Genomic DNA, 51,857 nt, shown 5'->3' on the forward strand with positions numbered 1-51,857 from the left:
AATGCATCTGAAATGTTTCTTTTTATTTTAGTTTCACACAACTTACAGAGTTCATAAAGATTAATTATTTTAAAAATCCTTCAAGCTTTATTTATGTAGAACGTCATGCTTTTCAAAGCAAAGCATTTTTATAGTAAAATGTATATATTATTACAACAACAAAAATGACTATTTAAGAAGAAAAAACTGCAATCAACAGCACAAGAAAACAACCTTCAGCTATGTATGAAAAGCACTTTTTTTTTAATTTCCTGCCCGTCTAATGACAGCAGCTTGCGGCTAGATGGCTCAGATGTGGTACTGGCACCAAGAAACCAGAGATTGCAAAATTGAAAATGCAGAAACACGAAAACAAACACGTACATGGATCTAGTCGTCTGCACGTGGATGCATCAAAGTGGAGCAGAGCAGGGAGCTTGTGGTCCACCTAATTTTAATTTTTAATTTTCTACGTCACAAACAAAAACACTTTTTTAAGAGGCATTTTTGTCTGCTCTTGATTCACAACGATTTGAAGAAAGAAATATCCAGAAATACAATTTTGATGGAGAGAGAGAGAGATAGATAGATAGATAGATAGATAGATAGATAGATAGATAGATAGATAGATAGATAGATAGATAGATAGATAGATAGATAGATAGATAGATAGATAGATAGATAGATAGATAGATAGATAGATATCTTTTTTGGCACCGTCACAATACGATAAAACTGTGTCCATGGTACTTTTTTTTTTTTTTTTTTTTTACATATTTCCTTCATCAATGCCACAATAACATGTTAACCCCCGCCCCATCGGAGTGGATCTTTAAAAGAGTAAAAACCTTATATTTTTGAAAGAATTGATTCTATAGCTACATATGTGACGTCACAAAACCCTGGAAGTCTAAAAAGCAAGGTAATCTAAAATAGTTTGTGAATGATTTAGTCCTTGAAATTGTCTAACATTCTTAATGAGAAATATATATATATATATATATATATATATATATATATGCCATCTATATATTTGTCCTAAAAACGCAACTAACTAACTAACTAACTAACTAACTAACTAACTAACTAACTAACTAACTAACTAACTAACTAACTAACTAACTAACTAATTTTAGGTCGTCCAGATGTTAGCGCCTTGAAAATAACTCTATGGGACTATCTGCCGATTCTCCCTTCACAGGAGATCCGAGTTGGACCTTTTCGTGTCCTGGGGGGGGGGATACTGGCAGAGTTGGCTCCTGGCTGTGGGTTGCATCATGCCTGGGAACTTCGCTCCAATGAGGGGCTCGCTTTGTGCTTTGTGGAGGGAGGGGAAGAGGCGGCTACAGCGTCCCCCCTTCCGTCCAGGACAGAATTTCAAACATACCCTCCTGCAGAGGGGGCACAGACAGCAGCGGGGGGCTTTTCCGGGGACTTCAGGAGCAGACATCATTCTGCGGGTGAGGATCCCTGAGCGTCCTCTGGGAGGGGGGCTTTTTCAAAAAAAAAAAAAAAAAAAAAAAAAAAAAAAAAAAAAAAAAGCCGCGCAGGCAGTTGTGTGTCCTTCTTGATGACGGGACGTCTGGCGCTCAAAGCAACGATGAGCCGCGTTTCCACCGAGGAGTACTTCTTGGAGCCGCCGTGTTGGACGCGGACATGGAGGCTGTAGTAGCGTTTCGGGCTTTTTAGTTGCTGAACTGCGGGTCCTGTTTGCGGGGTCCTCGGCTGGAGCCCCGGGATGCCCGCGAGGAACAGGTACAACCTGGTGGACGACGTGGCGGACTCGAGGGTGCCGCTGCACAACGAGGAGGCGTATCAGCATGGGATACATTTCCAAGCCAAGGTGAACACACAGGAATTTTCCTCTGAATGCTGTTTTTCAACCACACGTTGTCGTTTGCGCCGCAGTTGTTCAGGAAATACGGCGGGTTGTCTGAGTAGCAGGTGCACTGGAAGCGGACTCCTCCAGTCCGTCCATGAAGTTTATTTCCTGTCTGAATTGAAAACTACATTGACGCGGTTTTTACGCAGGAAATGTGTTTCCACACCAGCTTTTCTTGCGATGTTTGTTGTTTTTCTGCACATCATCCTCAAAAGTAACCCGAATACATCAGATTTTCAGTGAGATATATATATATATATATATATATATGCTTTGTATTTTTCAGATTCAAACATTGGTAAATCATTTAACCGTGGTAGCAGGGGCGATATTAGCTGTTTTGGGAGCCCAGGGCAAACATCCAAACGGCCCCCCGTGCCCCCAGTTTTTTTTTTCCGTTTATAACTTTTAAAATGTGAATTTAGTAAATCCCCCACCCTAAAATTTTCAACCACAATTTGTAATACATATTTTTTTTATCCAAATCATTTAGCATATTATTTCTTCTTTTAGAAATTACATCTAAGATCTAATAACTTTAATCAACTTTTACAGAACACCATGGCAATAAAGATAGGTGTAAAAGATTAAACTTGATATTTTTGTTTTTGTTGAATGTTCAATGTTAAAAAGATGCGTAAACATTTAATTGGTAAGCTAGTTGTGCGCTAGCATCCCACTTAATTTATTTACACTCGGTAAATTAGTCATTTTCTGTTAAAGTCAACGTTTGTACTGCTAATGACTAAAGCACATGTGTCTATAGACCAGATTCTGGGAATGTTATAATAAATAAGTAACTATTAATAGTTGTCTTTGACTTGATCTAAAAAGTAATTAAGTTATTAATTAAATTAGCCTACTCTGTAGAAAATGTACTAGTTACCAGGAAAGTTAATTGTTTGTGCTATTTTATATTAAAAGTTGCTGTATGTCAAAATTTGGCTGATGCATGTAAGGGGGGAGAGGCTTCATTTTTTGGACACAAATGAGAGAATTTTATTGAGTTGCCTAATTCTTTGTAATTGTTTAAAAATCTTATTAATAATGAAAGATTTTCAAGAAATTCTAGAAAAATCCGTTAAGCTTTGCATCTTGTACAAATATTGCAACCAACATTTTCCAAAGGGTTTACTAAAACATTAACATCATTTCACTTTTATGGACTAAAATCCCAGCAGGAGAGTCAATAAAAGGGTTAAACGAGAAAATGTCTTAATTTCAAAGTTCGACCACGATTGTGATTGTTTCTTCAAAAGCACACAGACCGGTTGCATTCATTTCATGTCATGCTTACAACTCCAGGGTGAAACTGAATCCACACATGCAGGATTTTATAATATTCTGTCAAAGAAATGTCTTAGCCAGTTTAAAAGACAATACTAAAGTGTAAAAGAGCGAAAGGAAATGGGTCACAGAATACATTTTCATTACCCAGGGCGAAGTCAGGATTATTTTGCTCTTTTTCACACTGCAAGCTGAAGTCAAATAACAACAACATCAAAAGCAACATGTGCCTCTTGCGAATTAAAATTTATGCAACTTGGCTTATGAAGAAGGCATAAGTGTGTTACTCATCCCATGGTGGGAAGAAATCGGACTGAAATAGAAGCATAACATAAGAATTAGAAGTACCTAAATAATCTTTTAATGGGGAAATTGAGCTCTTTAGGAGGGCATTGTTTGCCCATTTCCTGTTTATCTTTAAAACTTAAAGTCTTTATTTTGTAGGGGATAGGGTTTCACAATCATAATTTTAGAGAAAAAAACGTGTCAATCATAAGAATATTGACTTGATACAGTTGCGCTGGATGAAAATGTGTTCTGTATAGAAACATGCCAAGTGGTTTTAGCCTGTTTTGCCATAATAACTATTTGCACGATATGAGAAAAGCTCACAATTTGCAACATTAATGATCAATATTGCGATGACGATATAACCTGCGATACATGAACAAATAGCAAAACAAAAAAAAAAAAAATCATTTCCATTTCACTGCAACAGTTTAACTTAAATAAGAGTCAACAACATAAATTAAATCATGCTCCAAATGAACCTTGTCTAAATAGGAGGCGAGCATCTAACGCAAAAAGGCTCCATCTGATTGGTCAACAACGTGAAGGTGTCCATCCGAAGGGATTTATTCGATCTGCTAAATACTATATACATTTGCGATTTATTGTGTGGGTCTAGTTATGTAACTTTTACCTTTTTCTCAATGAAACTTCAGTTTTTGATTGCTAAAGGTCACATTCTGTAATGTATGTGCTTGTGAGCCCTTTTCTGTCTGATGTTTGTTTCTATCGTACTTTTGTAAACCAGCAACAACAACAAAATGCATACTTCCCCCTCCTGCAACCTGGTATATTTAAAGGTAGAGGTATTTACACAGTGACTCATGATTTTGGGAAAATTTTTGGATTTTGGGACTGAATCAGAAAGTGTGCCGAGCACAAGGCTTTGAAGATGGGAAAATATAGCCTGTACTGGATAGTAACAGCAACAGATAGCACATTCCTCAATGGTTCTCATCTTAAATTCATGGTCATTAACGACCAGTGATTCTAGACATTATTGTGGTGGGTTTTCAGACGGACTCTATACGTTTTAGTGGAGTTTGGTTTAAAAACAAGAGGAAGAGAGAAGTGGTGGAAATGGTATTGAGTTGAAGGGATTATCCTTCTAAATAAAGATGAGGGGCATTGTTGCCAGAATCAGAGCAATTGTTTGGTTTTTTAAAGGCAATTATTTAATATGACTTTGCATTTTGCTTCCTTTTTCTTTTTAAGTTTAGCCTGAAAGATCACTGTGCTCTCTCTGTAAACTGTTGGTTATCTTTCAGCAGGTTTTTGAGTAAAAAAGAGTTTTTTGAAAACCAGGGTAGATGCTGGAGAAGTTGAGCATAACTGTTTTTACACAATCATCACTTAGACCAGTGTTTTTCAACATGTGTGCTGCGGCACACTAGTGTGCCGTGGGAGATGGTCAGGTGTGCCGTGGGAATTTGCATAAACTGATCTAAAAACATTTACCATCTCCAGGATATCAGCTCTTTGTTCATCCAAACAGGCCCTGATAAAACACTGAATAGTTAGGAATATGAAAGATCGTAAAATACTTTTCTGTTAAAGACATTTTGATAAGAATGACGCTACCGCGATTTAGCCGTAGCGTCAGCTGTTTTCAGAAAAGTCCCGCCCCTTAAACTCTCTCCACCAATCATTTTTGGAGGCTTAATCATACGTCATCAGTCTGGCCAATCAGAATTGGTTAAAGTCTTCACTTCCTTGTTCCGATTCTGCTCATAAAGTCTCTCAGTTCCAACAAAAATACCAGCTAAAGCTCATATTTAGCGGTGTAGCTTTCCACAGAATCCGGTGTCAGACTGTGGAATAAGTGAACAAAACAATGAAGCTCAGAGTTTGTTTGCGTTCGGGGGCTGTTTGCACTACATCTCCCATGATGCATTGGGTTAAAGTGACAGGGTCTCAGCGCACAATTAGTCTTCCTTTGACGTCTTGAAACCACAATGAACACACATCAAACAGTCTTTAAATCTTCTAACTAACTTTTATTATATCTTTTTGAAAAAACAGCTGCAGCTTCTAGCTTTTTCTGCCACAATTATTACAAAAATGCATGAGAGATTGAGGAGGGCCTGTAGATCAATACAGACTATAAGTTTCTCCTTTTTTTTTTAATTTTTGGATGCTGGTATGCCGCGAGATTTTTGACAAAGTTAAAGTTTGCCGTGGCTCAAAAAAGGTTGAAAAACACTGACTTACAAGTTCGTTATACAAATTGTTCTGTGCACAGCTGTGGTGTATTAACCCGGCTTTAGTGTTAACGTTATTTGAACTACCGTAAATCTTTAACCGTTTACGTAATTTCAATGGATACTGAAGCGAAGAAAAGCGGTGTTGCGTTGATTTTCAAGACTTTATGGTAGGCAATTGTTTACACAATCAACTTAAAGCATCTGATTCTGATGCGTAGAAAAGTGGCTTTGCACCGTTATCGTTATCACTTTACGTTAGTACTAGCAGCATCAGCGCTAAGATGCTTTTCTCTGTGTCAGATTGCGTTGAAATTACATTTATTGCGTAAATGGTGGAAGAGGTATAGTAGTTCAAAGGGCATATTTGATTTTGTTGTACCCGGCAACAGCTCCTGTGTTAAAGGGTTACACAACAACCCTTTGATGTTTTACTAATGTGTGTTTGTGTTTGTTTGGTACAGTACGTGGGAAGTCTGGATGTACCGAGGCCCAACAGTCGGATGGAGATCGTGGCAGCTATGAGGAGAATCAGGGTAAGTTGAGTACACAAGTAACAGCTTTGCTGGCACCAATTAAACTGTCTATAAAGGTAACCAGATCAATCATTGCCTACATAGTTTTAGTTTTTATTTTGTAGACATTTCAACTAGAAAACTGATATGACTTTACTGTCCTTTTATATGTTGTTAGGATGCCACACTCTTCTTTTTTTGTCAGGATTCTTGCTCTATAGCTGTGGTGCATTTGCACAAATCACATAAGTTAGGTTATAGAGGTTATAGTGTTGCATAAAATGTGCTTGCAAATTCTTCACAATCAAGAATCCAGGCTTTTAAACGCTTTCAGATTTCCCCTTCTTGTACTGTTGAAAATATCAGGAAACACTTGTTGGTAGAGTCTATGTTGGGTAGACTCGTTGGAAAGTTATAACGGTCTACATGGTTGAGAATTTTGTCTTATGTCTTTGTCCCTACACAAATAAACAGTGGAATAGTTTATCTTTGGATTCGGAAACTAAAACAAACACAAATACCAAACACAGAAAATACCTCAACCTGTCTTTAATGGAGTAAAAACTATCAATAATATCAGAAAACAATGTTTAAAAACCAGAGGTTCACTGTCACTCCAGTAAATTGCGAACGCATGTACTTGAATGGGTCATGGCAACTTGTGATACTTTCAAAGCAAAGTTATCCATAAATCTGAAAATTACCCCAAATTTCTACTTGGAATTAGAAGTGATAGGAAAATCGCTGGCTCATCCAGGAGGAGGTTCGAAGAGGGGTGGAGAGAGCATGTTGGAGTCGGGCACAAATGAGGTAAATAACTGTTAAACCAGACTCAGTTGCAGCCAGAATCTTTCAGAGTTCTTCTGAAGAATACTTGAAGGTACCCTGAGAATAGGAGTGATCACACACAAAACAAGAGTGGGCTGCTGTCAGATGAGATGGGTCTGGAGAGGGCAGTGATGCGTGTGCTGAACACTGGATAACAGAGCGCAGTGTTTGATGGAAGAAAGCAATGCAGGGTTGAATTTTTCGACTAAGAATTACATAGTCATGTGGCTTTTACTTAACGAGAGATTTCTATCATCTCTGCTGTCAGGTAAACTCAGCTATGTAACTGTGCTTTTCTAATGTATCATTTTATGCCTAAAATATTTCTGTTTGCTCTTTTCTTTAAGTGACTTTGTCTTTGGACAGTTTTCGAGTCATACTTCCATTTGTCATACAGTGAATTAGCTGTTTTCCCCTCAAGCTGCCTAACGGCGACAAATCCGTCATGGTGGTTCTGTAATCTAAGTGTGAGTCACTGCACAAACTTGGCTTACACATGACATGACAGGGCTTTTATCCACGGCAGATTCAATATGCAGAAGTTTGTTGTCTGAGCTCCTGAAAAGCCACAAAGTGCATTTAGCTTTTAGGAATATTTATTTTAGAACTCTTCAGGGAAATCCTCTGTTCTGTCTTTAAAGAGCGTACAGGCAAATGGTGTTTCCCTTCACTTTTGTGTAAAATTTAATAAAAACCGAAGAAATCAGTGAAGTTGGAATGTAAACAGGAACTCTGGGATGAGTGTGCTGGAGGTTTGCACGGCAAACCCAAGCAGGTACAGGCAGGTTATCCCTGATTAAATCTAATACCCCTTCACGTTGACATGATGTCTGTAAAAACTCTGACTTTGCTGATAAAGATCTGCATGTACCTGATCAGATGAATTAGCTTTTGCGTTCCAACTCCAACCTGGAACATTTATTTTCATTTTTCAAAGTCTTATGGATTAAACATTCGAGTGATGAAGGGAAACTCTGCATTTGGTTGACAGGAAATCAAAGTAAAAAACATTTTTTATTTATCATTTTAATTTGTGTAATATCTTGGAAAAAGTCAGAGACTGATGTGGTGAAGAGAGAACGCATTAGTGTTCCAAAAAGGTCAATATCAGATAATAAATAAAACAGTAAAACAAATACTGCAAGTTATGTACTTTTTTTTGTGAGGACCAGTACCAAGGCCCAGGGATGGGGACCTCCATTTTAGACCATTCCAATCAGATGAAGACACTTTTACACCAGATTGTGTATTTGTAAACCGTGAAAGGTCTTTTAAGAGTTGAATTAAGGAGCACGGTTACTTTAAGGATTATTTTATTTGCTTAAGGTAGAACGACGTAGGAACAGACCATTTAACTCTGTTAATTGTCATTTTTTAGAACATTTTATTTATTTATTTGAGAATGAGGGTCGTTGGTGACCAATATGGGGTTAAACTCTTCCTTACTGGTTAAAAATCACAGAAGTTACCATAAAGTTAAATAAATCAATAAATAAAAATGAAAAAAAAACTAAATAAGAAATATTTAAATAAATATATGGTAATTCTTCAGCAACTTCTCAGGGTTTTGCTCTTATTTATGCAAAAGTTGCATCGAACTTCCCTTAAATTGTGAAGCCAGCGATTTTGATTGAGATGAAATAAGTTTTTGTTGTGAAAAAGAACATACTTTGAATATGAGCATAAAAACATCACATTTTCCACTGTTAACTAATTTGCACACTTCATTTGTCACAGTCATTTTAAGAGCAAACATTTCTGCTTTTATCTAACTCTATTTGAGTGATGTGAAATGCATTGATCTTTTTTTTGTGCTCATCTGGGACCTAATGAGAAATGTGAAATTATCTTTTAGGAATAATTTTAGACGAAATTTCCAATTAAAATGTCCAATTAATCATCAAATTTCCAATTAAAGTCTGGTTCTAGTAATGTAGAAGGAAGAGTCCATCTGCAGCTTGTAGCAACTGTAAACAAAAACCAAGAGAAGGGAGTTTGTGCCAAACCCTTCCTTCTCTTTAGTGAACCCCACTGCGCCTGCACTGTGTAAACGCAAAGACTTGAGTGTTTTAAGGGCAGGAAAGTCTATGTGGACCCATTTGCCAAGTCAAATACAATTAACTTTGTATGGATGAATATCGACTAACCTTGCTTATTCCTCCTTGTTTTTTTTTTCACAAAAACCCTTGGCCTTATTTCATAAGTTCAATTCCAAAAGCTTGATGGCCGAGAAGAATCTCAGTGGATTTGGAATAAAAGTGAGGAGTGAACGGATGGCAGAGACCTGGGAGCAAGTCCTGGAGTGAAACGGAGCTGTGTGCAGGCTGGCAGAGGCGCCGCGGTTTCACATCCCTCGGCTAATCTCTTTAGTCTCAGTTAAGGCGAAGGAACAGCAGCAAACATGAGATGAGAGGGGGAGAGGACCTGACAGTTAGACGCAGCAGAGGATCCATGCTTACCGACTGGAGTCTGCAGCCGTTTCACAAACTCACGCTCCTGCCACTCCCACAGCGAGAAAGTGAAAGGCAGCAATTTTCTGTCCTGTGGATCTTTTCAGACCAGCGTTTTGTTAAGCGGTTCCTCATTATGGCTCACTGGTCCTTGTGCTAGTTTAAAAGAGTTGGTTTCATTCAGTTTGACCAGTGGCTCAGAAAGTGCGGGTTAGCAGACATATTTGTATGTGGGTGGGTGAACTCTCGCATTCTAACAACCTCCAAAATTGATGAACGAGGCTGAATAACAAAGGCTGGTGTTGCTTCATCCACATGGAAAAGAGTCTGTGTCTTCCATGGCTCATTGCCTCAGAAAATGATGGTGGATGTTCGCAAACATGCACCTTTTTACATAAAGCTTCCTTTTGACTTGCAACCAAAGCACTGAAGTTTGAGATTGCTCTTCTCTGCTTTCACATTACTTGTCTTTCTCTTATTTGCTTATTTTGAACCCCCCCCCCCCCAAACCACTGATGTTTTCTTTCCATCCACTCACTCTCCTCCGACTAAAATAGACCCTCTCCATTTAGTCTGTTTCTGGCTCTCTACTCTGCGCTGACAGGAATAGATTTTAGGCTGAGGGCAGACTATGCTTGCTTCCTTTTTTTTTGAATTTTGATCAGCTCTAATGGGATTTTAAACTTCCCTCGCATGTCCATCAGGATGCAGCTTCCTGCCACAGCTAACCAAGACAGTTTGCTTTTTTCTGCAGTTTTTTAAAGAACTGTCTCATGAGAATACCCTGTCGGCTGCTCTGCTTTTTGGTTTTGGACGGCCCTTCTGAGAGCTGGCTGTCTTCTAGGTGGATGTCGTGAGAAGATGGTCACTCTGGACCTGTCAGAGACTGCAGCAGACTGGTTTACATTATCTGCTTTTAACTTTTAAAAAAGCAGCTGCCAAACTCTATCTTCTGAATTGTATACATATATACCTGATAAATTAATTTAAAAAGGTAAATTGAGCTATTTTTTGAATTATTTTGCAAAGGAAATGCATCTTCGCCCGTATATTCGAGTTTCAATAGTTGCGGTTTCTCGTATTCACAGATTTTTTTTTTTCAGTCACATGACTCCTCCAGTTCATCACAAAAACTCACAATGTTGGTTGTGGACTCCACCCACTGATTGCATCATCAACATGTCACTACTAAAGCTGAGCTCCTGATTAGTTGATGCAATGCAAGTTTGTCAATGTTTTGATTTTTAAACTGAAAACTTTGTGCAGCTTGTCACAATTGTCACTGCTGCAACATTGAAATGACACTGCAGGACCTCTCGCTGTGTCTGTACATTGATTTAACATTAAAACTGGACACCCCCTCGACACTCGCATGCATTTGGTGTGAATTTGACAGTATTGGCTCTATCTGTAGGCAGAGGGTCAACACCACCATCCAATGTTTAGCATTTTTTAGGTACTTACCGGCTTGTCATTGTGGAAGTGGTCAAATATAAAAAAGACTAAATAACTCATATTATTGAAAAGTCACAATTCTTTAACATTTTGGTTGAAGTTTGCTAGCCATGAAAATCTTTTACCCTTCAGCCTCCTAAAAACCCCTAAATCTTAGGGATGCCAACCAAGATGTGCATGTGTGTTCATGTAAAACTGCATGAAAAAAGGGGTTTTACTCCTAAACCCACCAAAACCAAAGGATTATTGCACAGAGGGTAATACAATGCAGCCCTGCATTATTGAACAGGTCAGAACCCAATGCGAGCGAGGCTTTGTTTTTGTGTTTCAGACGTACATATCCCACATGTCCTAGAAAACCAGCTGGACAGCACATATGTAAATGCAGGATATGCTGCATTAAAGCAGACAACAACCATTAAGGAGGTGGGGCTTTGTTTTCCTTTCAAGGCTATTGGCAGATAGACACAACAATATAGTTAGTGACCTATATATCAGTTGAAGTAGATGTGATGGTGCATTTGAAGAATGGAAATCTCTTTTGATAAAAAACAGCCAGAAGAAGGATTGCACTCTTAATGATTAAGATGCAGTTTGTTTGTTTTTACAATTTAAAAAATACATATTCTACTGTGCTTATTGGAAACTAAATCTGTTTTAGTTCAATCTTAAATATGAAGTTTACTTTTTCTCAAACATGCACACACTATATGATTAAAAAAATTTGCTTTTTATTTGTTTTTGTTTTTTACATGTAATGATGTTTTTACTGCTTTTAAATATTACTTTACATCCTACCTAATGATACATCAATATCATGAAATAATACTCAACCAATCCCCTTTCATTTGTTTTCAGAGAATTTGATTTATCTGATTAGTTGTTCTGAGGCCTTTAGAAACTTGAATGCCTGAAGTTCTGCTGCAACCCTGTTTCTTTCACCTTCACAATTAATCAAGGGGTAGACGAGCAGATGACCCCAGATTCACCCAAAACAAGTCTCTTCTCAAAGACAGGGTGTTTCTAAAGACACAAACTCAATCGGGCTTCAAAGCCTGAGGCTAAACTTCCTTTAAGACGCGTCTTGACCATTCTACTGAGCAAGCCGAGCATTCAAAACCAAAATCCAAGTTGGACGCTTTTGTGTTATGTTAATTAAAATCTATCTAAAAGTAACACATAGAATGGTAGCAGAGGAATCTGACCATAGAGGCTTGGCATGCTTTCACATCGGTTCATGCCAGAGTACATTTTTTAGATGGTTTGCTTTTTTATTTTTTGCAGGTGTAACAGCTCACATGGACACTCGTGTGAATTTAGCAAGTAAACAGTCATTTGCATTAACACTAGCGCCTCTGTTGCTTGCAATGGCTTACTTTGGCTTACTTTGAACCCTATTGTTGACTGTGCAGAAGTAAACCAACAAGAGCAGGTGACGGAGGTTACTTTGCCCTTTTATATATAACTTTTTTGTTTTTAATTTCTTTATCAGGTTCTATAGTCTCTCTCTAGTTTACAGTAGTGCACAAACTCTAATTACCGGTATGAGTGTCATAATTGCCTTATAGATCACTTTGATGGCACTATAGGTTTACAAGATACAGGTTGAAATTTATAGATAAATCAATAGTTTTTCTTTAATAAATTGGGAAGTAAAAGGCCCCATTTTGCCAGTTACAACAATAACTATAAGACTTCTAAATTAAATGCCACTTGTCAACCTTAAAAGCAGTTCCTTAACCACTTTAGACAGTAGAGTAGGTCAGTATGTCATTTAGAAAAGAACATAAAAACCTATACTTTCCATTTTTTTATTTTAAAGCAATTGAGGAGTCATTCATGATTTATTACCTTTTATTTGCCTCAAACCAAAGTTTTTATTTAACACATAATTGCTTCTTAAGTAACTCTGACATCTAGTTTTATACTTACTTATAGTTACTATATTTTACTGAGCCCGTGTCCTGACATTAAGATATAAAAATATATCTTGTTCCCACAGATTAATATCTTGTTCCCACAGGTTATTATGTCGTTCGCACGAAATACTATTCCGTTCCCACAAGATACTATTCCGTTCCCACAAGATACTATTGCGTTCCCTCAAAATACTATTCCGTTCCCTCGAAATGATTAACTCATGCGAACGCAATAATTATGTCGTGCGAACGCAATAATTAATCCGTTCGAACGCAATAATTATTCACGTCATAAGTCATTCACGCGGATATGTACGCCTTTCAGCGGTAACTTCCGTGTCTCTGTGACCCATATTCGTTCAAAAAAGGAACATGAAAAACAAAAATGATCACTTTATTACTGTCTCAATGAATATAAGAAAAATATCAAAAGATTTATGATAACTAGGCTGCATTGTCATACGATAGCTCCTGCTAGGCTACTACTAGCTCCGCCGCAGAGCTCTTTGATGTATGCCGGCATTTGGGCAACTGGCTGGTCTATTGTCAGACAGCTGATATTGTAGTTTAGGGTCGAATAGGAATAATAATATTCAGGACTTGTCTTTTATTAACTTTAGCAGTCAGTTGCTTTACATTCGAAGGCTATTAGGCTACATGCTAACTGACTAGCCGATCATTGATCCTGTTATTAATTTACGTCATAGATTTACAGCAGATACCTTCACATTTATGTCTGTGTGTGTCTCATTACATTGCATTGCATTGAAGACACGCAGGATGTTTAGAGAACAGATTTATTTATTTCAAAAAGCACAAAGCATCCATCGTATTCACGTTCATTCACATGATGATGATGATCTGTGGTACGCCCTCAGTCATCTTGCTGCAAAAGCCGCTTCCTGCCGCTACTTCCGTGTCTCTGTGAGCATTCAATAGGGGTAAAAATAAAAGCAAGAATGGTCGATCTGTTATTGTCTGGATGACAATCTGAAAAATATCATATTAAGCTGGCTGCTTCGCCGAAAGCACTTACCTTTAGCTTGTAGCATAACAACAATAGCAGTACGTCACGTTTCCCAGAATGCTTTGCGGCCAACCATTGGTCTTGTTGTTAGACCTTGGTCACAGGGACACGGTGATTGGCCAATGATTGGCAGGAAAGCATTCTGGGAAACGTGACGTACTGCTATTGTTGTTATGCTACAAGCTAAAGGTAAGTGCATTAGGCGGAGCAGACAGCTTAATATATTTTTCAGATTGTCATCGAGACAATAACAGATCGACCATTCTTGCTTTCATTTTTACCCCTATTGAATGCTCACAGAGACACGGAAGTAGCGGCAGGAAGCGGCTTTTGCAGCAAGATGACCGGAGGGCGTACCAGATGATGTGAACGTGAATACGATGGATGCTTTTGTGCTTTTTAAAATAAATAAATCTGTTCTCTAAACATCCTGCGTGTCTTCAATGCAATGTAATGAGACACACACAGACAGAAATGTAAAGGTATCTGCTGTAAATCTATGACGTAAATGAATAACAGGATCAATGATCGGCTAGTCAGTTAGCATGTATCCTTATAGCCTTCGAATGTAAAGCGACTGACTGCTAAAGTTAATAAAAGACAAGTCCTGAATATTATTATTCCTGTTCGACCCTAAACTACCATATCAGCTGTCTGACAACAGACCAGCCAGTTGCCCAAATGCCGGCATACATCAAAGAGCTCTGCGGCGGAGCTAGTGGTAGCCTAGCAGGAGCTATCGTATGACAAAGCAGCCTAGTTATCATAAATCTATTGATATTTTTCTTATATTCATTGAGACGGTAATAAAGTGATCATTTTTGTTTTTCATGTTCCTTTTTTGAACGAATATGGGTCACAGAGACACGGAAGTTACCGCTGAAAGTGGCTTAGTTTTGCCGGCGTACAGAGAGCATATCCGCGTGAATGACTTATGACGTGAATAATTATTGCGTTCGAACGGATTAATTATTGCGTTCGAACGACATAATTATTGCGTTCGCACGAGTTAATCATTTCGAGGGAACGGAATAGTATTTCGAGGGAACGCAATAGTATCTTGTGGGAACGGAATAGTATCTTGTGGGAACGGAATAGTATTTTGTGTGAACGACATAATAACCTGTGGGAACAAGATATTAATCTGTGGGAACAAGATATATTTTTATATCTTAATGTCAGGACACGGGCTCCCTAATATTTTCACTCACCCATGTATTTGATTTAGCTCTAATGTTGGTAAGGATCAAAGTAACTAATGCTTTTGATTTATAATGTATAATCTCTATATCTACCATGAATATAATAAAAAGAAAATCCTCTCTTCAATAATTTGAAATTCCCCTCATGCTACCACACTTTCAATATATGAGCTGACATTGCTCAAGTGTGTGATCTAGACCAGTGTTTTTCAACCTTTTTTGAGCCACGGCACACTTTAACCCTGAAAAAAATCCCGCGGCACACCAGCATCAAAAAAAAAAAAAAGCAAAAACTCATGGTCTGTATTGATCGACAGCCCCCCCCCATCCCCCCCCCCCCCCCCCCCGCCGCAATCTCACGTGGATTTTTGTGATAATTGTGGCAGAAAAAGCAGGAAGTAGCGGCTGGTTTTTTCTAAAAGATGAACCAAAGACGAGCTTTAGCTGGTATTTTTGTTAGAACTGAGCGACTTTATCAGCAGAATTAAGAACAAGGAAGTGAAGACTTTAACCACTTCTGATTGGTCAGACTGATGACATGTGATTAAACCTTTAAGAATGATTGGCGGAGACAGTTAAAGGGGCGGGACTTTTCCTTACACCAGTTATAGCTGCAGCTAAATCGCGGTACCGTGATTCTTATCAAAATGTCTTTAATAGAATTAAATAAACACAAAGAAAAAAGTAATTTTATATTTAGATATATTTAGATCTTTTATATTCCTAGCTACTCAGTGTTTTATCAGGGCCTGTTTGGATGAACAAAGAGCTGATTTCCTGGAGATGGAAAATGTTTTTAGATCAGTGAATGAGGGCAATTTCTCCACGGCGCACTTGACCATCTCCCACGGCACACTAGTGTGCCGCGGCACACTGGTTGAAAAACACTGATCTAGACACACATTCTCCTCATAACACTCCAGATAAACTCATATCAGGTGTAAACTGTGTCACTGCCTGTCTCAGCATTACAAGCCAGAGAGGCCTGGCCCATTGTGTTGAAATAATTTGCCGGAAAATGACTAAGGAAAGAGCTGCAGGCTCAGTGAGGTGACTGGATTTGCTATTTTCCGTCTACTCCAGTGGGCTGAAAAAAAGGTGCTGTTTTTTTCAATCTCCTCAGATTCTTTGCTTTACTAGCTCCATCTTTATTTCATTATAGCTCAGATCTTTTTTGGGTCTTTTCTAGGGTATAAGGTTTGTGTTTAAACATTCAGGAAGCCGCTGACCTTTAAAAGCTTTGAGTTCAGGTGGATTTTAAATAACGCTGCTGGTTCTGAAATCCTGACTTGCATTAACCAGTCATTTTCACTGTGGTTTTAAAGCTGCAAAAGCTTCATGTTTTTATTACCTTACTGCATTGATTGATGTTTTTTCACACAAGGTGACAAATAAAATTATTAGATTCCCCTAAAAGTGGACTTTTGTTAGCGAGTATACATCTGTATTGGTCAAACTCCACCTCCCCTTCATAAGCTTTACACAAAACAGGAAGTACCAAATGTTGGTAGTATTACCATCTCTCACATGAACACTGAATGCTTCAGGGAGCATAATTAATTTCCTGTTCACTTCCATGTTAAAAAAATTAACATGGAAGTGAACTTTAAAACATTTTAGGAAGTACCCGCTGGCTTCAAATCGCCAACATCCCACAGACTTCCATTGTATTTGTCAGAATAACCATTCTTGCTCTGCTACCTTTTCTAACATGTTCTTGTTAAACCTCTTTTTTCATGATATTTTTTTATAGTGCAAGTTATAAGCTGGAAAATCTGAGGCCTCAATAAAAGTATGTGATGCCTCCAGGTCCCCTCTCGTCCAACGTTCGAAACCTTTGATTGACAGATTCTCTCAAGCCCACTTTCAAGTGGTAGGGGTGTGGACTTCTAATAAGCTCACTCCTGATTGACCAGTGTGGTTGCCGTAGAAACGTTGATTCAGACCAAGTCAGACTAATTACTGCTTCTTGACAACGTCTGGCTCCAAAACATCGGTGTCCGTATCCCAAGAATTTGCAACTGAAACGACTTTATGTCGTTAGACCTATAGAAAAGTGAGATATTTTCTGTGAGTGACGTCACACTCACTCGGCCCAGTTCTCATTTACAGTCAATGGTTGACCATGGGTGGACTCGACAAAACTTTCAAGTTAATTTGTCCCACTCAGTTGGGCGGAAGGAACTCCAGTCAATTTGTCTGTCTGACTCATGTCATGTCCGTCATTAAGAATTCTATGATTGATAGTTGGTGTTCATCAGCTGTCAGACTTGTCTTTAATGGACTTTTGAATATTTTTGGAAAATCTCTTCAAAAATTTCAATGTGGTGGACACCAAAATGGTGACCTGGAGTACATCTATGTAAAGACAGTCATTGGTCAAAAACCACGGTCCCATTACAAGGATTTGATGTATCTACATTTTAACAGGCTTCTAACTTCTATCAATAACAAGTCTGTATTTCAGTGTAAAGAATGTATTTTTTCTTTGGGACTTCCTCTTTCATTTTGTGAATCAAAACATATCCTTCAGTGAAATGTGTGTCAAACTGCATTAGTTTGCATTCATTGTTATTTCCATTCATATCAATCCATCAGGGTGGAAAAACTGAATAGATAATGAGACATGAGAAACTCTGTAAGCTCATAATCACACGCGCCAGAAGCATCAGCATGTTTCTGGAGCAGAATTAATTTCCTAAAATCCAGACTTTTTCATGTCATTCGCCTACTTTAAATAATTGCATCTCAAGTTAATTCGACTGCAGTCTTGTCTCGTGACTTGTCTTCTTCCTCACAATGACTTTGGAGGTTTTGATAGAAGTCGCTCTCTTCAGGTCCAAAGTTTTTTATCATACCATGAAACCACAGCATCACTGTAGTCTGGGTTTCTGTTGTAACCAATGACAGTTTTCTTTACTTCAGCATCACAACCTATGCTTTATTGACCTCACCGAAATCCCCATCTTTCTGCTGCTCTCGTCAGTCTAACATTGAAACATCAATAATCCTATTTCCAATGCTAACCTTTATACAATGCTTTCTCTACATCTCGAACCAGTTTGGGTCTTTGGATGGCAATTAGATGTTCCACCACTTCTGCCCAGATTCAAATAACTCCAAGGATGTTAGATGGAGCAGCATGTAATGCTACACACATTCTCATCGTCTCCCGGGGATACATAGACTTTGATTCTTGGGCTTATTATGCTGCATCCTGAGTACCGCTTATCTAAAGAAAGTCTTTTGATTTTCATTGTATGTTTTCGATTGCTTTCAAGTGCTTTATCTGAACTGATAAATGAATACAAATCTAACCCTTTTTTTGCTCTCTAAATAGACATCTATTAATTTACTTTTTACTTTTACACATGAAAGAAAGCAGATGGAACGGGACAAGCGCTCAAGCTGCTGTCTCATAAGTGTGGAGTTCTAAAAAGAGCTGCTTCTGTTCTTTTCAGACAGATTTAAGCTACTCATGTTGGAGCTTCATGAACTGTCACACCCCCTTAAAGCCTCTTGTAAGGGGCTTTGTGGAGCATATTTTGATGTAACGCACAGATGGCGCCCCCGATTCACACCCAATGTTTGACCCTGTAAAACAGGTTAAACATATGGGGATGCGTTGACCTCAAACTTGATATCTCACTAAGTGGTTGATCATCTAATGAATCGTGTTTTCCTTTGTTTATTTCTCTCACTTCTCGCTACCGGTTGTTCACACCACCTGCCGTCTCTCAGGAGTCCTGTCATCTCTTGTAACTTTCCACACAGTCTTGTCAGTCTTCATTAAAAAGAGCAGATGTTGATTCATGAAATCCCTGGATCCTATAGATCAGATTCTTTCAGTTTTTTAAGAGCTTGCCATTTAAATCATTCAAAATATGTGGTAACAACAGGTAAAACAGTTGAGAAATACTTAAAATCTCTTGACTTGTTTCAACAGACTTCAGATAGAAAAGTTGCAACGTTTGAGGTAGATGTCATCGCTTGTTTTGTCCTGAGTTTGGCCTCAACATAGACCTGTACGGTTAATGGAAATAGGTTGGCAGGAACATAAGAAAATGAATGATTTTCACCGCTTGCAACTTGTAGTGATTTTGAGAGTTTATACGAATATGATGGAAAGATGAAATGTTACATGAAAAGGGTTTAATGAATCATGTCATAACGATTCATAGTCGATATTGATTCATTTTAGATAATCCGATTTAATCAGAGTCACTTACCTAAAATTGATCCAGGACATCTTTAGCTAAAAATTCAACCAGTGTGACTCAGAGGTGAATACCTGGGTACTGAACACTGCAGGAAGAGTTTCCAGTCTTCTTGTTTATCTTTCAAAATAATGTGTAAATTGTATGTGTAAATTAAATGTGTACAAACAAACAAGTAAACAATATTCAAATTTTTGTTTCATGAAGTCCAGCCCACCGTTTGTTTTTCCTCATAAAAATAGTACAAATGTAACATTATCAGAGCATTCTAACACACTGTATGGTCACATGTCTTTACTAAAGTCAAAGTGTTTCCTCACATTGGACTGTAATGATAACTTGATTATTTATCACTGCCGTCTGCTGTGATGGCCCTTGGTCGTTTTTACATTAAAATGAAATAAACCTACTATGTCTCAATCCAAATAGTGTTTTCCAAGCTCGATTATTGATTTATTTCATTTTGAAATGATTTTATAATGGTATAAATCAATTCAATTTGATCAACAACTTGCCTCAGACAGATCAATTGGGTTTGGTAAATCAATTCATCGATTAATCAGTTAATTGCTACACCCCTCCTAAATAAATGGATAAACAGATGAATGGTTACTTCCACAATGAAGGACTTGGGTTGCAGTGCTTATGCTTGATAAAATAAACTTCCACTGCATAATTGTTAACCTTGAAGTGGCTTACTTTCAACATGTAATGAAGTTAATGAAAAGGTTACAGGTTCAGTTTCTGCCTTTCCTGCCCATCTGTCAAAGTGTCCTTGGGCAGGACGCCTAACCTCACATTGCTCTTGGCGGTTGAGGTTGGCAGCAGTGTAAGGCAGTAAAGCCACCACCAGTGTTTGTATGTCTTTGTGCATGGGTGAATGAGCCTGTCACAGTAAGGTACTTTGGGCCTTATTGCAGGAAAGAAAAGTGGTATATAAGTATACACCAAAGTATTTTCTTGAAATAAAACTTGTTGTAAAACTTAAACACCAAGCAAATGTTGAAGGAAACTAAAGATTAGTGGTGTAGTGTAGTGATACTCAGTCCTTAAAATGAAAAACTGGTAGTTATAAATCAACAGAAAAAAATGTCAGACCTTTGCTCACATTGAAATTTAATGTGAGAGATATTGTATAAATCCTGAGTAAAAAAATATAGGAAAAAATGTACCACAATCTAACTCCACAGATCGTTACAATACATTTCTCAGAGTGTATCTTTACACAAAACACATTGCTGCACAAAGCTTATACACATCCACACATTCATGTGCTAAATTTGTATTGAGGAGAAACTTTTATTTTCTTTTAGATAAAAGTCAAGGATTAGATGATAAATTGTGAAAGTGAAAGTTGGTGTACTTTTGTCATTTTAGATATGAGGTCATGCCATATTGTTTTAACTTTATTTTTGAAGTTAAAGCTTCTCCAAATTAGTGTCTGAAAACACAAATCAAGTCAAAAAACTAACATTGAGTCACTCTGACAATGGGATATTTATTACTTCTGTCTTTAATTTGCCTACCCTCCTTGACCTGTGTGACTATCCCTTAGGAACCATCATCATTAGAGCTCCAGGGCTGGCAGTTCTTTCCCCAGCTCTATTAGTGAGTCACTTGTGCAGGGGTCAATTCCATTTTGAGGACATCAGAGCCAGAGAAGCGCTTGCCTCGGCCGTCACAGCTGCTTTATCTGAAAAGCAGGCACTGTTGATCCTTTGCCAAAGATGCCTGTATTCCAATTGACTTGGCATTCCAAATCTTGCTTCTTCAGTTTGAAGCTGAAGGGCATTTAGATGATAAATCAAGTACACCAACAGGTCCTCTAGGTGGCTTTGATGGATTAAAAAGTGCAGTGATTTATCGATTGTCAGCCTCTATAAACAGATTTGCTGCATAAGTTATGTAAGCCATTGGTCTTGGAGAGTCTCTGCTTTACTCTCCAAGTCAGGCAAAACAGAAGTTCTTATGAAACAAGCTCAGTTTGTTGAATTTGATCATGTTTTCATGCAAGCAAAAGCTGCTCAGATCCTTGCACCAGAAAACAATAACTGCCCAACTGCCTCTTTTCAGGTTGAAGGTTGTCGTCCATAGAAACTCTAAGCCTAATTGCTCCCTCATGCACACTCCTGCTGACTAATGATGGGATGTGCCAGTGCACTCTGGAGGCTCGGGCAGCTTCACGGGAGTCACTGTCTTTGTGGCTGCAAGGCTGAAACCAATAAACAGGGTTACTCAGAGGGTTTGGGTCGCTGAGCAGCTGTTATCTCAGCTGATGGAGAGATTCTCCTTCAAAAAAGCCACTTGATATTCTCGTAATTAGTCAATTCTGCTAAGTTAGGTTCAAAACGAAAGTATTTTTAAAACAAAAAAATGTTTAGAAGTTAGACTTTTTTTCTTAATCCAGTTCTGCTTCAGTTGATGAATTTTAAATAGAGGGAAAACATGATAGAATGTCCTAGAACTCCCCAAAACCTTGGATACTACAAAGAGGTTGCTAGGTTACCATCTATAGGGCCTATTGTGGACTCCCCTATGGATTCAGTGCTTTGACAGTGAGCATCAGTGACCCGCAAACACTCACATTCCACTGCTCTTCAGGACTGCTTGAGGTCCAGGGGGCAGACCCTACTTTTACTTAAAACCTTGACAGCATGTAAATATGGCCTTTTTAATGTTTTTTCATCTTCTTATAGTGTTTTTTTTCTTCTTCAAAAAAATATCACAAGACTCAATGAACTTCAAATCAAAAGCTGGTCCTATTTCTAATGATACATTTGTTTTTAGTTTCTGCACAGTTATTAAGAGCTGTATTCTTTGAATTATAGATACCTGTTAATGGAAAAGACTCCTTCACCATCAGTGAGAATGGTTTTGCACTAAAACTGTTAGTTCTACACCACATATAATTTTCTTGTAAAAACCACTTTGATTGGCAGCGGTGGAAGTTTATCTGAACTTGGATGCAAATGAGTCAAGAAAACTTAAAAAAAAAGAAAAAGTTTTGATTTGTTCAAATTTAAATATGATGCAGTTCAGCTACAATGAAGTCTTTTCAGTCTAAATAATTAAAGTGAATAAAAAAAAAAGTAGTTGGGGTGAAAAAAAAACAACCAAAATGCCTCATATGACATTATATTTTGCTTGTTATTTCCTGTTGACGCATAGCTTAAGCCATACTGTCCAACAAAATCAACTGTTGTAGCTACGGGTACATGTTTCCAAGCAGTTTAGCTGGTTCTGGACAGTGCAGTGTGAAAGCAGTCTGAACCAACCTAAAATATTGCTCATTACCTTCACGCGAATTGAACTCGGTCTCCAGATTATCCTATTGTTGGAGCAATCTCAATTTCTCAATAAAAACGTTTATGTCAAGTAACTGTGGCACAACGGCTCACAAGTCCAGGCATTTATTTCAAGCCCACCAAAATGTGTAGTAACCATAAATAACATACTGCACAAGACTGTAGAACATGTGGAAAAGTGGAGAGCTAGTAAGGTTTAGACTTTGTTAAAGAGCTGAGATGTCATCTTGATGCTGTTGGTTTAGGTCATGCACATGTTGAAATAAAGTCATATCACTGTTTTTCCATCGTTTCTGTTTTAAGGATTAAGGATTTATGGTCTCCTGTGGTTTGACCTAGGGATGGGCCATTGGGCTATTGGCGCCAGTATTGTTATCGGGCGATATTTGCTTAATTTAAATTCATTTGTATCGGTCTGACATGAAAAATTCCCCCTAAATGCCACCAATGCTTTTTTTTTTTTTACCTTGACAAGTGGTTACAGCAGGAGCAGCACTTTATGTTTACAGTCATACTCAGTCATTTTTCTGACTGTTTCTGGTATATGTTATTTTTTGATAGGGACAGATATTGTTCCTAATAGATTCCTGGGAATGGGAAGCTTATGGTTTACAGTTATGTCTAATAGTTTGTAAATGGTCTGTTTTTTCTGATATATTTTCAACGTGAAAAGTGTTACTTATTCCTTTGAGATCCCTTGTTGTATATTAAAAAAAGGTTAAGTACAAGATGATTAGATAGTAAAAGAGCAGTTGTGCATTTCTATTCAAAAAACAAAAAGGAAATCTAAAGTTTGTGTCATTGGAGACAATTAAATATCGTTATCGGCAAATATCCGCTTTCAGCCACAGTTGCAGGGAAAATAGGGGTTATCTGTATTGGCCGGGGAAAAAATATGTCGGCCCATCCCTAGTTTGACCGGTTAGATGTCTGCCAAAGTGGCCACATCACCCTTTGTTCAAATAATGCACCAAGACTCAGTTTCTTGTCCTTAGTTTGTGCACCAAAGTCATCACTACTTTGTGACTCTTTGATAATAGATTGCAGTGATGAGAATTCCCTAGAAATTGTTTTGCTGTTGGGGAAGACCTACGAGTCTTTTCCCCCCAATCTACACCAAAGCAGCAACAGCCCAAACTGCATCGTCGAGTCAGACGCGATTAACACTTCACATCTGGAACATTGTACTCCCGTCCTAAAAACGACTCGATGCAGCGCTCAATCTTTGGTCTTCTTGTGTGGATAGACAGAGCCACAGTGGGAGAAAAACAGAGAACTGGTTCATAAACTTCTGCTACACCTTCAAAATAAAAGCTTGACATAAAGATTTTATATTCCACCAAAAATCTATAGCACCATAGATGACAAGACATTAATTCTTAGTGTGGAGAAATGAATGTAATTTACAACACAAAACACCAATTTTGTGATGTCGACAGAAGTAGGAATGAAGTCAGCAAAATACAGAGAGAGGATCGAAGATCTTTTCTTGTGTAGTAATGCTTTTGAAGTCGTTGAATGTACATTAAACTAAACTTACTATTGAAACACGCCTACGATGTTCGATGTGAATTTGCCGTTTTGCTTTCAAAACAGACAACCAATGTGTAAATGAAAACTTTGTGATAAATCTAGACACAACTGTCAATCTAAAAACTTTAGTGCTTTAAAAAACCATCTTGCATCATTAAAATATATTTATATTTTCAAAATATTTCATCTCTTATTCCTAATATTTCTTCTAACAAGCACAAAGGTAACATAACCAAAAGTAGGATTTATTTACATCTTGCTGGAGGCTCATCAACCTGACAGTGTCAGAGATGAGAGTGGAGCGTTTTTGTCACGAGCTATTAATTTTTTTTTACGTCTTTGATACAAAATAAAAAATCACAAGTGCATTGAAAGCCTAAATATTTTAGAGCACTTAGCCCCAAAATGTAAAGCTTTTATTCTCAGAAGGAAATAGCAAATTCCAGTTTTGCTTCAGCAGAATACTGACAGAAATCCTAAATTATTAATGAGCTGTACCACATTCCCACAGCTTTAAGGTAAAGGTACTTCTTTGTCCTAATGGTGTTTTGGAAATCTTAAGCATGAAGGAGAAGTGGTTTTCTCACCTGTTCTTTCCACATAGACCTACACAGGATTGTTTGGGATTAAAACGACATTGTGGGTTCTGCCTACGTTTATCACAACACCATATACAGATATATTTATTCAGTGGATCATTATTAATAGAAATAAACCCTTTTTGTGTATTTTTATATTATATTTTTTATAAAACAATAGTTTTCTTCTTACACAAATACATACAACAAACAAAATCTTTCCACATCATCAGAGATCATTCCAATCGTAGCTTAAATGTTTTTTAACAAAGGCTTATGTGCAAGGTAAATTAATTATTTAAAAAATTCCAGATGTTATGCACTCTCCTAAGCATGCACTAGGTGACAATGAAGAATATTGAATCCTCTTAAGACCAGAAATGCATTTTGGTCAAATTTATGGGATCAATTTGGCCCAGACCCAGTTTTTTTATCCTTGGTTACTGAGAACACCCAGAAGCTACACTTTTCTAATTACAAAACTGAAGCAAAATAAACCGTCTCTTAGTAGCATACACATGTTAGTTATAGTTTTATTAAAAATATTTTCTTCTTTAGAAATGAGATTTTCTAGGCGCCGAATGAACCTTGCAACAAAACGCTTAACATACCTGTCCACCTGTTGGCATTTTCATGATCATCTGCTGAGGACAAAATCCTAGATTGTCAAGGATTTCAAACCGTTTAACATTCTAATGCTATGAATAGATAGAAACAATGACATTTGAAAGACACTAATAGACATTTTAAATACCTTTTTTAGCTAAAAGGTGAAAATGTTCTGTGGAAATGCCATATCTTCTAGAAAGCTTTGTAAAAGTTATTTCTTAGAGGAAACATAAATATTCCAACAAATTAGTTATAAGCTTCACTAGTTGGAGAGAGAGTAAAACCCCAGTCCAACTGAACACTGAAGCAGAGTGAAGAAAAAAGAAAGCAGAATACGTGTATTGTCTACAATAAAAATAAAATTAAATCTTTGCAGATTGGCTCTTATTCAGAATTCATCTGTTTTTCAATACCAATTATTTCTGGTTGGGGTCATGGGGTTGCTGGGGCCTACCTGGCTACTGTTGGGCAAAGGCAGGGTACGGTACACCCATGATGAGTGTCTTTGGACTATGGAAGGAAGGTGCTGCGTCCAGAGAAAATCCATGCAGAGCATGCAAACTCCATACAGCTGGGGTTCAAACCAGCGCATTCTCACTGTGACAAGGCTAGATTCCCATTCAGCCCCATTTACCAAGAACTTTGATTGAAAATCCTATTTTCTGATATACCACACCAACTGGTTTTAATGATCAATATCCACTCCACTTCTGCCAACATTCTTCTACCTTCTTCTGTTTTGGTAATTAATTAATCTTTTGGCTTTTATCTTTAAAATATTCTAATAAAAAGTGGTAGATTTGCAGAAGATGGATCATTCTACTGAAAGATGTGCATCTTTAATGTGACAGTGACCTGAAAACTGAAAGTGCCCACTGAGTGACTTGTTTTAAGCCAAGGTGGCTGTAAAAGAAAAGCATAATCAAGATGTGCAATGTATCATAGTATTAGAGTGGTTTGAGCTGTCAGTGATTACAATATAGGCTGTTAAAGAGGACAGACTTTTTGTTTTTTCTTTTCTTAAAATATCTCTTTAAACTTTAAAGAGCACATATGAACCCTGATAATGACCATTTTTAGCTGAATCAAACGGCTGCATCTTTGACCTAGAATGAAGTGGCACCATGGGTCGCTGTACTGATCCAGACCAACTTTTGGGGGTGTGGCCACTGATATCCAGCCCAAGCAGGACTTTGCTTTTTGCTTCTAACATGACCCTGATTTGATCTGACAGGCCAGACGTTCTAAGTTCTTTAGCAGAGCACTAACCCAGCTGACAGGGCGTTAGTCACTAAGGCCCATGCAGCTTTTTCTGTTCCAGTGAGCAAAGACAACAGAGACGATCGCACAACCTACTTAATCATTTATCTGAAGTAGACTTTTGTTTGCATTTATTAGACAGGTTTAATATATTGGCACATGACCACAAAGTTGGCTAAGATTCAAATATTTACCCGTGGAACTCTCTGAACTTCCATTACTAGCTGACAAATTATTCAAGGAGATGTAGATTATGGTCTGATTCCTAACAGATTTTACTTTTAATTCAGTGTCATTAATAAAGCAGGATTTAACAGCAAAGAGTTTTTATTCCGTTTTTTCAAAGTGAAAGACTAAGTCAGATTTTTTTCTTCAAATGATTTCTTAATTATTGTAAAGGATTAACAAACATTTTTAACATCATTCACTTATTTTTGTTTGGTTTTCAGTACGAATTCAAGGCCAAGAACATCAAGAAGAAGAAGGTCAGCATATTGGTTTCAGTTGACGGTGTCAAGGTGATGCTGAGGAAGAAACAAAAGGTAAGAAGCTGTTAGTCTCAGCTTCAGAACTCCTTAAAGACCCACTCCAGTCATCTTTTGATCTATTTAAAAAACACTCCTGAACATGTTTAAAACACCAAAAACGTAATTTTTATTGGAGTGGGTCTCAAAAAAAAACAAAAAAAAAACTTCTGCCAGCGTCTTTGCTAAGTGATCCTTTTTGTCACACGCAGAGAAAAGAATGGACGTGGGACGAGAGCAAAATGATGATCATGGGTGATCCGATATACAGGTCAGTAAACATCACACACTTTGAATAGAGAACATGCTCAGCAAATATGTCTGATATTCACTTTATGTGTGGAGAACCTTTAGAAATCCATTAAATTCCCTCAAATGATTTCATTCAGTAGAGGCATGGCACTTTGCATGTTCTGGATCATGTAAGACTGGTGCTGGAATGAGTTCTGTTCAGTGGGCCTTTAACATACCTTATAAATAATCTATACCTTGGAATGTTGATGTACAGTTGGATTATATTTATTTTTAACGAACTGTGTTTCTTGTACTTGGAAAAAAAAAGTTATTTTTTATGCATGCTAAGCTGTCAACGTGCTGCAAAAAGTTCAAATCTGTCAGATCTAAGTTTAATTACACGGCAGCAGCTTGAGGTTGTGAAGGTTTGTAAATTATTGATTTTTCATTTGGCAAAAATGTTTCTTAGTAAGGAAGTGTGTGACATTAAAAAGAAGGTCGACATTTCTTTAATGCTTATCACACAGCAGATAGTATTTGCCAAAAATAAACTCATCTGTTATTAAGTTATTTTAAAAAACTTTTGACTTTTAATTTCATTTGCTTCTGGTTGAAGTCAGTTCATTTCGACATTACATCAGTTTGCTTGCAGAAATATCGAGTGAATTAGTTTGCCGTAAACGCATATTTTTTCGCTTTTCTATCCAATTCATTCACATTCACTTTAAAAAGGGTGTAAAGTGATGAGGGGTTAAACCAGATTAAAATTCAGTAAATAAAAACAATCATCCAGATTAAACAGATACAAAATCGTGGTGTCCCACAGGGAACAGCAATAATATTTCATGAAAAAAACGAAAATTAGCAATTATTTCTGTTCCTTTTTTGAGACTTTCTTTTTTGTTAATGAAAAGATTGAAAGTACATTTTTTATCATTTAAAACATTTCAATAAATGTAAGCAATAAAACACTTAAGGAAAAAAAACTACGGATCATTTTGTAGTTATTAAAATTATGACCTCTTAAGACCAGGATCATATTTTAACTAACTTTTCTACAGACGTAGTCACAATTTAGGCAGAATTAACTACTAATTGCTTTAATAATCAATATAACCCAAAATGTGATGTCCACATATGTGGTCGCCAGGTCCTAGGAGTTTAAAAACATTTCTGTAAATTAATTTTGACCTATTCTAAACTATGTATTTGGTCAATTATGATCAATAAAAGATTGAGGTTTTAGTAAAATGCAGATACAAACTGCACAACATGTCGTTTGTTCTCTGTAAAAAAGGAGCAGCACTGAAATAAGCTTTCAGCTGCTTTTTACACTCTCTCTCTTTTGGTTTGTATACATATATTTCTGTATAACTTTTACTTACACACATTTGCTATTGCGTTTTCCAGAATTTTCTACGTGTCTCATGACTCGCAGGACTTGAAGATCTTCAGCTACATCGCCAGAGATGGCTCCAGCAATTCCTTCAGATGTAACGTCTTCAAATCCAAGAAGAAGGTAGAGATCTAGCTCCGTTCAAACACTCAGCCTTATAAATGCCCCAAAAAGCCAAACTTCAATCTGTAACCCAATTTTTTTTTAAATGACATGTCAAATAAAATAAAAAAACTAATATAATTTTTTCTTTGGGAGTGGAGGGTTTGTTAATTGAAATCTCTTGAATCATTCCCACTTTGTTATTCAATTTGTGCGTCTGGATTCAATCTGATCTCACTCAGTTCCCTTTAACTCACTTTGCAGGTCCCCAGCCTGCACTGAAGGCTAAAAACCATCTCTCTAAAAGACAGAGAAGAGCTACTTCTTTCAGACCTCAATCATTCCCTACATTTTGGTTATTTCTTTGAGCCTCTGCTGTGTTTTCCTGGCAGAAAAAATTAAATTTGAAGCCACAAATCATCCCCATTTGAGAAATGTTTACATGAGGATGACTCTTGTAATTTTTTTTGTTCTTTGTGTGTTTCTGCAGACACAGGCAATGCGCATCGTGCGGACTGTGGGTCAGGCGTTCGAGGTTTGCCATAAAATCAGTCTGCAGCATGCTGAGCAGGACGCAGACGGAGACAGTGACAAGTCAACAGAGGAGGACGGTTCCCACGGTCAGAAGATACTGCAAATTAAACTTTTTGAGTTGTGCAAAAAGATGGAGACACATAATGCTCATTATTTTGTGTTTAGTCAGTCATTTATAGCAGAAAAAAACTCTAATTTCTTTGTACTCCGTCATAGTTTATTTTTCTAAACCCACAGATTTTTCTAGAAGCCTTTCCATTCTGCTCATCAGAATCTCAGGGGAGAAGCAGTTAATAAGATGTATTTTCAGCTCCAGGTACCATCACCATAGCAACCTTAAAGGCACAGGGAGGGCTGTGTAAGACGGATCCAAAATCGGCAAATCTTTTTTTCCTGCCAGTACGGTTCTCATAGTCTTTCTTTTTAAATGTTTTCTCCTCTGTGGTAAACAGTTAACTAAACAAACAAACTTCAGCCCCTTTTTCTCTTTGTTCAATGGAATCACTTAAAGGGTGAGTTGGAACAATAAAATGTGTTTTTTCAAAGTAAAAGCGCAAGTATTGAGCCTTTTTTTAACCACATTATAGCTTTGTCACACAAATCCCGCAGGCACAGATCACTTTAGAAGAAGTTACATAGAATAGTTGCTGAATTCAATCCCTGTAATAATTTTAACCAAATTCGTCAAAATATCCAGCTGACTTTAGATGAATGGCACTATCCTGCTCAGACATACACAGAGCTTTTCCAGCACCTTATTTGTTTTTTCAGTGTCAGTGTCAGGATTTTTAATTTTCAACCAAACTTTTAAACAGTTTAAACTTTCCCCATCAGTTTAGTGGCATCTAAATGCCAAAACTTCCAGCGACATGCTGCTCTCATGCATTAAAAATCTCCTTTTTTTAACATCACCCTCATTTACAAAGGAATGTTCTTTTGCCAAATGACATTTATCTATAATTTACAAACTCACACTCATCTGAGAGCACGCAAAGCTGGCTGCCTGGCAATTAAACTTGGATCTGGCAGATAGTTACTTGTGTCAGAAAGTTACAGCTACACAAAGTAAAATATACTTTTGCAAGCAAAATAATAAAAAAGACCTAATCAAGAAAAATTTGAAAGCTAAAAAATTTAAATATTTTCGATGACAAAAAAAATATTGGAAAGTCTAGAATAGCAGTTAATACAAATCCTGATTGAAGGCAGCTGCTGATGGAGCGTTATTCCATGCTGTGTGGTCTATTAAAGGTCGTGAAGTAACGGGAGCCGAGCAGGACAAGGAAAAGGAGAAGAGCAAACAAGGAGACGTTTCTTCAGCTGAAGCTTCACTCTGTGAAAAAGCTGTCGGCGAGATCTTGCAGAGCCTGACTGAACTGAAATTTGTCAGACCTGGACAATCTCTGAAGGTAAGATAGAGTTAGAAAGGCTAAAGGAAGGGCAGAAAATGTGGGGACAGAGTGGCCACCACTCTCACTGCAACCAATTGAGGCTAACGGACACATAGGGGTGTGACGATAACCGCATCACTGCACTTTTCTTTTTTTTTTTTTAAAGTTCTGCATATTGTGCGTGATTGGAACTATGATGAACACATTAAACACGTTCATCTTTGCTGATAATTTACCTTTTCTGCTAGTCCTGTGTTCAGACTTCAAGGGCTTCTGGGGGAAGCCTTTTATTACTGTTCTCCTTCTCTCCCTGCGTGCAGCTCTCACTCCCTCTTGCACTCCACGCACTCCCTCTTCTTACACACATGTGCACGGTTTCAACAGCACATACACATCTTCATTCTACAACAGAAGTTTCTGTCTCGCGAGGAAATACGACAAATTTAATGCGTGCTAGTTATTACCGTAATTTCCGGACTATAAGCCGCTACTTTTTTCCTGAGCTTACAGCCCCTGCGGCTTATTCAGTGACGCGGCTAATTCATGGATTTAATTGGCGGCCGCCATGCACGTACTTTCGGACTCAGTGAATGGTTTGAATTCTCTATCTAACACCAAGCACAAGTCATTTGTTTTTCAACACACCTCTGAGCAGCCAAACAGCATGGACATGACTTCAGGTCTTAGACACTTCAGTCATGGTTCAACAAAACGAAACATGCATGCCCGGCCGCATCCCAGAATCCTTTGGTGCCATTAGACCCAACGTGCATGTGATCGCCGCTAAAATATGATGAAGCTTTCAAGTTAAAAGCAAGCGTTAAAAGCGGCGTGAAAAAATCCACCATCACCAACGGGTTTGGAAAAGTCGGTCAGCTGCTGACGGAAAAGCTGCAATCTGCAGCTGGGCTGCACGTAAATATGTGGGAATAACATCAGCCTTTCTTTTGTCGGGACACGACTGGAAACACAAATCGATGTGATCGTTTTTACGGTTTCTAAGGACTGAGCGGAATTTTGCATTGAAAAGCTCACAGCCTCCGTGTGAGCTGGAGACATGTTTTCCTGCTGCTCATCACATAGAGCTGCAGGGCTGATGGCAGTCTGATGGCTCCCACACGTAACAACGCATCCGCCCCTCATCCACAAAACGTACAGTATTAAGTCCGATTGCTTTGCACAGACACGATTTTCTCCGTCCACCGGCGCAATGGGGACGAAGTGCTCCTCCTTGGAGCCGCCCTTGCCAGAGGTGTCGGAGAAGATAGGAAGGGGAGACAAGGAGCGCGCTTGGCGAGCGCGGAGTGCAGAGGCGTCCGCGGAGCAACAGTGTTTGTTGTGGAAGGAAACTTCTGACGCACGCGCCGGGCTGAGGCGTGCGTATCGCGCTGAGGCGCGCGCTTTTCAGTCGCCGCTGCTTTATTTTACTGGTGTATTTTTTAACCAGCCCTGTTAGTACCATAACGCTGCCGCGACACAAGCGGAAGGAGAGCTGTTTCCGTTCACCCCTCCATGCACTGCTGATACTTGCTCATTCTTAAACACGTACAACAGTGTGGCGAGCCGGGCGTTGGCCCCGCCTTTAGCCCCTAAGACTCATGGAAAATGGGGAATCGCGGATGTAAATTTCCTCATCATAACTGAGGGATGTAATGTTGATTATATGGTTACTGTTTGTAATTTTATGTGTGATACTTAGATTGTCAATAAGTAAAAAAAATAAAAAAATAAAATAAATTAAAATAAATCATAACTGAGGAACTTGTGAACAGAATAGAGGTCCATGCTGTTTGGCAGATGTGGGTGTACTCAAATACGTGAGCCTGAGGCAAGGCTGACTCCTCCCACAGTGTGCAAATGAATTACACTTACTCTGGGAGTCAGGACGTGATTTGTCAGGTGTTGCCTAATAAATGCGGCTTGTACTCTGACGCGGCTTGTGTATGTATAAAAGAAGTTGAACACGTGATAATGGGTGGGTGCGGCTTGTAATCGGGTGCGCTTTATAGTCGGGAATTTACGGTAATTTCCATTTTATTCATTTCCATTACAAGCTGCGTGCATTCTTGAATGCACGACACGGTCGCCCGCCGGAGGATTTTGTGTGTGGGGGGGTGGGGGGTGGGGGGAATGATTGACATCGAGGGCAAAAGTTATTGTAATGTCATTTCCTCTTCAGAACAGCCTTTGCAGAACAGCCTATGTTGTTGTCTGCCTTTCCTCCTCTGATATCTCAAATATTGTCACTACTCTATGCCACACAAAAGTACACAAATTCTTTCCAATTGTCCCCCCCTTCCCCCTAATTTACAATGTGATTTTTATTCACTTTAAGCTGATCCTGACTTGACCCCATGGGAGTTTATATCTTTGGATAGTTGGATGGTCTTCAGTTGACTGAACGGTTGAAACATGAAAAAAAAACTATGTATTCATTTATTTTCTAAACTCGTTTTTGTCCTTTTTGGGGTCACTTATAGGCGTAGGCAGGGGACATACAGGTCACCAGTCTGTCACAGGGCCACAATCACACACCCATACACACTCAGATTCACACCTAGAGACAATTTAGAGTAACTATTTAACCTATGAAGGATGTTTTTGGATGGTGGGAGGGAGCCGGAGTCCCCGGAGAAAACCCACGCATGGACCGGGAGAACATGCAAACTCCACACAGAAAGGTGATGCTTTTTCAGGTTCCCCAGTGGGGGCTTGAAGCAGGGCCTTCTTGCTGTGTGGCAATCTGTTTAAAGGTACCATAATGTTATGTTTTAAATGGAGAGGGGGAGGTCTATTAGCATCTTCATTTCTGGTCACCAATAACTTGAGTCTTAAACAGGGACTGGGAAGGTTTTTAAAAGATCTTCTCCAGCGAAGAGAAGCAGCTGTTTACTGTGATAACATTTAGTAGTATCGTTCTTGTGCTTTGGTTTCCAATGTTCTCTGTTGTCTGCCTTTGGAGCTGCAGGATGTCCACTCTGTCCCCCTGAGTCAGTGATTTGGCCTTGGGCTTCTTCTTTTTTTTCTTTTTTTTACGCCATCATCAGAGCACAAAGCTGCTAAAAACGTCACTGAGCTAAGTAACCACAGCGTAAATCCACATTCAGCCGCATTCTTGCTTGTTTTATTTCTCTGGCACTTTAACACTGGCTGGACTCACCTTGTCCAGGTAATCAGCTGAGTATAGCAAGGATGGTAAATGGTAAATGGCGTATACTTATATAGCGCTTTCCACCCTCTTTCGCTTTACAGTCACAGTCCCATTCACCCATGCACACACACATTCACACTGGTGGAGGCTCCGCTGCCGAACACTGGGGTCAACCTCCCACCAGAGGCAAGGTGGGGTTCAGTGTCTTGCCCAAGGACACTTTGACACATGGGCGTGCAAGGCGGGAATCGAACCTGCAATCTAACGATCATGGGTCGACCGCCCCATTTAGGATATTTGGAAAACATGCAAACACAGCATCCCTTGAGGGCTGGCGTAACTCCATCATTGGCATCTCTTCCAGCACCTGGACAGATCATTAACTGCAGCTCCTGTTTTCTGATCGGTTCACTCCTGCATAAACTATAAACCTCAAATCCTTAGCTGCTGTTCTGTAAAGGATGACATAAGAAAAGGCTTCCCTGTGTCTCAGCGGTTTTCCTTTGGATTTGTCATTGAATGGTTAGGGTTGCGTTGTGGTAGACATAAACTCTTATAATGCCGGTAAAGGCCAGTTGAAGGGATTGGAGCAAGTAACCTGCATATTCTCACTGGCCGTATGAGGGGGACACCTAATCCCAAACACTCAGTCTGTTCCCTTTGATTTTTGCGGAACGCCACCATAATCCCACACAGGGGGTTCACAAACATCTGCTCTGCCAAGATAAGACGGTAGAGAGAGGGAGAAGGAAAAAAAGAATGAGGTTTGATAAAAGAAGAACAGGATAAAAGATTTTAGTAGATTATAGTAGCACTGTCTCCTTGGAGATGTGTATTTGGTGTCATACAAGATAATGTCCTTTCCTAAAATCAGTTTTATGTAAATTAATTCGAATTTTTGTTACTTTTAAATTGTTTCGAATAATTTGAATTGATAAAAAAACAGCCAAGTTTATTTTTTGTTTGAATTTCCCATGAAGCTTGGCATTCAAGACTTTAAACTATAAAAGATTGCCACCTAATGGTGAAATATAGGAATTACAACATCATTGAATGTTCAAACCTGTAATAATATTATACTTTGTTTTTTTAGAAGAAGAAAAAAAACAGTTGAAAAATATTCTTACAGAAAGCTATAAAATGAGCAGAGAAAATGACCCGTATTCAAAGATGATCTAGTTTTTATGAATCATTGCACAGCACTCTGGAAGATTGCACCACACTGGAGTCCAAGATATAAAATTGGCTTTAAACTGATGTGAAAATAAAAACACTGAGTCAGAAATTGTGGTATGGTATTTTTTTTAGGTCATTTGAACCTAAGCCCCATTACTTTTTATCAGTAAATTCTGCAATGAATGTGTTCCTTCTTCTTCTTCTTTGCCAGGACTTTGATCGAAGGTCAGTCTACACTATGACGTCCCAGGGCGTCATCACACCCAGCAGCCCTTGCTCTCCAACTCTCACTCCACTAGCATCCCAGCACTATCTGCAGCTTCTTCAGCAGCAGCTCCAGCAGCAGCAGCAGCACACACAGGTGGTCATTGCCCAGGTGAGAAACGTGTCTGCATAACAATAACTAAAATTACTCTGGAGAACCCCAGGCTTCACATTTGGACCGCCTTCCTCCAGTAACATTTTGAGTCAGGTTCAGGTGGTGATTCTAGTTGTTTTTTGAATTTGTCTTTAAGTATATATATATATATATATATATATATATATATATATATATATATATATATATATATATATATATATATATATATATATATATATATATATATATATATATATATATATATATATATATATATATATATATATATATATATATATATATATATATATATATATATATATATATATATATATATATATATATGTAGCTGATCGTTTTTTTATTAAGATGAAACTTCAATAGCATTAGTCAAACACACCTGATCAAAAATGTTGAAGAAAACCTGCTGGATTTAGGTTTTCTAACTGTGTAGCTCTTTACCTATAAAGTGTCTCAAACCAATGACCTTTTCTGTTCTGAACTTTTCATGGTTCAGTAAAAACAGCTAGTTTTACACTGTATGGCAGGGCTGTCCAAACTTTTTGCCTTTGGGGCCAGATTTGGTGAGGTGAAAATGTGTGAAGGCCAACCATTGGGCCTGCATTCTTAAACTATTTTAATACGGTTAAGTGCAAATGAACAGTTTATTGAACATTTTTATTGCAGTGGTATTTTCATTTCATCACAAAGACACACACATCTAAAAACATTTGAACCATAATGACTGTGAAGTCCACATTTGAAATAAAATTTAAAAAAACTCTGTCTGAAAAATGAAAATTGATAAACATTAAATCTGGGTTGTTATCAAACGTTACGTTTTATTCACTATTAAACCCTAACTGTGAACTTCAAAATTTAAACTGATTAAACAAGAAACATCAACACAAACTACAGTCTTTTTCAGTACAAACCACTGTAGTTTTAATCACTTTTTAAGTTCTTAGATAAAAGTGATCAGAAATTCTTCTTATTTCTGATCATTTTTCAGGTGGATCCATTTGAATCTTTTTCTTTTTTCCTTAGAGGTTTTTTGTTTTATTAAAAAAAAGCTGTTTTGCTTCATAATATGCTTTCTAAAATGTCGAAAGACTGGTATCATTCTAATTTAGGTGGCCACAACTATCTTTTTAAATCAAAGTATATTCCTGAAACCTGAAGTTGAATAAACAGAAAAGAAAAGGCAAATAAATGAGTTGTTTTGCCTGTTTTTTCTCAAAAAAAACCCCAGGTTTTATCAGGGGACATTTTTCATATTTTAATTAGAACTACTTTTACAAGATCTTACACAAACTATTTATTGAGAAGTAGTCTTCCCGAGGACCCCAGTGACTCACTTGCATCTTTTTGCCCTCCACATTTTTTGCGTTATTAACGCATGTGGCATAACTGTCAGGTGATGTAGAATTTTTTTGTTGGCGCATTCACATGAGTGTTTTTACCAAACTGTGTCCTAATTACCTCAGAAAAAAGATAATTAAACTGCAGTTTGTTACATTCTTGACCTTTTGTGTGTTTGTCCCTGAAACCAGGCTTTTTTTTTTTTCATTTTTGCCCCAAGGCTTTTAGAAATAGTGGATGTAGTCAGATCATATCAGAATTAATAGATGTTATAAATAGACTTTACCGCTAGGGGGCAGCATTGTTCCAATTATGACAGCATCAGGCTGAAGACTTAAATTTACAGATTTCTAAAACATGCCACGAAATGATTCTGGCCTTAATATTCTATACCCACTTAATTCTAATACCAGTGTAAAAATGCAGTGTCTTTACAATAACCAGATTATCAATCCAGTTTTTGCTGGAAAAAAACATCTGATCATTTTGGTCATTTTTGCGCCACCTACAGGTGCAGCTGTTAAAAGACCAGATGGCGGCAGAGACGGCGGCTCGCATGGAGGCTCAGGCCCGCATCCACCAGCTGCTGCTGCAGAACAGGGACCTGCTGCAGCACCTGGCGCTGCTGGTGCGGCAGCTGAAAGAGTTGGAGGCGCGCTGCCCAGAAGCAACACAAGCTCATCCGGAGCCTCAACCTAACGGACACAGTAAGTGAAAAGGGATTTCCTCAGGGAAGAGGCATTCACTCCATGTTTTAGTCTTCAAAATGGTTTAAGGTCTCTATACTTAACAATATCTAGTAGTGCTAATTAAATTGGAGGTGTAAAATGAATAAAATAGGGTCAGCTTGACCCAGGATAAAAGTTTCTATCTGCTTTTAACAAAGAAACAAGAAAACTATTTTCATAAACTTTTTCTGACTGGGTCAAATTGACCCTAAAGATTTCTGGGACATTTGTTCTTCCATTTACTCTAGGTGGGCCACAGTCAGAGGGAAGCTCAGTTTCTTCATCTGCCAGATCGCTCTCCTTGAACCTAAAGAATCACTACAGTCAGACCCTGGAGCAGCTTACCTCTGCATGGCCGCTCCAGACCTCAACTCTCACCCCCATCCAGGTGGGCAGTGCCGAGTCCTACATCAACCTGCTCAACCTGGAAAACGGCTCTGACACGGCAGCATCGCTCTCCGACCCCCAGCCCTTCATTAGGGCTAACAGCGATGCAGACCAGAAGGACAGAAACTCTGCCATCTTCGATGAAAAGTAAGATGGAGACTTTTGAAGCTGTTCACACATGGTTTACTACACCTGCTGATCAGTAAATCTTCCCGTGTCAGGTTTTCTGGTGTCCTCAAATCCCGTTTGATCATCATACCCATTCCCTCACACTAATATGCTTTTCTTAAATGCTAACCACCAGGTTTCTGCTGTGATCTGTGCCTGAAAACCGGATAAAAATAGAACTCTACCGATCTCTACCAAGGGTTGAAAAAAAAGATGTCAATTCACGATCTTTAAAGGCTATGGCCTCTTAACCAGACTTACTTTATTCCAGCATTTACATTTGCGTTGGTTTACAGTTTCAGTTCAGGAAAAATAAACTGCATCCACTGCTTTGTGTTATGCACAAACATTGTTTTGGCTTTAGAAAGGACTTTTCTGTCCTTCACAGCTCACTAGGTTAGTGTGGTGACCCTAGGCCTGTTTGGCTGAGCACTTTCTGTTTCAATCTGCAATGCAAGGAAAATCGGCTTCTCTGACCTGTCGCATCTCCAGCATAGAATTTCTGCATCACAAGATGAATCCATTTCTTTCCTTTATCGTTTGCATTGGGAGTTCCTGTCATTCAGGAATGATGTGTTAAAGGCTGAAAGCATAGCTATTTTCTAGATGCACAGCTGAATATCATAGTATGCTTGTCCTTTGGGGTGGCTCAATAACAACATAGTGTCGGGAGGAGAGGGAACTTTAAAAAGCAGTTATTGTTTAGCTTGACACTGTTACCGCTGATGTGCTGCACAATCGAGTATCAGGTTCTGGTTTGGTGCAGCTGCTCTCAGTCTCAGGGGGATTTCTGGAAACTTAAAACTTGTTTCCTAACTAGTTTAAACAACCTCTGTTTGATTAACTTGCTTGCATCTGACGTCAGTGCCTGCCACTGATTCTTCTATGGTATCATCATCATCGTCATCATCATACTAAATGAGCTTCAACTGCATAACAAGCTTAGCTACATGACTATCTTCATATTATGGTTTGTCTGGCATAAGAAGTTCAACATTACAGGAGGCTGGTTCTCCGTTTGTGGTCTCAAAAGCCAGGCAAAACGCATGGGGTTGCATAGACACGGCGCAGTTTTTTGCTTTATTTGCACATCACAGGCAGCAGGTATCAGAGAAGCAGCTGCTCTGAGCGCGCTCCGTTCAGCAGGACTCCTGAAGTTCCAATTTATCCCCAAAAAAATGACTTACATATGTGATGCTTTATTTTGAAAATCGAGCTTTTTCTCTCTGGAATGGAACTTTCTCCCACTGTGAAAAACGTCCTGCCAGCTTCAAAATTCAAGAGTCATGCGTTAGTAAATGTACGATATAGTTTAACACACGGCACATTTTTTACAGACATGCAGAAAAGGTTCAATCTCAACATTTTTTATCCAGAAACAGAAGGGAAATAGACATGGAGTGTATAGAATACTGACTGAGCTTAGAATTTGTGTTACATGGAACGTAAATGTGAAACAAGTCTTTTATTTTAAAATTTCAAAATAAAAGACTTTGCAGTGGAAAGTCTGACCATAAAGACAATTATTTAAATATGCTGTTATTACAAGGGGCAGTACCAACTAAAAATATTTTGAAAACCGCTATATGCTAGTGTTAGCTGCCATTTCCATTTGAATACTTTCTCTTCCTTTTTGATAGGAAGCTGCTGTTCAGTTTCCAAAGTTTAGCTGTCAATACTGATTTGTTGTGTTTCTCCTCCGGCTTCCTTAGTGTGATGAGAGCCACAGACTCAGCAGCGGATACGCTATCTTCTCAAACTCCTCCATTGTTTTTGTGGTCTCGGCTGTGCAGAAAGGGGGAAGACACCCTCTTAACTACTCTCAGTCAAAGTCCAGCGGAGTTGAGGCGAAATATAGTGCTGGGACTCCAACTGTGTCGGTTTGTCCAGACGATATGGAGACATACACATCCTGTAGCTTTTAGTGTTATTACCGAGGAACAGCTGGACTCAGCGAAAAACGCCTGCAGCTAATGAAAAAGCAAGTGTAATCAGGGGATTATGGGAGGGGGGGGAGACCCGGAGGGGATGAGGTTTGACGGTGAAAGTGTGAGTTGAAGAGGCTTTAGGGGGAATTAAGAGAAAACCTGTGTTTGTGTTTTTTCAGTGGAAATTACTCATTCTGAGAAAGAGCGTGGGAGAACAAGAGAGAACAAACGTCTCCGTCTCTCATGTTCTTCCAGCAGTCATCTGTGAAATATGCTTTTTAAGGATATTTTTGATTCTGTATATGGCTGCCGAACAAGTTGGAGTCTCTGTGTTTGTCTATAAATTCTTGCTGGGTGAAGCTAAAAAAAAGAAGACATAATCATGTTTTAATGAGCTTTTTAATGAGCCTTTAGTCTTCTTACGGCTGTCATGAGGACCTGCTTCACTGAGAAAAACTTCTAGCGCCTCGGATCAGGACGACTTCTCCAATTCTTCTTTAAGAAGAAGGGAGATGAAAATAAAAGACTATTTTCTGTCTTTTTTTCTTTTCTTGACAGCCTGTTTGTGCCTCTGGCACAAAAAGAGCTTTTTTTTTTAGCCTTTTCCTTAGAAAAAAGTAATGATTTGGATTTGATTGGATGCTGATCCCAGGTCTTCCGCAGCTACATATGCCAGACTATATAAACACATGCAGAGGCATTCTGCGCCGACACATTTCCATCTGGCTTTTAGATTTCCTCGGCTGCACGCTGCGCCTCTTCTCCCTATTATTTGAAATGATGCAGCAAACCCCACCGTCCGGCTGCAGTTTAGACCCAATAAGAGAATTCATGAGTCATCTCACCACCTATGTGCTTCATTTATTGAATCTCTTAGTAAACAGCATTTCTAGCACTTAAAAATGCAGACGACATATTAAAACAACAAAAATGTCAGTTATTGCTGCACTGAATAACCCCTCAGTTAAAACAGATAACGTAGCAGCAGCTAAACAGCTGTGACCTTTCAGAAATACTTATTTAAATTCACTGAAACCATTGGTTAAGTTCTGTTTTGTTTCTTTGCACCCCTTTCCAGATTTTGCTTGTTTTCTACACTTCCCTCATAGGATTACCATATTTTTTTTACCATATTATAACCATAAGGGGAGCTTAAAATCCTTTAATTTTCTCTATAATCAGCAGTTTTTCTTATTTATAAATTCTGGTTGTACTGACCTGCAACCAAATTACACTCTTAAAAAGAAAAATGTTGATCCAAGTTAATTGAATCACTTCAATTGATCACACCTAATTGAATTCAATTTGGTTTATACAATTTAAATTGACACATTTTTCTAAAGTTTCAACCACTGGGCCTTGTAATTTTCCTATCAAAGACATGAATGACCCAGCAATGTCTCGCATTACAATCAGAATCAGAATCAGAGATACTTTATTGATCCCACACGTGGGAAATTTGTTTGTCACCATAGCAGCTGACAGCAGAGGGAAAAAAAGACTTAGAATTAAGTTTAAAAAAAGCAAGAACAAGAAAATGTAGCATAAATACAGACATCAAGGTATTATAATTTAAAAAGCTATTTACAAGGCAGGAACTTGCATGTTGTGAACTCTGTCTTTTATTTTGAAGCTTACGGTGTTTTACGGCACGAGGGGATTGATCATCATCCTCTACCAAACTCTAACTCATGGTGCAGAAAGAAATAAACATAACAGTTTAAATTACTTGTTAAAACAAAGTAAAACAGCTAGTCAACAAAACCCATGCATAAAAACTCACACTTAAACCCCAATCTGGCCAGATAGGCAAAGAAAATGCTATCCCATAATTCCTTGCGCTGCCTTATGTTATGATGCCATGACGCATTGATAGCTTCACACTAAAGTAACACCAACTTAATTGAATTAAGTTGATTGAAAGTAAAATAACTATGTCAGAAAACAACGTGTTATTTTTAAGTTGAATGAACTTAAAAAAATGATTTATTTTCACCAAACTAAATAATTAAGTTAAACAATGTAAAAAAAGTGCATCTTTCCAACTACAGCCCAAATTCTCTTTTTAGAGTGTACCTGTGCTACACTGCACTTAAAAATCTGTTCAAAACTTTTATCACGACTGGTAAACTATGAAGATGCACTCCTTCATTATTGGAGCATTCCGGCTATAGTCTGGGAGAGTGATGCGTACTCTTTTCCAACAGACTTGTACAAGGACTCACTTTAACAAACACTCTGGAGCATTTTTGAAATGGTGTAGTTCAGTGTGCCGCCAAATGAGATGCTGTCCTAGATATTTGCTCAAAAGATGAACATGTGTTTAAGTGACATTAATTTAGACGGTGGATCATTTTAAAGTGAGGCACGTTGCATGTGCCGATTTCCTGTCCTCATCTGAGTCGTTTCCTTGCCCTCATTGTTGTTTTTTTCATCTCTTTATTATCTTGACTCCTCCACTCGTCGTGTGTGTCTGCCAAAGCTGCACAGGCACAGTTCTGTTGGCAATAATTGGATTGCAGTGATGGGAGTGGATCGGATGCTGTTTCCTTTATTTTCAGCTCGGTTTCTACACTTCCAGAAGTCCTCCTTCACATGCAGATCCTGTCAATTGGAGGCAGCAGGATTCATCTGCTCCCAGGTTTATGTTGGTCTGGATGTGAGGATCTGGAGGACGAATCCTTAGCGGTGTCAGTCAGAAGACTCTGTCAGGCGAAGCTGTGCTTTTTTAGAGTCAACAAACTGTAGGTTTGGCTGCGACGGCTTCCCCTCCTACGTTCTTCACGTCCCACGCAGACATCTCACACGAGTGCCATCATTCTTGCTCATAAAGAAAGTTGCATTTACAAAGGCTCCCTGTCCCCTCTGAGTTCCCTCCTCCTACTGTTTAATTCACCTACTCTGCTTGTCTTCCAGTTCATACAAAAAAGAACGTTTGAAAATGGGAAATCTTCTTGTCAAAGACTTAAGTGAGAGGGCCGTTTCTTATTGATTCTCTTTTGTAGTCCCTGCCTATGGAACTTCTTTCTGGCCCTTTTTATGGAATAAGATGCTTTTTATTCTCTTGACTGGCTGCTTTTTTCCCCCCCGTTTATCGACTGAGTTATTAAAAGCTCCGAGCTTATGAGTCACTTCTCCTTCAGTTGCTGCATAGAAAGTTTTTACCTTCTGCTGTTGGTGTTGTTGATATATGACATTTAATTAGTCCAGAAACAGACTGTTTCCTTCAGTTAAAAACAACCAGTGTTTCCATTAGAAAATTAAGTAAAGATTATTTTCTAATAGATGGTTATTAAATGTATTTGATCAGTAAGGAAGATCATTTTTGGAGCCACTGGAAAAATGTTAATATTGATCAGAAAAATTCAATTTTGGAAACTCACTGTCAAAACCTAAGCCATTATTATCACATTACAAGAATTAAAGGCTTAAAATATTTGCATGTGTAATGATTCTATTTGAAATATTTTTTTGAATTTACTGACAAATGTTTAGAAAATGTTCCTGAAGGCCATATTTTTTGCCCCTTTGTTCCAAAAGTTTAGCTGCGTTGCTAACACTCCTTCAATGATTGGAACTTTTAAAGCCCCACTCCAAATGTCTCTTGTCTCATTCAAAAGCGTTCCCAGTGGTCTTTTAATTATGATTATGCCGTTTTTAGGCCAAATCAACAAACCTACGTTGTTTTCTTCGTCTGCTCCTGTTTCACAATAATTTGAATTAGGCCTGCACAATATACCGCAAATTTATCGTTATCGCAATATCAAGCTGTGCAATATGCATATCGCAAAAGACAGCAAATTTGCAATAAATGGTTACCTTAGATGTGGCCAAACAATCTTATGGCAGCTTGAAGTGTTTAATGGATTGAAAGAATCCCTTTCTGCATTTGACCAATCAGATGGACCCCTTCACGTTGTTAACTAATCGGATGGCGCCCTATTATGTTGTATGTTCGCCTCCTACGTCAACAAGGGTCATTTGTAGTATAATTTTTAAGCTGTTGTAATGGAATGGGAATAATATTTTTGTTTTTTTTGCTAATTGTTTATATACCGCAAATTATATCGTTATCGCAATATTAATTACTAATATCGCATATCACGAGTTTTCTTCATATCGTGCAGCCCTAATTTGAATAATGAAATACTCAGAAACGGGGTTTTAATCTCAATCTTCTTCATGTATGTCCTCCATCATGACCAAAAACCTACAAGAACATGTTAAAAACACCATTTTAATTGGAGTGGATCTTGAAACCGTTTTTGCAATTAAAGTAATTCCAACGGATTCTGAAGGCTGTTGCATATCAGCATAAGGCTGCTTTCAGTATCTGTTGAAATGACCTTAGTTGTGTAAATGGTTAAAGAGTTACCGTAGTTTAGAGCATGTTTTATTTTAATGGGCTAAATACTGCAGAACCTGGGTTTTTGGATTTTAACTTAAACTAAATGGATCCAGGTGCTTGTTGTCTCCGTTCAATCCCAAGTTCAGTTTGTCCAACATTTGAACTAAATACACCCGTCCAGGTTCAAGTAATAGCGACTAGATTTGATATGCATAAGGAATAGCGGGTGATTGATTATTTTACACTCAGCAGTTTATCTGTTATTTGTCCATATTGTGTGGACAGTCATTGACAGTCTGTACCTCTATAATAAACCACTGTCAGACTGTTTTTTTCATGAAAATAATAGCCGTTGTTACTGGTTGACGTAGTCCCAAGTGATCTGACTTGAGCCTCAAAACCTCCCAAAATAAATAGTATGACCGCTTTTTGGCATTCCTAACCCATCTAGGCAGGACTTAGAAGCAAATCCCAATAAAAGCCCCATGCAACACCATTCTACAACGCTAACTGCAAACCCTGGAAGAACTGAGGTCGTTGTAGGGCCTTGGCTGCTTCCTGATGCCAAGTGTGTAAAAGTTCAGCTGAAAGTGACCTCATTGAGCCAGGGCGTGTAAACCCGCTGATCTGTGAGGCTCTCCGCTCTACATCTGTTGCTCGGCTCCCTCTCTAGTCTAACTCTTGCCTCTCTTTGGTACAGGTGTGAAGATCCGCTCCTGCTCGTCCTCTTCCTCCTCTAACTGTCCCTTCACTCTCTGTCTGAGCTAAATCAAACAAAGTCAGCCAGAATAACAGCAAAGCAGCAGCTTTAGACCCACAGCTCATGAGTTCCATCGTCATGTCCCCATCCCCGCCCTCCTCATCGTTTGCTGCACCAGCTCGCCTCTCCCCAGGAGTCTGGGGAGCTCTCTGCATCAGTCCCTTACTTTCTCCTCCTTCCTATCCTCCTCTCTCTGCCCCACCTCCACCTCCCTTTATGTGAGTATTACTCATGACCACCAGCATGTGAATCTGGTGTCTGTGGCAAAAGCATGGGGCCCAGCATGTGGTGGATCGCCCATTTGGGTGCTGGTGAGCCTCACCCCGTGATTTCTCAGCTAATGACTGCATAATAAGTTCTATTTACATGCAGACATGGCCTTGTCGGTTAGAAATCACATTAGCATCGGGCTAATCAGCGATTCAAAAGGTCTCAAATCTCTGTACCACAATAAACTCAAACGTTTCTCCTCTCATAACCTGGGCGGAAAACAGTTTCTTGTGAAGATTAAAGTAACGATTACGCATAAAAGCAGCAGAGTTGTGTATAGATTTATCCGCACCTGTTTTGATATTTGAGTATAAAATGTGTTTTTTGTCTCAAAGCTTTGGCTTGGTGGAGAATGTGAAGTGATAGTTCTGCCATGAGGTGTTTGGGCCTCTGAATATACCAGATTTGAGGTCATTAGCAGTAAAAAGTCGGACAAAACGCAGCGCTGAGAGATTTTAAAAGACAATTTTCACTTTTTTCAGAGCAGCAGCCCACATAGCTAAAAAAAAAAAAATAGAAAATTGGTTTTGTTAAAAAAGATCACATTTTAGGAATCTGCATGCATTTACACGTTAAAGTGAAAGTTTCTCTCATTCTATAACGTTTCATATAAGCATTCTAAATGAATAGGGTGAATAATCTTTATTTCCTCATTAATTCTGCTGTTACTAATTTCAATTTTAAGCAGGAACATTTCAAACAGCAACCATCATCATTTGCTGGAGTCCAGCAAATAGGGTTTCTTGCTTTTTTTTCACAAAGTCAATTTTGTGGGATTAAGTCTGTCAAATACGTATCTGAGATTCCACTTTTTAGAACAGCAAGCTGGTTGTGCACAGAGGACTGTATCCCTTCAGAGATTGGCGAGATGAAGCCAAAAACAAAGAGAAAACTGTCCACTTATCCACTATTTACTGATGATCATGAACGTCAGATGGGTCACCAATAATGAGGCTTGGAAACTGTCAGTGAAAGTGACGAATCACTCTAAACCTTCATCTATTTGAGTTTTACTGACACAATGATGCAACAGACCATTAGTTCACCAAAGACAATGTTGATGTTGAAAGCATTCAAAAACAGGTCATCATTTTCTATATAGCTTAATTAAATACCCTTATTTTGCCACTGGACTAAACTTTGACTGATTTGAGACTATAAAAAGATCAATTTCTAATCAGGATGAGACATTCTGGTAGTAGCTTTTGCACTCATTATTGAGAATATTCCAGTGTTTAAATGTTTGAAGCCACTATTTTGAAGTGCATGGTGGTTTGCACCATATGTTCTTGTGGCCTCAGGTAAAAGGTGTTTTAACCCTTTAACCCCAGAGTTTTAGCTCCAGTGTTGACATTTGTGAACTACCTGAACTAACCTTTATGATATTGACATAATTCAAACAGATTCTGACACAGAGAAAAGTGGCTTAACGCCCATATGCAACCCTTTCCAGCAATAAAGTATACATAATGGTACAAAGCCACTTCAGAATCAGCAGCTTTCCATTGATTACGTAAACGGTTAAAGAGCTAATGTAGTTCAAAAATGTCAACACTGCAACCAAAGCCCCTGTGTTGACCATTAAACACCAGATCTTTCGCCAGCGCTCTTCGTAACTCTTTGACTGTTTTGCTTGATCAACGTGAATCCGGTGATTTTGACGCGGAGAAAAGCGGCTTTATTTCTGATTAATGGATTTGTCTTAATGGTGTAAACACCTTACTGCTGCAACATGTTGCATGTCAACATAAAGCTGCTTTTTCTCCACTTTAGAATCCACTTGAATTCCTTTAACTGTGTAAATGGTAGTAGAGGTATGTACGGTTGTTTTGAGAATGTCAACACACATACATGTTCTGATTACTGCATATAAACATAGTCATGTAATGCAAAAAAGCTTGTATGACATCAGTCCTTTAACTACTTTATGTGATTTTGAGTAAAAATTCACTCATATCTCCACTAATTTGCTTCTCAAAATAGTTAGAAGCAAACTAAATTTGCTGTCTAAAGGCTGAAATAAAGCAGATATTTATTCTGCGCTTCACTTCGGTTGTAAAACAACAACCACATCTAAAAAAAAATGCAACAGCAAATGTCTTTGTTAGCATGGTCATAATAGTTTAGCTCAACCTCCAGAACTTTCCACTTAAGAAAATGACAGGTGATTTTTTTTCTTTCTTAAGAAGTTTGTATTTCCACATTAACAAGTCCATCATCGCTGCAGATAGCATCCTCCTCCTGTAGGACCAGACACTGTAGGCCTCATTAAGCCCCGTAAGTTCATTTCTCTGAGCGGAATTGCACAATAAGCCGGATCTTTGGGGAAACAAGGTTAGCCGCCACCAATAACTGGGAAGAATCCAGTAGGAAGTGAAATTTGTTACCAGGGCTCATTTTGTAAGAGAGTGGCTGTAATTGTGTGGATGTGCGCACTGATGTGTGTCTCGCCTTTGTTGTGGAGAAATCAGCGGCTGCAGCGTTTTCTATTTCTGGTGTGGAAGCAAAGCCTGCAGCTCTGGCTTCGCTTCCTTAGTCCCATCCACTGGGCTTAGGCTCCTTTTCTTCCCCTGGCCCTTTATTTTTACAACAGGGGAGCTGCGCACTGGAGATAAGTTCCTTGACAGCCAGCACAGCAGGGAGCCAGACAAGAGTCAGTGTCTTGTGTAGCAGCAGCTCTCATCTTGAGTGCGTTCAGGTTAATGAGGTGTAATGTGAGCGATGAGGACAGAGAAGTTAACAAACTGGGATGTGTCATTTCTTTTTCTTCTTTTACAGGTATAAACAGGTCATACCTAAAATCAACCCCCCTCCACCCTTCATGAATCGCAAGAGGTCCAGCAGGACATTTTCCCCAGGGTCAGAGGTCACGGCCATGCCCCCTCATACTGAAATCAGCACTATAGAAGTAGCCCCCAGCCGAAGCGTCAGCCTCTCATTCGCGGACGAGACCCCCAGCTCCCTGTCGTCAGCTGATTTCCACTCCCTAAGCAATGGCGAGAGCAGCTCCTCTTCAGCCAGCGAGGACTCCGGCGTTCGCTCGGAAACGAAGTCGCTGCTCTCCCCTCTGCGCGACGAAGATGACCTGTTCGGAGATCGCCAGATGTTTTTGTCATCAGCCAGAGGCTGCGGAAACCCCCTACAGGAGAACGGAGACGCGACTCTGTCGTCCTCTGAGTCACCGCCACGTGAAACCAGCAGCACAGCTTCCCAGTCAGAAGCCTGTGAAATGCCTCCTGCCATCTCTGGGATGGATGACACCTGCCTTCACATCAGTTTTTCAGAGGATGAGCTACTGGAAGGCAGTCAGGACCACACGAGTGGCCCCCAGCGGGGTCAAGTGGATGACTAGATGCCAGGGGTACTTCTTAAACTGGGAATGATCTATTCTGGGGTTCCACAAGGCTCAGTTTCAGGACTTGTTCCACTTACATGTGACACTACACTTATTGCTAAAATACTCAAGTGTGTAATTTATTAGCAAGTCGACAGATTTAGTATTTTTCTAATGGAATTAATGGTCTGTTTACATTTGAACTACGAGAATAAAGGAAGGTCCATGTAGAAGATAATTTGCTGTAGAACTGAAACCTAAAAAATCAACACATTTTATTTTTGCTAGTTTTTGACCTCAGAATATTGTTTTACACACTCACTTTAGTGCAAAGTAAAATGAAAACGGTGCACTCCTATATGAGATGATCCGAACAGTGGTGATGTTGGGAAAAGCTTTAACTTTTGGGATGCACCTTCCAGAGTTATGAATGGAAAGAAACTAGAATGTCAGAGAGGAAGAAAAAGAAAAGCTACAAAGCGATTTTACATTTTGCCTTAGTGACTAAAACCGTTCCAACAGGATCTGTTTATGTGAAACAACAACAGGAAAGATGGAAGCAATAAATACAACTTTTTATTAAGTTGTAGTTTTCTTAGGAGTAATTGTGTGAGGAGGACCTAGAAGATCAAGAAAATAAAAAAAGTTTTGTTGAAATTATGAATATCTTCATGTATCCAGTATTTCAATATTTACTTTTTTGTCACAAATTTGAAAGAGAAAAAAAAAAGAATAATAATTAAGTAAAGATCAAATCTGACCTGAATGATTGAAAGTTTTTCCTTTGTATTGAATCCTATCGTAAAGCTTGTATTTACCAGTGGTACAGAAAGTTCGCCGTGTCACCTTTGAATAGTAAAGGTAGACAAAATGAATAAGGGAAGAAGCAGCTGAGAAAAATGAGAGAAAGTGGAAGGAGTCCAAATGACAAAGCAAACCTTTGCCAATCAGAAGTGTGGCTTTTCCCAACAGTTCACCAGCCTGGGAGCTCTACAGCAATAACACCTGAAAGACAATAAAGAAGTTGTACCAGAAACATCTCTGTCCTGTTTTGTTTTGCTGTATTTATATCATGCCAAGAAAATTACAGAGCGAGTTAAAGTAAAACAAAACAAAAATTGCTTGTTGTTGCAACACTTTAATTTTCAGGTTGACGATTGTCTTCTACACAAGTCCAGACAGAGGAAACCGAACGCCCCTGTGAGGAGGTAAGAAGGACGAATTCACATGTGGTTGAAAATATATTCATAACCATTGAGATGCCTTTTTCTTTACTTGCTCAGTTTGGTCACAATAATTTATCCAAGCATCTTAACATTTCCCAGAACTTTGAGACTTGTCGGGTTTTTCACAATTTCCTTCATTTTAGTTTTGCAGGATGCAGATGATGCTGTCGCTAAACAAGACAATGTGACATTCTAAACACCCGCAAGGTCTCAGAGGGATGTATTTATTAGAAACAAGCTGTAAACTGTAGAAGCTGGTTTGTTTTTTCTGCGTTCATCTTTATAGAGAATCCCAGTCTTGATTTAGTTGTAGGAGGTTTCTTCCCACTCTGTGCCAAACCTTCAACGTGGTATTCCCCAGCCGGATGATCAGTTATGCCGGCTTTAGCATGTCTTGACGCTCCTCTCCTCTTTTTCTGCAGAGGTAGCTTGGGCCTTGTTTGATGTAGCCGTTCAATACTGGACTGCATTTGATCTGTGATCAATCTAATGCGGCTTTTAAAAGCCGGGAGGTTGTTTGAAACTGAAACCTCGGCTCTGGGGGTTGTGCTTTAAAACTCGGGGCGGTCAGAGAGGAACCACCATCAATCTGTGTGGACTGGAGGAAGGCCCTTCAGGACAAACCCATCTGGATAGGCTGCTGCTTTTATTTGTAAAAACAGACTTGATTAAATACATTTTGATAGTCTTTGAAATGAGTAAAAATGTCCTACAATTACTTTGTAAGAAAGAAAAAAGCAGTGTTTAATAGCAGACTCTCTTCAAATGAGACTGCAGGACATGGTAGTATTACATTTCATATGATACAAATTAAATTATGAAAATCATTCATTTATTGGATTGCTGTGTTACCTTTCTCTCTAAAAAAAGAAGGTAACATGTAGCTGTTCTTTTGAAAACGATGGTCTCTAAACGGAAACTAAACTGAATCGCTGTTAAAATATGTTAAATGTATTTAACATTTAACTTTACATATTTATTGGAATAATTAAGAGATAAACTTATAAATCATTGAATTTTGGTATATTTTTGCAGTGATTGCTTTTACTTGTGCTTCATTTATTTAAAGAATCATTTTTTATTTTAACACAAACATTACCATAAAAAACATAAATTGAATTGAAATGAAGTTCTTGCTTTTAAGTTAGAAACCCCTTTTTTAAATGCTGCTCTAAGTACCTTTTAAAATGGATAGTTTGGTTTAAAACAACACAACAGATGAGTGAACAGGAAATTATATTAAAGGATGCCCTTTTGAAAAAGCATGTCACTTCAGTTTTTGTTTATTTCTTTAGATTTTGTTTAGAACTTAAATAAAAACCGCTTTAATCCATGAACCGGATCAATCCTCGCAAACTAAATAGAATTTAGTAAATCTGAACCTTCATTCAATGCCAATGTTAGATTTTACAAAAATAGATTTGGAAAGTTAAGGTTGCATTTGCACATTATTATTATATGCATTATTATTATTATTACGATTATTTACAAGTCACAAAATGCCATGTTTGATTTGGCGTTTTTGCATTTTTAATTCAAGTAATGTTTTGCGAGATTTATTTGAATTATGCATCTTATTAGAAACGGGGTGTTTTTTTAATTTTGAAAGGAACTTGGAGGTTGACCTAAGGTATGATCTGTGTGATAAAATGTCTGAAAATCAAACCGCTGAAAAACACCGCTCCATTTCAAGTTTACATCAAAAAAGCTTTAGTTTTTGATGAGCTTCTCTATAAGCAGTAATGTTCAATAAGCCTTCACCTGGAATGAGACAAAGATCCCTGATAAAACTCAAACATGACTAATTAAGTAGAGAACAAGACATCAGTTTTGCAGGAATCAGGGATTCTTCTCTATATCCAGGTGTCTGTTGTCTACATTTATTCAAAGTACCACGTGCCTTTTGTGAATTCTACTCAACGTGTCCTTTTCGTGTGGCCCG

The 51,857-nt window shown here is 38.5% G+C and overlaps 1 protein-coding gene across 2 annotated transcripts; it reads left to right on the forward strand.

Moving 5' to 3' along the window:
- Positions 1-1,108: 1,108 nt before the first annotated feature.
- On the forward strand, positions 1,109-49,725 carry LOC101157471 (carboxyl-terminal PDZ ligand of neuronal nitric oxide synthase protein). 2 transcript variants are annotated; one of them, XR_002291301.2, is made up of 12 exons: positions 1,109-1,822; positions 6,102-6,173; positions 26,985-27,077; positions 27,272-27,330; positions 28,704-28,812; positions 29,282-29,411; positions 30,577-30,734; positions 35,255-35,419; positions 37,278-37,473; positions 37,743-38,028; positions 45,026-45,303; positions 48,134-48,245. XR_002291301.2 is itself a non-coding variant. In XM_004074680.4 (11 exons), the coding sequence occupies exons 1-11, from the start codon at positions 1,718-1,720 to the stop codon at positions 48,705-48,707; spliced, it is 1,947 nt and encodes a 648-aa protein (XP_004074728.1). In that variant the 5' UTR covers positions 1,111-1,717; the 3' UTR covers positions 48,708-49,725. The 2 variants fall into 2 exon arrangements, 1 of the variants encoding a protein (XP_004074728.1); XM_004074680.4 differs by lacking the exon at positions 45,026-45,303 and having other exon boundaries at positions 1,111-1,822; positions 48,134-49,725.
- Positions 49,726-51,857: the final 2,132 nt, after the last annotated feature.

The sequence above is a fragment of the Oryzias latipes genome, chromosome 12 (assembly GCF_002234675.1).
Source record: "Oryzias latipes chromosome 12, ASM223467v1".
Classification (NCBI taxonomy): Eukaryota; Metazoa; Chordata; class Actinopteri; order Beloniformes; family Adrianichthyidae; genus Oryzias; species Oryzias latipes.

Coding starts and splice junctions, on each gene's coding strand:
- LOC101157471 (XM_004074680.4), top strand. CDS start 1,718: ATGCCCGCGAGGAACAGGTACAACCTGGTGGACGACGTGGCGGACTCG. Junction 28,813..29,281: donor TCTTCAAATCCAAGAAGAAG/GTAGAGATCTAG, acceptor GTGTTTCTGCAG/ACACAGGCAATGCGCATCGT. Junction 35,420..37,277: donor CACAGGTGGTCATTGCCCAG/GTGAGAAACGTG, acceptor CGCCACCTACAG/GTGCAGCTGTTAAAAGACCA.